The following is a 65,773-nucleotide window of genomic DNA, read 5'->3' as shown; positions in this document are numbered from 1 at the left end:
GGGGGGGCGATGGAGGCCCGCACACACTCCCCCACCCAGAAGTCCCTAGCAGGCTCACTTTCAGCCCCGCCCCTCACCTCTTCTCTCCCCACCACAGCCTGGCCCCAGGGCTCTGTTTACTGGCCTGTCTAGACAGGGACATGAAATTTAATGTCACCCGTGACTCTGGAGCAAGTGCTTGGCGGGCTCCTGATGACAAAGCAGCCCCCACTAACCAGAAGGAGGCCCCCACCCAGGGGTCTTGGCAGCCACACACAGGACTCCGACCACTCAGCTCAGACACCTGGAGTCAAGGGTGCCCCTACCAGTTCTGTGTTCCTGCTCCCCACCCACACACCTACCCTGTTCTCACCCCCACTGGGTGGGCACACTTGTCCCAGGGAACCCCGCACGCACACTCCTGGGGCCTCCTCTGGCTGCAGCGGCAGCCTGGAGATTTCCTTCCCCCAGCTCGGCCAGGCCAAATTGCCCGAGAGCCGCTGCACGGCTAGCCCCTTCCCCCACCCACTTCCCCGAGTTCTCACCCCCACTGCCACCTCTCAAACCCGGGCGCGGACCCCCATCCCCACGCGAGCGCACAGAGCGAGCCCCGGCCTGTGGCACCAAAGCCGAGCTGAACCTGACCAGCCCTCTCCAGCCGCCCTGGCCATCCGGTGCCCGTGCCGCCGTGTCCCCCGAACGCCCTCCGCCTGGAACTCACAGATCTGCGGCCTCGGGCCCCTCACCGCCCGCCAGCCCCTCGCTCTAGCCCCCACCTAGAATCACCCTGTGCCCACGAGTCGGGGGAGTCAGGGCCGTCGCCCTCCACCCCAGCCCACCCCCCCCCCCGCCGGCTCCCCAGCCCCCAGCGGACAGAGGGCAGAGAGGGGGCAGGGCTGCTCCCCGCGGGCTGCGCCTCCGCTCCTCCGTCCAGGCCTCACCCCTGCGCGGCGCCCGCATCCGACCACCCCTGCGTCGGGCAGTGGGGGTGCCCAGGCCCGGCCCCTTCCCAGCTCTACGGACGCAACCTTCCCGGCTGGTGCCTACCCGCCGTCCGCAAGATGCCGCGCCCCGCGGGCCCGCCGAGCCTCTGCCGGGCCGAGGCCGCGCTCCTTGACTCGGCCGCCCCGTTGCACCCCCCACCTCTGCCCGAGGCCCCGCCCCACGCGCCCCGCCGCCTGCGGGGATGGGGTCCGGCGCCAGTTGCCACGGCAACAGCACTGCGCAGTAGCTGCAGCGGCGCGGCTGGCACTGGGGAGCCGGCCACCCCCAGGGTCCAAGCGCAGGCCCAGGAAATCACTATACCCTTCCACACCCACAGCCGAAGAACCTCCCCCGTTGCTCCAGTCTCTCTGCGTCCTGAATTTCTGCAGCAGCCCCCACCCAGGCCGCCCACCAGGTGACACCCATTGCCCGCGACAGTAGGCCTGCGGGACCCCGTTCCTCTCCCCGGGAACTGACCCTGAGGTGGGGGCAAGGCTGACCGCAGGCTCCCTGCAGGTAGTGCACGGGACCTCGGTGTGACCCGTGGGAACAGACCCAGAAACACCCAGTTAGGTTATACGTTTAGGTCTATGATCCGTTTTGAGTTAAATTTGATGTGTGTTGTAAGGAAGCGATCTGTTGTGGGTCAAATTATGGCCACACCAAAAGACTTGCTGAAGCCCCGCCCCGTACCGGTGCCTGGGACCTTATTTGGAAATACAGTTGACCCGTGAACAGCACAGGTTTGAACTGCTCGTGCACTTAAACGAAGAATTGTTAAAATCCACGGTTAAGTGGACCCGCCTTCAAGGGTCAACTGTCGAGTCTTTACTGATTTCATCAAGCTAAACTGGCAACATCTGAGTACAAGGACTAACATCCTTGTAGATTTGCAGACGCAGGCACTGGAGGGAAGGAGGCCCAGTGAGCACGGAGGCGGAGGTCAGAGCCGAGGCTGCAATCCAAGAACACTGAGGCCTGCTAGCCGCCCCTGGCCTGGGAGGGGCCTGGAGCCTGTTCTCCTTCCCAGTCCCCCAAGGCCCACACCTTGAACTCAGCAGCCCCAGGACACTAATCCAGGGCCCGATTTCGTTCTTTTGCAAACCCACTGGTTCCGGCACTGTCTGTTGGAAAGACTATTCTTTCCCCATTGAGTTGCCTGGGCACTCTCAGCACAAACCAGCTGATGGTGGCCGAGACATGGAGACAAGCCAAGTGCCCTTGGACAGAGGATAAAGATGCTGCAGTGCTTCCCCACAACGCACGCCAGTCAGCCACAAGGAAAGACGGAGTACCGCCACTTGTGGCAACGTGGACGGACCTTGAGAGCATCATGCTAAGTGAAATAAGTCAGTGTGGCAAAGCTCAGAACCACATGAGTTCACTCCCATGTGGGATGTAAAACAAACTCATGGACACAGACCACAGTGGGTGGTCACCAGAGGGCGTGGAGGGTGAAGGGGGCCAAGTGTGTGGTGGTGAGAGATGATCTGACTTTGGGGGGTGGCCACACAGTGCGATATACAGATCGTGGGTCACAGAATTGTACGCTTGAAACTCATCTGATCCTGTAACCAATGTCACCCCAATAAATTTAATTTAAAAAATCAGCTAACCCTAAGGTGCGCGTTTGTGTCTAGATTATTGGCTCTGTTCCGCTGGTGTGTGCGAGGCCTCCTCTCCTGCCACGGCACCTGGTGCTCCGCAGCCAGTTCTCCCTCCGGGGCGTGTGCTCCCTGCCACCACGTCCTTCCGCTTGGCGGTTGTTCTAGCTATTCTGCATTCCTCGCATTTCTGCATGAATTTTGGTACAGAATCAGTTTGTCGCTTCCGAAAAAGCTGTCTGGGATTTTGAGAGGGATTGCATTGAATCGATGGAACGGTTTGGTGATGAAAGGTGTCTTTCCGTGGGTTTAGGTCTTTGTTACTTCTTTGACAATGTCTTGTAGTTTTCAGATCGCAAGTGTTGCCCCACTTCTGTTAAGTTTATTCCTAAGTATTTTATTCTTGTTGATGCTGTTATAAATGTAATTGTTTTCTTAACGTTGTCTTTTGGGTTGCTAGCATGTAGAAATGCAGTGGATTTTTGCCTACTGATCTTGTACCCTGCAACCTGACTGAACTCATTTGTCAGTCCCAGTTATTTTTGTGGATTCCTCACAGGTTTCTCTATACAAGATCATGTCATCCGCAAACAGAGGTGGTTTAGTTTCTTCCTGGATGCCGTCTATTTCTTGCCTAATCGCCCTGGCTGGACCGTCCAGTGCAGTGTCGAACAGGAGTGGGCAGAGCGTGCCTCCCTGCCTGTTCCTGGTCTCGGGGAGGGGCGCTTCCATGGTTCACCCCTGAGCGTGACGTGAGCTGTGGAGCCCTGGTAGATTCCTTTCAGCAGGTGGGGGAACTTCCCTTCAGTCCGTGGTTTACCGAGGCAGCCAGTTAATCTTCCCTAAGGAGGAACGAGGGTCTGACAGAGAGGCAACAGTGTTTTCCCCAACCGAACATCCACATGCAAAAAAACCCTCCACCCTACACCTTACGTCTTTACAAAGACTAGCACACCAGGGATCTCAGGTCTAAATGTGAAACTGTGGAACTTTTAGAAGAAAATATGAAAGAAAATCTTCATGACCTGTGGCTGAGCAAAAGAAAAATGTTCCAACATGAGCCCAGAAGCACAATGCATACGGATACAGTGTAACCTGGGCACATCGTGGTGAAAACCTTGCTGGGGAGAGAGAAAGGGCAAGTGACAGAGTGGGGAGCACTGTTTGCAGACCACACGTGGGGAGAAAGACACAACACAGAATACCTTTACCCAAACTCTGTGGACAGTCACTTCCCTGGAGAGGGCACATGGCGTGAGCCCCTGAGGGGATGGATGGTCAACCTCGGAAAATGAGGATATTACTGGTGAGCCACCTCCACACACCTAGTAACACGGCTGCAAGGGAACAGCTGCTGGAGGCTGGGGTTCATGGGGTTCAGGGTGAGACAGTAGACTTCAGCCCAAACCTGTCAGTGAGCCTGGTAACTCCTAGTGAGTTAGAAGCGTTGGTCAGATGCATTCCAGGTCTACCAGCCGTGTAAAACAAGCGCACAGAGGGTCTCCCTGCCACAGCCGCGGCCACACGCAGACCAACCACCTCATCAGTCGGCCGCCGGTGTCGGGAGGTGTCGGCCGCACTCTGAAGGGACACAGGGCTGTTGTGCAGGGTCCCAGGGACGCCCTGTGCGGGGACTTCCCCTTCTCGTTGATGGAGGATGACGCAGTTTCCTTGGAGAGAGCAAGAGGCTCCAGGGTGACAAAAGGTGGGGCACTAGGAAGGGACTGGCCACTGCTGGCACCCTCTCAGTCCCACACAGACCGGGGTCTAGAGTGTGTCACTGTCCCCATCAACGCCGATATTCAGGAGCATCATTCTTTTACTGAAATCAGAAACTTCTTGGGTGAAAAATGCATCCTCAGGGTTCGGATGAGGTAAGGCGTTGCTTGCTCAGTACCTCAAGCCCAGAAAGATGAGTCGATTCTTGCAGGAAACGACATTGAACTTGTACCAAATTTGGCTGCTTTGATTCAGCAAGCCACAACCGTCAAAAACAAAGGAATCAGGAACATTTGGGTGGTATCTACGTTTCTGAGGAAAGGACGGGTCAGCCGGCTGATGAACGAGACCCGGGTTGTCCGCTGCAGAAACAGCGAGAGGCTGGATGGTCCCACAGGCGTGTAGCAGCATTTTAAAGATGCAATAAAAGCTATGTATTGGGCGGGGGGCATCAACTACACAGAGAAGTTGAAACGAGAATAGGAAGGGGTAGCTGCCTCGAGCTACAAGAACTTGGGCTGCAGTGCTGACCTGGGCTGCAGGGACAAGGTGAGAGAGCAGAGGCCCGGCTCTGTGCCAAGGGCGCTGGGAGCTGCAGCAGCGTTAGGGGAGGGGCCTGAGTAGTGTGTGGCTGCCGTAACAAATGACCACACGGGGGCTTACAGCAACTGGCTATTTATTCTCCCAGGGCTCTCGAGGCCAGAACCCATTGGGTGCTGGTGGGACTCTCCCTCTGGAGGCTCCTGGGGAGGGCCCTCACGGCTCCAGGACCCAGGTGTCTGCATGGCTCACAGCCGGGTCTTCAGGTCCCCTCTCCGCTGCGTCTGTCTCTTCTCACCGCCCTGCCTGTGTCACTGAGTCCAAGGCCCACTCGCTTGATCCGGGATGATCTCCTTATCTCAAGAGCCTTGACTTCATCACACCTGAGACCTTTTCCTAATCAGGTGACATTCACAGGTCCTGGGGATGAGGACACGCACTGGTTGGGCCTGTGTCCACACTGAGCTTTCCGACTGGCCTTTCCTCTCGTCCCCTCTCCCTGTCGTGTCCTGCCTTCCCTGTGTTCAGGGCTGGACTTCCGGCTGCACTTTGGGACAGAACGAATACATAATCAACCTGAAGTTGGAAGGGGCCGGCTCTGCGCTGTCAGAGACCAGGACGCACAGAGCCGGGCTGAGCCAGGACCCACCTGCGGGTCTTCAGTGGTGGCTGAGAGTCGGGGCGGCCTGGGTGTGATATGTAGGAGATGGATGGGTCGGCGTGACAGATTTGGGACGTTGTCCGCCGGACAGAGCAGTGCTCGGCGGTGCACACAGCCTCAGGGGTGCACAGAGTGGGGAACACGCACTTCAGCAGTTGTGGCCGTGGTTCCCCGACTGCGGGCCAGACTCTCCAGGGTGCCACAGGGAGCTCTCAGGCACTGCAAGGCAGCTCGTGTTTTTGAGGGACGCACAGGAGCGCTCGGCATGCTGGGTGCCTCAGAAACGTTTCCACTAAGCTCAGGCTCTGGGGCGGGTCCCACTGCGAAGCTGGTGTCACCGCCGGTGCTGAGATGAGCAGCTTGACTAATGTCAGGCAAACACCACCGAGCCTTGGGTGACCAGGTAGCAGTGTCTGGGCTGAGGAAGGTTGGAAAAGGGGAGCAGAGCCCCACAGCACCGGGCACTCTATTAATACATAAGTGTAGCTCTTCAAAAATTAAGGTTTTTCCAAATGTTTAAAAAAAAAAATTAAATTTTTTTTCAATTTTGGTTATTGTTGGGTTTTTTCTTTTTTTCCTGAAGTGCTACTAAGTCATTAGGACCGAAATTTGTGTTGTTCAGCCCTAATAAGCTGAATGGCTAGACGTTTCCTTTGCCCGAGGGGCGTGGAGAAGTGCTGGGCAGCACCAGCCCTTGAACAAGAGGGCAGGGGCCTCTGACTGGGGGGTGCCGGCCAGCAAGACCTCAGACCCAGAGACAGGCAGGGGCGTTGCTGCCTGGCCCCTGCCCCCCACACACCAGGGTCTCGGGGGCCCACACAGTTGTCTCCATCACCTCCAGAGATCTACAAAACCAAACCAAAGGAGGACTGCATGCACACACACCCCCACTCACAGCAGCCGAGACGTGCACGTACCCCCATCTGCAATGGAGCAGTGGATGACTGAACTCAGTGCCTCCACACCATGGGAGGCCCCCCCGTCTCGACGAGGACATTCTGACACCCACCACAACACAGGTGGGCCTTCAAGAGGTCATGCCAAGTGTGAGCCTGGAGGAGATCTACGGGGCAGATAGGGCTGGGGCTGGGGGTTCGGGTATAAAGGGCAGAGGTTCTGACTGGGGAGACCAGGAAGCTCAGGGAGGGTGGGACAGGCTCCGCCAGGGGCCTGGGCAGGACAAACCCCTTGCTCCTGAGGCCCTGCCTTGCACCCACCCCACGGCTTCCAGTGGTTATAGAGTTTTGACTCCGTTATCTGACTTCCTGTTTCCTGTTCGGAGGTGCCTGTCCTTTGGTTTTGCTCATTTTCTGCATTCCCCCCCGCCCCCCAAAATGACAGTTCTGTGTCCTCTGCTTTTTTTAATTCTAAGAGAGAGTGGGGGAGGGAGGAAGAAAGGGAAACATCAACTGGTCGCTTCTCGAGCACCCCCACTGGGGCTGCTACCAACCCATGTGCAGGGACTGGGAAGTGAACCAGCGACCTTGCAGTCCGCAGGCCTGCACGCAATCCACTGAGCTACACCAGCCAGAGCCCTGCACCCACTCCTTATCAGCCACAAATAAAGTCCCCCTCTGGCCGGTCTGCACTTTCTGTGCGGTCTTTGAAAGAGCAGAGCCTCCTAGTTGGGGAGTCTAATTTCTCTTGGCCTTAGGAAGCCACTCATCACACAGCAGTGTCCTACCTCCTGCAGGGCCCCTGTCCCCGTGGGTCCCCTGCTGCAGCCCTCACAAGACATGCTGTGCCAGCTGGTCCCCACTGGTGCAGGCCAAGGCTGTCCCACAGGCCTGGGTGGTGGGGCAGGGTGTCCCCTAGGGTTGGGCCTGTGCACCAGGGGACGGAGGCTGACTGGGGCTGGGAGCAGTGGGGTCACATGGACCCTTGAAGTAGAGGGGACAGGGAATCAGAGATGGAAGCCTATGTGGGGGCTGAGGTCCTGTCACCTGCCCACACCTGACTTCTGCATGGTGAGGCGGCTGGACTTCAGATCCAGCTGCCAGGACCACTGTCACTCCAACACCCGAAGTCCCGCTCCCCGTCCCAGCATCCTTAGGACAAGCCTGCACCACCGGGGCTGCTTCCCTCGGCTGGGCCTCCCGGGCCAGAGGCTACAGTCCCAGACACAGTCACTGGGGTGACCGAGAATGTAACGGCTAGGGACTAGTTTGAGACGCGACAGCTCCGTTTATTCATTTAGGTTCCTAACGATCAGGGTCACAAGGGCTGGTGGCCGTCATGGCTGCTGGCAGTCCACACAGCTCAGGGCACAGCAGGGGGACGGGAGTCCAGGAGTGACACCTCACACATCCAGAGGGTGCAGGTGGAGGACCAGGCCCCCTGTGTCCAAGACCATAGCTGGAGCCAGCAGGGAGTGACGGGACCCAGGGCAGCTGGCGCGGTGGTGCTGAGGGAGTGGAGAGAGACTCCAGGCCAAGACAGTGGGCACAGGCCTGGGGACTCTCTGGGGACTGGCCCTAGGAGGACAAGGTCAGGGATATGCAGGGGAGGCTGAGGAGAGACCATTCCAGCAGGAGGAGGGTGGGCAGGAGGCCCAGGGGGTAGGAGTGGCCGCAGGCCCAAGCTGGCCAGTGGCAGCTACTGGAGAGAGGCAGCCCTCCCACCGGCCCCTTCGCCAGCCCAGCGGCAGCTGGGATTTGGGATTCAACTGTCCTGGGAAGAGGGGAGCCTGGAGAGGAGACAGGGCTGAGGCCGCCTGCGCCTCCCGGGAGGCCACTGTGGCAGCAGCTGAGGGCACATCCCCTGCACACAGACGGCTCTTTGTCAGGACCGAGCCCCACTCGCCAAGCAGCCTCAGGGACAAAGCCCCCTCTGTCGACAGTGGCCTCCCCCTCGCCCCACGCACCACCCCTCCCCCAGCTCCAGGTGCCCCCACACACATGCCAGGCACAGGTGCAGCCCAGGTGGCACAATGACAGCCAGGATGCGGATGCAGGGGGCATCCAGAGCAATGCCCTCCCCTAGGGCCCTGACACCACCCTGTGCTGCAGGTCCTTCCCTGGTGGGGGCTCCCCGCCAGGGTCTCCCTCCCGCTCCCGTCCCCAGACAGCGTAGTGGAGGTGCAGCCAGAAACCTGGCCCCTGCAGGGTGGCCTCCACATTTACTTCTGAGTCCCCTCTTGACCCTGAAAGTCCATGGCCGGCCCACTGGACTTGTCATGACCTCCTGAGTGGAGAATGTCTGTACGGCTCCCACTGCTGTTGGGGCTGAGCTCTGTCCAAAGCGGGGCTGAACCCAGGACCCAGAGGCTGGGATCCTGCTTCTGTGTCGACCCTGCATCCACCAAGCATGGAATCTGCCCCTCTGAGGCCAGGCCAGGTCACAAGAGGTGTCCTCAGCATCCAGGCGGTGGGATCCAGATGAGGCCAGGCAGAGCTCCTGCCAGCCTGGCCAGCTGCTGCTGACACTGGGCCTGGAGTTGGCACAGTGTCTCCTCCAAACAGGCCTCGCGGCTCTGCAGTGCCCTGATCACCTCGGCAGCCTGCAGGCCCAGGCCCTCTGGCATCCCAGCTTCAGTTCTCACCAGCCGGTAGGGCCCATGGGGCCGGGGCAGGTCCCCGCTTTGCTCCCAGGCCCACCGCAGGGCCACCAGCTCCTGACCCACGGCGTCCTGTGTGGCCTGCTGGGTGACGCTCCACTCCGGGCCCCGGCCTCCAACCTGCAGTGAGAGAAGCAGTGACTTGGGAGCTAAGAGCAGCCACATCCACCCAGGACGCTGGCTTCAGGTTCCCTTGGCACTCACTCAGCCCCGCCAGTGGCACCCACCGGCCCCACAGCCCCCACCCACATGCTGAGAGGGGCTTCCAGCCTAGACACCTCAGCTCCCAGGAAGCAGAGGCCCACCCTACACCAGCTCAAAGGCCCAGCCCTTCCAGGCTCCGGTCTACCCTCACTGAGTCCTTGAACCCTAAGCAGCAGCCGGGAGTCCCCAGGGACAGGGCGACAGTCCTGCAGGACCTGAGCCCTCAAGGCACCAGCTGTGGGACCACCATGCTCACCAGGGTGGGGGTCTGGGAGCAAGGCTTGGTGGCTCCCCGCAGGCCAAGACCCTCGGGGCCCATTCAGAGCCCAGAAGACCCACCCCTAGGATACCCACCCTCCACCCTCACAGCCATTCCAGGGGAAACAACCCACCACCCACTGCTGAATGCAGGACAGGGAGCATGGGGTGGGACAGACTCGAGGGACACGACTGGGAACACAGCCTGCTGGGGCTGCCTGTGGTCCAGTGGGGGATGGTGTGCGAAGCTTCACACACATCCCCAGGGAACCGCTCTGACCCTTAGCCCCACAGGTTCCCAACAAAGAAGCACCAAGGGGCCTGAGCTGTGACAAGTGCCAGCCTCATTCCTGGCATTAAAACCCCCTGCAGACATCAGCTGTCACCACCAGGGCGGGGAGCGGACACGAACAGCAAGGAGACAGTGGGGCAGTAGCAGGCCCCAAAGAGACCACCCTGAAGACTTTAGGGGAAAACCGTGCTCACAGGTTCAGGTACTTCCGAGAAGGAAGCCTGGAGCCCAGGTGCTTACCTGCCCACCAGCCAGTGGCACAGGCCACATGAGCAGGAGCCAGCAGGGATAAGGGGTTTTGAGGGGCTGGAGGGGGGGAGCCTTTCCCATGCACCCCTTCTCCATCGGACTCCGCCCACACTTGGATGAACCCATATGAGCCCCACTGTCATCTCTACACGCAAGCCAGCAGCTGGGCACCCTCACCCTGGCCTCCAAGGCCGCCCGCCGGGCCTCCACTGCCTCCCGCAGCTCCGCCTGCAGGGCCTGCAGCTGCCGTTCCAACTCCTCAGCCCCAGACTCGCGGGGCCTGGGCACAGACATGGGCTGTGGGGCCTCTGGGGGGCAGGCTCCCAGGACCGTGTCCTGCAGAGGGAGACCCGAGTGAGGGTGGCACCAGCTGCAGTGCCGCACGTACAGCCCAGCTCCTAACCCGTGGGGACAGAGGCCCAGGTCACACAGCCAGCTAGACAGCTAGTGTCACCCAGGCAGGCCTGGAGGCCAGGGGCACAAAGGCCAGGCCCCTGAGAAGTTTGAGTCTCCCCAGGAACTGGCAGGGTGGGAGGGGGACCACTGGACGTGTCGAAGGAGCTCCCAGACTCAGCACGGCAGGCCTGGGTGCAGCGCTGGCTTCAGGCCAAGCTGGGGTGTGGCCTTGGGGCTGCTGCGTCAGGGCCAGGGAAGGGGAGCAGGAGGGGAGGGTGGGAGAGGGGAGAGGGCCAAGCATGCTGACCATCCAGGGCCAAAAGACCACCTCCCGGCGCCGCCACTCCAGAGTGGCCTCCAGGCGTGCATTCTCACTCTCCAGCCTCCGCAGCAGCTGCAACGCAAACCGGAGCCCAGGCTGAGGCAGAGCTCCCAGGGCACTCAGACCCCAGAGCTGGGGCTCCGCCCAGCACCCATCCCTCCCTCTGGCCCCTGTGCCCAGTCACCTCGGCCCAGCCATCTCCCTGTACCACACAGACAACCCAGATGCTGGCCAGGCAGCCAGGCACCTGCGGCTGCAGCTGGAACCCAGTCAGGGGGCCAGACAGCAGTGGCCTTGAAGAACTGACCGAGGGCCCAGCCTAGCACATTGCTAGCCCGAGTGGAGGCAGGCCTGCGACGAGAACCAGACTACAGCTTAGGGGACCCACAGCCTGGGAGGGCTGAGACGGGCGGAGCGTGCAGCCCTCATGCTCGTGCTGCAGTTACATGTGTGCATACATGCATACACATGTGTGCACATGCACACTGGTCAAGAACAGTCCCACAGGCCACAGGGAAGCGGGGCAGGCAGGCACTGTGGAAGGGGAGGCCACAGCCCCTTCCCTCCCAAGGTGTGGGGCAGGGTGGGGTCCCGATGTGTGAGGAAAGGCTCAGCCAGCCACCATAATCATTCTAGAAGCCTTTGGAAGCCTTCCCAGGTGTGCAGGCCCTGTGCATGGGTGGTCCAGGCTCCCACCAGCTCCCCATCCAGAAACCAAAGAAGGAAGCCAACCATGGCCTCTGTCAACCTGGTCACTCTGCCCGTGGCCCTGAGGCACCAACAGGCGCAGCCTCCGGGAGGAGGGGGAGCCGCCTGCACCAGACCAGCCCACCACCCCAACGATCAGGGACTGGGGACTGAGCAGCACTAGGCTGGAGCTGGCGCAGCCTCTGCTTTGCTAACGTGGGGACTGGGACAGCAAGCCAGGACCTCACGAAGTCACCCTTAAGAGGAGACAGAGCCAAGAGCACCTCAGATACCCAGATGCCACCTTAGTGCCTCGAGGGCCCAGCACAGTCCTTCCCCGCCTGGGTGGAGCCCAGAGAGGTGTCAGCCAGGGCCACAGGCTCAGCAGGCATCCCCGCCTGGACACCTGACCCCACAACGGAAGGCAGAGACCCCCTGCTCGGGAGCTGGGGCCTGCTGGGCCAGGAAGCAGGAACCACACTGGCCTCAGCACCCCTCCCAGGCCAGGCAGTTCCAGCCTCACAGTCTGGACAGGCCAAGCCCAGCCCTCAAGGGACAGCAGCCCATCACCAGCTGACACCTGCATAAGCTGGGACGCTGCGGTGCTCCTCCTCGATTCAACCCTCACCCTTGGTCCTGCCTGTGCTGGCCACCTGCACACACAGCAGCCAGTCCGCACCCCCATGGTGCCGGGAGGTCTGGGGGCCGGAGAGGCCTCTGCACATATGCCTGTCCCCCACACCAACAAGGCGCTGGGCTTGGCAAACAGGAAGGGCGCAAACCTAGGCCCTCCCTTGGCCCCTCCCACCTCAGCCAACCAGCCCTCACCTGCCGGCCACTCTCAGGGTCCCTGAGCAGCTCCGTTTCAGCAACAGACAGGTGGCCCAGGCTGCGGTCACTGTGGCAGCCTCGAGTGTACCAGTGGATCTAAACAGGCAGTGTAGAGCCGGGCTGAGCCAGGGCCTTCAGAACCGCCTCACAGATGAGGACACGGGAGCAGAGGGGCACAGCTGGCCATGGCAGTCCAGGGCAGGATGGTCCTCAGCCCCTGGGGACCAGCCCCGAGCCTGCCAGAGGCCCTGGGTAGTCCACCCCCTGCCGCCCTGTCCCACCTAGCTCCAGGGGCACGGTGGGGGTAGAGAGGGGCGCCCCTGTTTCCTTCCCCCCTCAGCTCATCAAGTGCCAGGACCACGTGCTAAGAGGAACAGCCTGTGGATAGGCGCAGCGGTCCAGCAGGGCCAGCAGTGGAACACAGAGCAACCTGCCTGGGCCTGGGGGCAGAGAGGGCTCCTCAACCAGGTGAGCCTGCAGGTGGCAAGCAGGTTAACACATGGTGCGTCCCAAGCAGCAGGAGCTGAGGCCAAGAAAGAGGAAACGAGAAGTTCTAGGAAAGACCAGCCGAGCAAAGAACCCTCTGCCGGAGGTGGTGATGTGGGCTGGAGGGGTCTCGGCACCGAGGAGCCCTGCACCAGAAGGAGCCCCAGGCCACCTGCCCAGGCACCTCTTGGCCCGGACCTTGCACTGGGCCTGTGGGGGGGATACCTGTACCTGCCAGCTGAGTCCTATCAGCTCTCAGGAACACACAGGAGCTGGCCACTGCTCACCAGCCCACACTCAGGGCACAATGAGAGGACAGGGTGCCTAAGCAGTGACTCCCCCAAGGCCTGGACCCTGTTCCATTGCTCAATGACACAGAACCTGAGGCCTGCTGGGACTTCTAGGGACAGAAAGGCCAAGCCCACAGGCGATACCCAGCTCCACCTGCCCTAGGCCCCCTCCTGGGCCACCTGGAGCTCTGGGCTCAGGCTCCTCGCCACCTCAGGGCAGTGCCCAACCAGTCACCCCCAGCCAGGCCTGGAAGGTCTAATTTCCAGCCAAAGGCCACAGCCACAGCCCTTGCTGGACAGGCCACAGGGAGCGAGCAGCAGCCTGACAGCCAGGAGCTAGGAGGGCAGTTGCCACTGGATGGAGAGTTCTCAAGGGTACTACCTTGCCCAGGAGGGCACACTGCTCCTGCTGACTGGCCATCAGGGTTCGCCACCGGAACCGCAGCTTTCCCATCAGCCACTGCAGGTGGCGGACGTCCACGGGGCCATCTGCTTCCGCTCGCGGTTCAGGCAGGCCTGGGCTGGCCAGGATGTCACACTGGAGAGGGAGTGAGGGTCATGTCCTGCTCCCACCAGCGGCAGAGGCCCCAAAAGGGAAAAGAGAAGGGAGGCCGCTGAGAGAGAGAGCCGTGGGGCTAGGGAGCCGGACAGGGAGGCCGGTGGAGGCCCAGCCTCCATGCCCTCGCTGGGGCCGCAGGATGACAACGCTGACCCCCACAGCGCTGTCCTGAGGGCGGACGAGGCCTGTCCTCAAGGGTCTGGCAGGCAGCGCCCAAGACTAGGACTGGCCCACTCCCACCGCACACCCACCTCACACACAGGCATGTTGTCGCCCAGCTGCACGCGGGTCTGGGCCAGCAGCCGCTCGGGTAGAGTCTCGCGGGCGAGGAGCCAGGAAAGAGCCAGGAGCAGCTCGCGGCTGCCCCGGGAGCCATCCTCAGGGAGCTGAGTGAGCCTCCGCCACCGGGGGTAGCCCTGGGAGAGCAGCTCTGACTTCACCCAGCGGGCTTGGGCCTCTGGAGGTAAGAGAAGGGCGGCTCACTGGAAGGGACACCACCCAGACCCCTAAGGGACCCCCGCCACGACTCCCAAAAAAGAGGCCCGGAGGGCGTTGGGGCTTAACCAGGATGAAGGAGTGGACGGGGCTTGTGAGGTGAAAGGGACTAGAGCCTATGGAGGCGGGACTTACTGGAGGCCGCTGGGTTGACCAGGAGTGAACCCCGGAAGCAGGTCCTACTTGGGGGGAGGGGGCTTACCTGGGTGGGCGTGGCCAGGTCCTCCGAAAGGGGATTGTACGGAGGGACTGGGGTGACCAAAATGGACGGGGCCAGAGATTAGGGTATTGTACAGAGCCCACCCGCGCGGCACTTACCCGCGGCGGGGGAGGCCGTGTTGCCGCCAGCCCGCAGCTGCGAGAGCATGCAGACGAGCAGCCGCCAGAGCGCGGGGGCCTGAGGGTAAAAGAGGGAAGGCGTCAGCAGGCCCTGCTGCCTCCCTACGGGGCCCCAGCGGGCCTGGACGCCAGCCCTGCGCGCCTCACCGCTTCCGGAAGGTCGAACTTGGCGCGGCGAAAGGTCTCGGGGCTGGGACCGGCGGGCAGCGTCCGACTCAGCGCGGCGATGGCCTCGGGCAAGGCCCCCGCCGAATCCTTCCGGTCCACCCGGCGCCGCCGCCTCCCCATGCAGCCAGCAGCGGGCACCGGCCTCGCTCGACCGCGCGACACCGCTGGCGAGTTCCCCAGTCCAATTCCCGCGCCTGTGCCGCCACCGCTGCGTCCGCTCTCTCTCGCGGCCTGGATTGGGCCACGCCCCCGACCCGGGCCCAATGAGCGGCGCCTCGGGCGAGTGAGTGCAGTCCGTCCTGTCTGCTGTGGAGGCACTTCCGGCCTACCAGGGACCAATGGCAGTAAGAGCTCCGACGGAGTCCGCTCTGTGCTGCCCAATTGCGGCGACACTCGACACCAAAGACTCCACCAATCAGCGCCTTACCCCTTGCACCAAACGGTAGCCTAGCCACTGCTGGAAGGTCTGCGCCCACGCTCAGTAGCCCCTGCATCCGGGAGGTTCGCACAAATGGGCACCACGGACACCGCCGGCGACCCTCAACCTCCGCGATGCCCTCTCCGGCCTGGCCGCCAGGGGTCGCCCGAACGCTGCGGCGCGTACCAGGACTGAGACCCGGGGGCCACCGCTGGGGCTCCGGGGAGGGCCCCGGACAGCTCAGCCCCGAGGCGCGCGGGTGAGAGGCTCCTCCGGGAAGGCCAGCGACTCTCCCCACCAAAACCTACATGTACAGACTTCCCGGGCCTGGTCCTTTCTCTGTGCTGCCAGCCCGCGCAGCCTGCCTCTGTCCTGCACCCTCGTTCTCTCCGTCCCACCATTAAAGAGTTTTTGAAGGAGCATATGGAAAGCGGTTTGGAGGCTCTTCCAGAGTTAGACACTGGTTTACTCTACAGTGCCAGTATCGGAACGCACGAGAACTGTGTTCACAAACACGGAAGTGCACAGCAGCTTTGTTCCTGGCAGCCCAAAATGAAACAAGGCCGCCGGCCCAGCAGTAAACCCGTCCAGGGGGCGGTGGTCAGCAGCAGCCACGCACCACTGCCACGTGCTGCTGCTTGGCTGCAGCTCGGACAGGGAAGAAGCTGGTCTGTGCACTGTATCTAGGAGATGTCCAGAAAAGCCATCTGTAGAGACAGTAAGCAGGTTCTGTGGCCTGGAAAGAGTCCGGGATGGGGACGAGGAGACTTTTGTGAGTGCCCAGAGTGGTCTAGAACTGGCCTGTGGCAGCAGAAGTTCGTTAACTTGCTGCAGTAATTAAATGTACACAGGTGAAGTTTATGGAATGTAAATTATACCTCAAAGCTGTAAAGAAGACAGAGCGTGGGAGGAGGAACAGAAGAGAGGGAAAGAGAAGGAAGTCAGTCCTGGACCCCAACTTTCCCCAGCCCCAGCCAAGCCCACAAGAAATGCAGTCACACCAGACCCCTTCTTCCTCCCAGCCCTCACCTTTGTTCACCTGCCTCTGTCAGGCACAGCCAGCTCCTCATCCATGTGTTCCCCATAACCAACCTCTTTCTTCCCCCAGCCTCCACCGCAGGTGCCCCTGGATCCCCTGCCCCAGCACTCCCACCTGGAGTAGGCATTTCTCCTGTGCAGGTCCTCCCCTGCACCGCAGGGGCTGCCCCCGCTGGCACATGCCCTCACCCACACAACGGTTTTGCTGTCTGTTCCCCCAGTCCCCACTACCAGTTCCCTCCCATGTCCACCTTCGGCTGAGGCTGGGACAGCACAGGCCTCCAGTCTGACCCTGCCTTCTGGCTTCCCAGCAGCCCAAGGGTCTTTCTGGCCACCCTCCTGTGGCCTTCAGAATAAAACCACTTTCCTTAGCTCGCCCGATGGCTCCTGATGTTGGGTCTGGAGCCCTGTCCGGCCTCTGCACCTGCTGGGCCTTCTCCCCAGAGTGCTTTCCTCCCCACCTGAGGCCTAGGCGGACCCACTCCTCCTGCAGACCACCTCTCCTCACTCACCCCAAATGTGCCTCCCCCGGGCTGGGAGGGCCTCTGCTGCCCCTCAACACTGCCTGTCCTGGTGGCTCAGGGCCACTTTCCCTTGCACTCACTGCTGTGCACAGAACCCCGGCCTCACCAAAGCACCTCCACTCCCCCCGCCCTGCCCTTCCCCATCTGTACCGGAAGCACTCCAGCTCCCACCTCATGGGACTCAGTGAGTCCCCATCTTTCTCTCACACACAGCCAACACTACATCCTGCCCTTTAGCCTCCCACAGCCTGCCCGGCCCAGGCCTGCAGAGCCACCACCAAAGCCCTAGGGTAGGGCCAAGACCACATGCCAAGCTGAGATGACCTCTCTTTGCTCCTTAGGTCAGCAGAGAGCTGGGAGGGTGACATCTGCCAGGCCACGGTGCAAGTGGCCAGTGGGGGACATAAAGAGGGCTCAGAGGGTGGCCAAGTCTGCAGCTGCTGCCCCAAGTGTCACGGGAGTTTCCGGAAGCCCCCTGCATCACCACGCAGCCTGTCCTCAAATGCCCCCTTTAGGCAGCTGGCCACTGCGCAGTCCCTGGGCCCAGGGCGGGGTCAAATAAGGGACGGTGGTGTCCAGGCGGACGCCCCTGCTGAAGCACAGCTGGCCGGGTCAGTAGAATGGGCTGAGGATGGGGACTAAGTTGGAGTAGCAGGAAGTGGGGAGGGCAGTGAAGACTTCCCGCCACAACTCCCCCAAAGCTCAAAAACGGAACCAGCATGAGCTCAGCTGATTCACCCTGCGGCTGACCCTCCGGCTCCTGCCCTTGTGGCCTGGTGTTCCCACTGACCCATGGGCCTTCCCCTTGCCCAACAGGGCTGGGGCACCTTTGGGCCCAGGAGCTGGAGAGCGGAGCTTCCATGGGGCTGTCCAGGGTAGCCAGGGCACTTCCATGCAGAGGGGGCTGCAGCCTGTGGTGGGCCCCCAGGGCGTAGGGTCTGGCCTCAGGACCCCCACTGCAGCTCCCCTCAACCACTCCCCAGCAACAGGCACACAAGGCAGGTCTTCCCAGCATTGGGTTTATTGAGGGCATGAGGGGCTACAGGGGAGCCCCATGTGCCTGGAGTTAAGGCTGGGCATCAGCTGGAGGGGCCGTGGTCCAGCGGGCCGGGATGGGGTCACCACCACCTGCACACAGAGACAGAGACAGAGGTAAGGGCAGGCCTCCCTCAGGACTGGGGTGGGAAGCCTGACCTGAGGGCCAGCCAGGCCAGGGGTCAGGGTGGGGCAGGGGTGTACCTGGGTCTACTTGAAAGTGTGACTCTCAGCTCCGCCTCGCCCAAAGCCTACAGAGAAAATAGTGAGTAGATTAGGGGTGGCCAAGGGCAGTGGGAGGTCGAGTGGGGCTGCGGAGAGCATACCTTTGGGCCCAAACATGGCGGCGTAGCAGGGATGGTTGCAGTAGGGCTTGCCTTCATGCTGCAGAGAGAGGGGCCATGAGGGGCTGTCCCCCCCCCCACCCCGCCCCTGCTGCCCCCCAGGCCCTGCCCTACCTCAGCATGGCCCCCTGAGGTCAGTGTCTTCCCACACTTCTCACACTTCAGACATGGCCGGTGCCAGTCCTTCCCCAGGGACGTCACCCGCTCAGCTGCAGACAAACAGGCCCCGGTGAGGCACTGGTCTGGGGACAGAGAGCACACCCACCCACCCGCACACCCACCTTCTCCAGCCACCTCCCCCAGGGCCCTCCCACCTGTGCCTGGTGGCCCAACCACAGTTTCCGACGGCCTTTGTACCTCCAGTCCCCTGGCTCAATCCAACCAAATGAACGGGAGGGGGCGCTAGCCCTGGGCTGAGGGCTGGGGTGGGGGTCAGGAGGGCCTGGCTGCCAGGTTAAGTCCTCGGGACTCTGCACCGGTCACCGGGGTGGGGATTGCAGGGAGCCCTCTCTGTGACCGGGGTGGGGGGGGCCTCCCACTTCCTCCTGAATCTCCTGTGGGTGGGATCCAGGGCGCGGGGCAGGAAGGCGGTGCCCGGGAGCAGAGCGCGCCGGGGATAGCGCCCTGGGTACCGATTTCCGCGTCTGTTTTTACTTAACGCTGGGAGGGGCGGCGGGAGCCCCACGTTCTTTCCTGCCCAGCGGGGTCCCCGCCCAGGGCGCGCCCAGAAGGAGGAGGCGGGAGAGACCGGGACCTAGAGACGGGGAGACCCGGAGACGGAAAGCCCATCCCACGCAGGGGGTCCCAACCCGCATATCCATGGTTGCTTGCAGGGCTGAAGTGTCCACTCCCGGGAGGGTTTCCTGGGCTCGCCAGGCGCCTCCACCGAGAGCGAACTCCGCCAGGACGCCCCGGGGTTCGGAGCACCGCGGTTCGGCCAGGAATGGGCCGGGGTGCGCTCACCGAAGTACACCTCCTTGTCACACTTGGGGCACTTGGGCATAGCGGCGCTGGGTCGGGTACGGACGGCCAGGCGGGAACAGACAGCAGCGATCGACTGGGTGGGACCCGCCGGGTGCGCGCCTTTCAGGGAAGCTGGGACCCCGCCCCTTAGAGGCCCGCCCCTCGCACCCCCCTCCCCCTCATTCTGACACTTGACCCGACGACCTCGGCTCCAGATGAGGAGTCTAGAAAGGCCATCTGGGGTCCATCCTCGCTTCGGGGCAGGCCCTGGGCCTGACTGACCACTGAGTAGTGGCTGGGGGTGCGCAGGGGACCCATGGGGACTCACTGAAGGGTGGAGCTGCTCAGGCGGCTCCAGCCCCACCCCTCGCCCAGGGTTGTGGAGTACCCGAGTCCAGGATCTGCCGAAGGAGCTCCCCAGGAGCAGGAAGGTGCACCCCACTCCCAGTCCTTGCTCCCCCCACCACATGCTGGAGCCCCCAAGGAGACAGGCTGGAGTGGGGGAAAGGAGAGCTCACCTCTAAAATGCAAATAGATGCAAACAGCCTGAGACACAACCCCACACACTTTGACCGGCCCTCCCCTGAGTATGGGATGGGGACAGTATCAAGGGAGTCTCAGCCTGGTAACCCCCCAAGAATTCCCCTCAGGCCTTCACACGCGGGACATCCCAGCCTCTGTGAGTCCCCCCCAGCCCCCACACCTCTGGGAAATCCATCGGACCACAGTGGGAATGTCCCCAGAACCATGACGAACTGGAGGTGGGTTGCCCCCTCACTCCATAGGGCAGCAGTGGCTGGAGTCTCTGCAGGGATGGTGGGGAGCCGTGCCCCAGCTGTTTCCAGAGGCGGGCTCCTTATCTCTGGGGAGGCGCCTATGGTGCAGTGCAGTCCAAGTTTGTTGCCCAGGACAGCGGCTGGCCCCCCCCTCCCCGTGCCAGGCAGAGACCTTGGGACCCGCCCACCCCGGGAATGGGGTGGACCCAGGGGGCTGGCGCTGGGCTGTGGGGTCCCGAGCCATCCTTCTAGAGACAGTGAGATAGCCCTCCCCCACCTCGCCACCCCCCCCCCCCCCCAGGGAATCCCTGCTCTAACCCTCCTCCCTCCTGGTCACTGTCACTCAGCCCCTCCCTCTCTGTGCTGGGAGAAGGGGCTGCCCCACCTCTGCCCCACTGCCACACCCAGTTTTGTGGCCTCACCAGCACCTAAGCGTCAGCCCTCCCTCCTGCCCTGCTGTCCACAGTCCCGCCCTCCAGCCTCCACGGTTACCAGCGTTGTCTTCTCCCCTCTACACACCCATCTTGACAAATACGTCATCTCTGGGCCTGTCCAGGCTCCGTCCCCATGGAGGACCCTCCTCCCACAGGGCCCAGGGTCTCCTGGCCTCCCCACACTCATGCTGAGCCCTAGCAACAGCCAGTGACCCCCACCTCGCCCTCCCTGAAGCCCACCCTCCCACCCCCCCGCCCTGCAGCCTGGTCTGGGATATAGAAGGAACCATGGGTGGCTCCATTTCAACACCCCCACCAACCCCAGGAGGCTGGCTTGGGGGAGGGTAGGCACCCTCAGAGTGCAAGCGTGACAGAGGCCACACCCCAGAGCCTACTGCCAGTACGGGGTGCTGCACTGGACTCCAGGCCCCCACAGCCTGCTCCCCACACCTCTCTCTAGCGACTCCCTCCACACTGAGACCCCCTCGCTGAGGCCACAGCTCTGCCTCCGCTGGGACTCTGCCAGCCCAGGGTCCTGGGGCCCTCAGTGGCTGGCTGCCCACTGCCCTTGAGAGTGGGGCGCATGCCTTGCCCCAGTGGAACCCCCGGGTCTCCCCATCACCCACACCAGCCTGCTCCCCCCTTAGAGTCTGACACCCACGGCCACTCCCAGGCTGCTGTGCCCCTGCTAGCACTGGGTCACCTCGCTGTGCTTCTGGAGCGAAGGCCCCCCGCCCAGCCTGACCCCCCACGAGTTCCCACTGCTCTGGGTCCTCCTGGCCTGAGCCTGATGCAGCTGGCCAGAGCTGTAGGGCGGGCCCTGACTTCCCTCATCTCCTGGCTCTGAGATCGAGATTGGGAAGAGAGCTGGAGAGGGAGGAGGTAGGCTGGTGGTTACAGGGGCAGGCCAGGGCCCAGGATGGTTGTGGGGGGACATGGAGTGGTTGCCTCAGGGCACACACACCACCTGGGGTTCCAGGGAAGGCCGCCCCTGGCAGGTGTGCTGGGCGGAGGCCCAGGGGCGGGCTGCCTCCAGAGGGGTCCGGGAGTGACGGGCCTGCACTCTCACAGGCCTGCGTATGTCCCTGGGCCTGCGGGCGCACCTGCGCGTGGGGGCCAGCCATCTGGGTCTCTGCATCTCTGGGGGTGTGCACAAGGCTCCCCTCAGGGCACTTGGCTTCCTGTGTTGCTGTGCAGCCCACCCCTGCCCACTCTGGAGCTCAGGGCAGGTGGGGCTGGGAGCCATTGGTCCTCCCCTCCCTCGCCCTCCTTCACACGGAGATTCCAACCTCGCCCTGTGGGGAGGCCCCCTACCCATGGAAAACCAAATACTGAGTGAGAAAATCCTTCCAAGTCTTCCCTGTTGTTATTGCCCATTGCCATGGTTACAGTGTGGGTTTCAGAGGAGGATGCCAAGGGGGGCCAAGGGTCATAGGCCTCACCCTCCGGTTGGTACACAGCAGGGTTTTCCCACTCAACTCACACACACACACACACACACACACACACACACACTCCCTTGAACCCTTCCCCAAAGCTCCAGCCACAGACTGGGGTGCCCTTCCAACTCTCCTGAGCCTGCCACCTGTCCCGCCTGCCCATAGGCTGGGGACCCCATATCAGCTGCAGCTGCTCCCAACTGGGGCCATGGACAACAGCTTTTGCCTCCCCCCAGGCTCTATGTCCAGGAGCCCCACTTGCAGCCTGGCCCTGACAGCGTCCCCAAGACCTGGGCCTCATGGGGTGCAAGGCCTGCTTCCATCAACACGCCTGGCCCAGGGTGCACTTGTGGGGGAGGGGTGCTGGCCTGCACCAGGCCTACCTGACTCAGGACCTTGTCCGGCCCTCCACCCCTGACCCCACTATTGTGGGCTACTGTGGGCAACTGTTGCAGGAACAAATAAAGACACACCAGACCTCCTCATAGACCCCAAGGTGCAGCCCCCAACCTTGCTCCCCAACGCTGCCAGCACTAGCCAGCAGGCCCTGCCTGGGGCCTTGTCTGCAGTGGGAGGGACAGGGTGGCCAGGACAGGACACGAATCAGCCAACTGCTTGCTCCGGGCTGCCTCTGTGCCCAGAACACCCCTCCTGCTCCAACACACCAAGGGTGAGGGTGCCCGGGGCCCTGAGACCGGGGCAGCCGATGCACTGTCCTGGGTGCACAGCCAAGGCCGCCTCCCTCTGCTCTGTCTTCCCTTTCACAGCCGCACACCTTGACCCCTACCCAGGCTTGGTGGGGGCTTGGATGGGAACCAGGCAGGACCCCGCCTCACAGATTTCTGGAGAGGCCCACCTGCATCTTCCAGTGGCAGGGCTGGACCCCAGTGACCTCTGAGGAATCTGCTCCCAGGGTCCACCCCCCCTACACCAGGGGGGTTCTGCTCCTGAGGCTCCCCCTTCCCAGACTGAGGCACGTGCGTGCTCGGGCCTCTCCCCTGAAGCCTACACCCAGAGCCCCACCCGGGCCTTCAGGTCAGCTCCTCGGTGCAAGGGTGTGTTCAGGGGTAAGACTGTCCCCTCCTGAGGCTGGAGGCTGGCTGGGCCTGTCCCCGGCTCTCGCACACAGGCACCCTGAACGTCAACATGTGCTCCAGGACCAGCAGACCACGGCTGAGCCTGGAGAGACCGGAGTGGCTCCCTCCTCGGGCTCCAGCCTGCCTGCCCTTCCCCCAGGCCTGGCAGACTGAGGGACATTCAGACATTCCCAGGGCCTATTTTCAGCAGCTTGTCTCCCGGGAACCCCTGTCTGCCCCAAGGGCTGGTCCCAGGGTGGGCCTGCTGGGCCCAAGGCTGCTCCGGACGATGCTGAGGCCTGGGGGAAGGGACAGACTCTGCCCTTTCCCAGAAGGGCTCTGCCCACCAGGGCCCAGGTGGGAGGAAGGCTCCTCCCCTCCTCTCCAGGGTGCTGCAGAGCGCTGGGACACCACAGCCTCATGCTCCCTCCCTCTGCCAGCCAGCCTGGGATCCACAGTCAGGCCAGATGGAGTTCCCCAGTCCCCCACCCCAGCCTCCTTGCAGTTGAGCATGGTTCCAGGAATCTCTGCATCCTGGAGCCAAAGCCCAGGCAAAGTCGCCTCAAATTCCAGCCTCACCAGCCCAGCTGCTAGGCCTGTTCACCACCCCTGAGCTCCCCCTCCCTGGGAAAGTGTGCTGCACACACCTGGGCCCTGGAGGCCTGCTAGTCCTCGACCTGCCCTGCCCTCAGGGTCGTTGGCACTCAGCCCCGGGCCACAGCCAATGGGCAGTGAGCAGGTGCTCTAACCAAGGGACTGGAGGGGGTCAGGCCTCCCCTTCAGTCCTAGAAGCTCAGAGAGGTGAGTCTGAGCAGGACGGGGTCCACAGGGAGCCTCCGGTAGGGCAGCGGCGGAAAGGAGGATCTGGGCCTCAGGGTGCGGCAGTGGGGGCACCAGCCAGGGCCCCACGGGCCCAGGTCACAGCTGGGGGGCAGCAGGGGCTTGGAGGGGCCAAGAGTCTTGGAAAGCCTGGACCAATGGGAGACGGGGGCTGTTTGGGGAGGCTCGGGAGTTGGGCGTAACCCTGAGGTTCTAAGGGGGGCAGTGAGGTGGTCAGATGGTAGTTCAGGGCCGCCCCACTGGCTGGGCAGGGGAAGGAGGTACACCTGGGACGCCAACGTCCATTCTCCCTCCCCCTTCCTCTTGCGGATGCGTCCGGGGTTGTGGGCGCCAAAGGAAACACCTGGCTTGTGTGCGTTTGTGGGGGGCGCTCCTGGAGCTAATGCCCCCGAGGGAGCCCCGACAGCGTAAGGGTCACTGCGGCCCCACCCCCCACCCCCGTGTGCCCAGCGAGGCTGCGCGGAGACGGACAGTAGCGGCACCGCCCTGGTTTCCATAACAATCCCTTGGAAACAAACACGGCGGCGCGTCACCCTCCGCCCGCAGGAAATGGGGCGCGCCCTGCCCGGCCAGACTGTGGGGGAGGGGGGCGCTCAGGGCCCAGGCGGAGCCGGGCTCCTCTCCGGTCCAGGCGACCAGTGCACCCCTCACCCCCGCCAGGCCGGGAGGGGCCTTCCACTAGGCCCTGCCCTTCCCGCGTGGGTGATTCGGCGTACCGCTCCCGACGTCTCCTCCCTACATAGTTTCCACTGGAGGCTCCCGGGGGAGGGGCCGGGCTATGCCCTTCGCAGCCCCCAACCCCCAGAGGACAGGAATTTCCCATCCAACACCGGGAGCCCGCCCCCGGGACTGCGGCGGTTGCGCTCCGGGAAGTCTGAGTTCTCCCACAGCGACCGCCATCTGGGGTTCTCGGCCTGGCGGGGGGGGGCGGGATGAGGAGGGGAGCGGCCCCAGTCCCTCCTCTGAGCACGCGTCGGCGCCCCTGCCTGCACAGGACTCTGCCCGGATTGGGGACTGGGGGCCCTGGGGTACCTGCTAGGTGTCCCCGCATGCCGGCCGCATTGCCAGGTGGGAGGAGACGCCGGGTGCCCGGCTGGGCGGCCTAGCAGGGACGGACACCAGAGCCGGTCGCTCCGCCCCCCAGGGACACGGATGGCTGCTCGTCGAACAAAGGGCCCGGCGTCAGGTTCAGCTGTGCCTGAGCCCGCGGACTGCAGGAGGAGCGGGAGCCGTGCCAAAGGCTGGGGTGCAGGACACAGGAGGAGCCGACTGCTCATCGGGCTCCAGGGAGGGCGAGGCGTCTGGGGACCCGGTGCTGGGTGCTGGCCAGAGCCGGGGAGGTGTGCACGGTTTCTGCGTGGGGGCGCCGAGTGGAAGACAATGTACGCCCTCTGGCGGGCGGCCCAGAAGCAGCAGATAAGGGAAGGTGGCCGCGAGGAAGGGGCTCCTAGGAGTTCCCAAGGGGTCCAGGTTGAAAGGGCAAAACCTAGACCGCCGGAGGAGGTCGCGGACCACTCTATTACCACTGCAACCGCAGACTCAGGGACGCTGGTTGGGCAGGAGCGCCCGACAGTGGGGCACGCAAGCCCCACCCTCGGTCTGCCCACCTTCTGTCCCTGGGCCACCACATTGCCAGCCCTGTAGACAAAAGCCATAGCAGAGCCCCAGCAGTCTTGGTCTGACCACACCCTCCCCATCCTGACCCTCTGGACTTCCAGGCTCAGTCCTGGGCTGAAGGCCCACCTCACACTTCCATCCTTCAGCTCCCCCCCCTGCAGAGTCCCTTCCTCTGGTCAGAGGTCTCCTCCCCCTCCGAGTGGCATGCCCTCTGCCTAGTTACCAAGGCTGACCCCCTCGGGCACTGGTGGGTCTCCGGTGGACCAGGGATCTCCCGACTCTAGTGCCCAGGGCTGGCATTCTGGGGTCCAGGCTCCAGAGGCAGGTAACTTCAGCATAACACCAGCTCTGCCCCTCTGCTGGACCCCACCCCCACCTCTTTGGCCCCTCGCAGCTGCCCACTGCCCTCGGGGTGGCACCACAGCCTAAAACAGAGCCTTGCTTCCACCACCACCAACCCTGGGAATGGGAGCTGGCCCTCCACCCCCCCACACACAGTGGGCCCAGGTGTGTTGGGAGAATTTGTGGATAAGACAAAGGGACCCCATCCTGGATTCACATCCATCCCACAACCAGAGACACAGAGCAATCCTCAAACGCTTTACTGACTGACAGCAAAAACCTTGTGAACCCCTGAGGGAAGGGCGGCAGGCGGTGGCTTGCAGGGCAGTGTGAAAAGGCAGGGGGCTTGCCCAGGGAGGCTGTTGCCCAGCTGTGGCCAGGGCAGCAAAGGGAGATAAATAACACTGGGGAGGCGTGAGGCAGCAGGAGGGGGCAGTGGGCGGCCACCTCAGAGAGGGACCCAGCAGGGCCACAAGACACAGATGTGGAGACACGTTGGGTCAGGGAGGCTCAAGGACAAAAGGGCGTAACAGTGATGGGACACAAAGGCAGACACACCGAGACAGGGATGGGCTCGTCTCTGTGAAGACTCCCGAGTGGCTTCTCCCTCCCCCAACAGGCAGGCCCTGGACTCCCAGGCAGGATGTGCTGAGGCTAGGCGGGGCTGGGCAGCTGCTCACTCTCCCCCCAGGGCCAAGCTGTGGGCCAAGGGGCCGGGGCCTAGGGCTGAACTTTGCCCTCAGGGTCCCTGTCGTAGATGTAGCTGCCCACGGCTCCAGTATTCACTCCTGCAGAGAAAGGCGGCAGAAAGGATAGGGGGGCAGAGGGAGGGGGAGGGGGCACCTGGCTCCCCACCCTCCTGGCCATACTCACCCTTGGGTCCGAAGAGTATGCCGTAGCAGGGCTTGTGGCAGTAGGGCTGGCCATCGTGCTGGGGGCAGGATGGGGGTGAGATGGGGGTCCCCAGACTCTTCTGCCCCCACTCCCCTGGTGGATTTCTCCTTGTCCACATGCCTGCCTCCCTCCCCCAGAGCCCTCAACTCCCAGAGCCAAGACCAGCCCACTCACCCAGTGATGGGGGGTGGGGCAAAGCCTACATATGGTGCCCCCCAGCCTCTACTCTGGCCACCAGGGGGCAGCCACCACCACCCTGGCTCTTCTAACCTTGGGAGCAACTTGTCCCCAACCGAGCCCCTTCCAGGCCCCTCAGGTGCTGCCTGTCCCCCTGAGCAGTGCCCTCACCTCCGCGTGCCCACCCGGAGTCAGTGTCTTCCCGCAGCGCTCACAGCGCAGGCACGGCCGGTGCCAGTCCTTGCCCAGAGACGTCACCTTCTCGGCTGGGAAGGGGGAGAGAGCAATGGTGATGCCCAGGCCCTGGCGGGCACCTCCCCCAGGCTGGGGCTGGATGGGTCACTCACCAAAGTAGACCCTCTTGTTGCAGCGAGGACACATGTTGGGTTCCCCGGTGAATGTGGTGACACTGGAGGCTGGGGTCAGGGGTGGAGAGGGGTCAGGTCAGCGCAGCCGAGGTGTTCCCACACCAACCCCCGCCACACAGAGCCCAGCCCACCTTTGCTGGGCCCCTTTGGGGGGCCACTCGCCTTCCGCTCCTCAGTCCGGGCCACAGGGACCTCGATGGGGCCAGTGACCTGCGGTCCCTCTGAGGAAGGCTTCTCATAGATGTAGGAGCCGGCACCTCCGATGTTCACGCCTTCGGGGTGGCAGATGCCATCAGGTGGGGGGCCAGCAGCCCGGCCACACCCAGGCCTCATCCCTTACCCTGCTTCTCAGAAAATGGCCCTCCACAGCCCATTCTAGAGTCAGGGCCCCGCTGCCGAGGGCGCCATGGGCTGGGGTGCAGTCCTGGGAAGGGCATGGAGAAAAGGGGTTGGGGCACCCCCAGGCCTCACCCCTCCCTGGCAAACAGAGCATATCAGGCTGGGGGGCCAGCCCCGAGCTCACCTTTGGGTCCGAACAGTGTAGCATAGCAGGGCTTGTGGCAGAACGGCTTCCCATCATGCTGTGCAGAAGGGCACAAGGTGGGGAACGAGGGCTAGCGCCGGGCTCTCTGGACCCCTCCGTACCTGAGGGTGGAGGTGCCGCACAGCCCCCGGCCCACCCAGCCTGGGAAGAAGGCTCACCTCGGCATGGCCGCCAGGCGTCAGCGTCTTGCTGCAGCGCTCACACTTGAGACAGAACTTGTGCCAGTCCTTGCCCAGGGAGCTCACCTTCTCAGCTGGGGGCGGGAGGGGACCTCAGGGCCAGCCATGCACCCTCCCTGCTCCGCAGGGGCCGCGCTGTCCCTCTGGTCTCAGCCACCCTCACTGCCCTGGGGACAGCACCTCCCCCACACAGTCTCCCTCACCCACATCCCTGAATCGTCCCAGAGCCCTCAGCCAAACCCCCATGGAGTTGGCTGAGGCCTCTACTGAAGGGAGTGGCCCTGAGCCTCCAGGGCCCCTGTGGGGAGGCCAGTCTCCATCCCCCAGTAGGACCCCAAGGGACAGGACGCCTGCCTGTCTGTACTTGGCCCTGGGAGCACCCACCCCACTGCCTGCAGCTGCTGCTCTGGAGCCCGAGGTCTGGGACCAGCTGCTGAGGGTCCGGGCGAGTGTGCACGGCACGCCCCGCCCCGCCCCGCCACAGCGCTGGCGCTGCTTCGCCACTTTCCAGCGGAGGGGAGTTGGGGGAACTCCCCAGGGCTCACAGCAGGGAAAGGGTGGAGGAGAGGGCAGGAAGAAAGGCCGGAGACCAGCCGGAATTCCGGGAAAGGGCCTGACCAGCGGCATGGAGGGTGAGGGGACAGAGCAGCTGGGCCCTGCCACCTGGGCGGAATCTGGCCAAGGACTAGCAGCCTTCTGGTCCCCCTCACATGGAGGTGCCTGTCTGGACGAGGTCTCCCCGATAGCCCAGCAGCCTGGGAGGGAGACCCCTCCTCATCCATGCCAGGGTGGGTCGGGGGGTGCTCAGCTAGGCTCTGGGGTGTGGCCACTGGGGGCAGGGGAATGACCCTTAGACCTAATGGGTGGGCTGGCAGCCACACACTGCTGACAGAGTGGGGCAGACAGAATTCACTAGGTCTGGTGGCTTGGAGGGGAGCTGGTGCCCCACCCAGCTGCACCAGTGTTGGGGACAAAGGCACAGTATCCCGAGGTCACTCTGGATGTCCTGGCCCAGTTCCACCCTGTCCACTCTGCTTCCACTCAGGTGTTGGCTGCTGAGGACGGGGTGCTAGGGTGCAGCCTGGCTGGGGAGCAGGCAGGGTCCCAGCCCCCCAGCCCCTTTTCTGCACCAGAGCCTCCTGGCCAGGACGGAAGCCAGTGGGTCTGAGCGCTGTTGTTTCCTGCTGGGAGCCCAAGCTGGCAGAGCACTTGTCCAGGTTGCCTGCCCACAGGGCCGTCTACCCAGCCAGAGGGCACTGAGCTGGCCAAGCTGGGGGCAAAGTTGTGGGCAGCAGGGCAGGCAGGAGGACCCGGGGACTGTCCCCAACCCTAAGCCTCACAGGCAGGAGCCCTCTCTGGGATGGGGACAGAGGGCTGGGGGGGTTGGCGCTCCTGGGAGGCAGCCGGATGGCCCTGGGCTCCCTGCCAGGCCAGAAGCACTCCAGGCCAAATCCGGTCCCACCCCTCTGGGAACAGCAAACAACCATCGGCCTCCTCCTCCTCTGGCCATCAACGACGGAGGTCAGCGTCAGCAGGGAAGCCAAGTAGCTTCCTTCACGTCTGCCTAACCCCATCCCGGACCCTGACCAGGGAAGGGTCCCCTATTTGTTCCCACCTTTCTGGCCACCCTCCCTTCTGGCTCTGCCTTCCCTCTGTGCAGGCTTTGGTGGGAGGGTCGGTGGGCAGGCACTTTGCTGCCTTGGTTATGTCGGGGTGAGGATCAGTCAGGAGGGGCGAGAGCCCGTGAATAAGCCAGTCAGTGGGGAGAGCCAAGAGGCCCCGCTTTCCCAGGGGCATCCCAGGGAAGGCCCCGTCTTCCCAGGAGAAGAGACAGCCCCCCTCCCACCCTGCTTGCCCCTCTGGTTCTGCATTGTGTGGCCTTGAGGAGGGGGTCCTGGCCATCTGGACTCCAGTGCCCTCTTATGTTCATGGGAACTGGCTTGTCACCCCACCCCACCTGTGGGAAAGTCCCGGGGCACCAAAGAAGAGAGCACGTTGGGACACGCGAGAGGTAGAGGCCAAGGTCGCCCCCGCGTGGACCGAGTCCAGACAGACTCCAAATCTGTCCTGGCCCGGCGTGGCCAGAAGTCGGGGTGCGGGTTGGGGGTCACTTGGGGCCACAAGGGCCCGGACATGTGTTCACAAGTAAGAGAAACGGGGGTACGCAGGGAAGTCAGGAGCGCGCGGGAGGCGCTCCGAGCGCGCGACCGCACCCGACCTCGCCCCGCTCGGCACCGCCACCGGGAGGACCTCGACGCGCCCGCGAACCCAGAATGCTCCCCCAACCCGGCCTTAATCCGAGGGACCATGCGCTCCCGCGCAATCCCCACCGGCCGCTTCTGGGATCGGGCAAAGCCGCCTCCACCTCGTGGCAGCTCCACCCTCCGACCGCACCCGAAAGGGCCGCGCGGCGAACCGGGTTGGGGCCGCGCATCCTGGGGCGGCGGCGCGGGACTGCGCGAGTCTGAGGCCGGGGGCTGACCACGAAGGGCGGTGGGGTGCTGGCGGAGTCCGGACACTTACCGAAGTACACAGTCTTGTCGCACTTGGGACACTTGGAAGCCATGGTCGTCGGTGCGCCCGGTTGCTCCCGTCCTCCGCCCGCGCCCGTCTCCGCGTCGCCCGCGCCTCGCCTGCCCCGCCCGCCCGGCTGTGCGCGCGCTCATTGGCTCTGCGGCCGGGGCGGGGCATCGGGATCCCTCCCTCTGGGTCCCACAGCCTGGAGAGGGGGCGTCGCCTGGGCGAGGGAGCACCTGCTGGGAGGGCAAGGGGGGGGCAGCGGGACCAGCCTGGCGCCCCTAGGCCCCACGCGCTAAGCGGTCTCTGCCCGGCCTGGCCGCGCTTTGCCCATTTCCATGGCAACGTCGGGGCAGCTGGCCCGGCCTGCGAGGCGGGGAGTGCGCAGTCCCCTCGGTTCCGGGGAGCCCTGGCCAGCGGGGCCTGTGCTCGGAAGGGCGTCCCCTGGACAAGCAGACGGACGCCCCGACGGCAGGCCCGCCCGCCGCGCCCGGCGCCGGCCCTCAGGCTCCCCCAGAGGACCCCGCCCCCACCCTGTCGCTTGCCCCTCTTCCCTTTGTTGCTCGGTTTCCATAGCAACGGCCGGGAGGCGGGATCGGAGCCGGATTCTTGGCGGGCTCGGCTATCCAGCCCAGCCCGGTCCCGCCCCCCGCCCCTCAAAGTCCGTGGTGCCGAAGGCTCAGCGGGTGGAAGGCAGGGCGCCTGCCACTTCCAAAAACAGCGTGAGAGAAGGGGCGGGGGTGGGTAGGAGGGGGCGACCTGCCGCCAGAGGACGAGCGGGGCTTTGCTGGGCGCTTATGGCGTCCTCCGGGGCTCTGCCCTCCAGAGGCGGTAGGGACAAAGGAGAGAAGGGGGAAGAGATGGGGGCGCGGGGAGTGAGTGTGCGTGTCCCCAACTCCTCAGGGCCTGCGCACCCTCCTCTGGACCCAGTGCAGGGCCCAGCACCTCCCACCTCCACCCTCTTGGCCCCAAGGTGCCCTGGTGGAGGGCAGGAGAGCTGGGGCTCTGCACCACCCCCACACACCCGCCACAGGGGCCTGCCTGACCACTCCCATCCTCCCTGCTTCCCAGCGGACCTGCAGAGCCCAGCCTAGCCCCAGCACCCACCCCCACCCACCCTGCGTGCACCTTAAGCACCCTCCGGCCTCCTCTCTGGGGTTTCCCTCCCCATAGGCCTTTCTTCAAGCCTCAGCCCCAGCTGAGCCTCAACGTGTCCGATGGACAGACCCATTCCCAGGCCCAGACAACCAGGACCAACACCCACCCTCCTGGTGGTGGAGGCTGTGTGCCCACCCCCTCTCTCCTGCCTGGTGCACATGCCCAGCCAGAGGAGTCAGAGGACCCAGGACCTGGTGGCACCCATTACCGGCGTTTGCCAGGTGAGCTGGAGGAGCAAGCCTGGGTCCCACCGTCTCCAGAACCTAGGTGTTCCTGGGGCCCCGCCCTGGCCCAGCTCCTTGGGGTGGCTGCCCTCCCCCCCACCCCGCACTTACACCCTGCAGCCACTGAAACACAAGATCCCCCAAGCCTGACTGACCAGCCTGACCAGCCCCCTCCCTGTTCACATGGGCTCTGGCCCCTGGCCAGCTAAGGTAAGGATGGAGGCAGAGGCCTCAGAGGGGCTCCCCACAGGTCGGTCATTCTCAGTCCTCTCCCTACTCAGGCCGGTGTCAGGTGTCCCTGAATAATTCATGGCCCACTGCCCGCCACTTGGCGCGGTTACCATGCCCTCTCCTGCCTGGGAGCCTCTGGCATGCTGTGGAGGGCAGGCTGTGGGCACAGGTGTCTTCTGGGAGGCGCTCAGGGTCCCAGCCCTGCCTGCAGAGTGAGCGGGCTAGATCTGAGGAATGGCATCCGGCACTGGCCAGATGCCCTGGAGATGGAGGGACAGGTGCCCTGCCCCCCAGCCACGGTTCTTGGGCCCAGGCCACAGGCTCTGCCCCGCACCAGAACTATTCTGGGCCTGGCGGGAAGGGACACCGATCAATGAACAGGGCAAGAGTGTCCACTCGGAGGCCACTGAGGGTGACAGGGCGGGGCAGGGACAGGGCGAGAGAAGCCAGCAGGGCCCTCAGGCAGCCAGGTCAGGTGGCCAGGCATGGGGGCAGGTCCCTCCCCTGGGACCACAGTGGCGTGGCCCCCAGATCACTCGGCTCACACGCCCCGTTGTGTCCGCCACACTGCCAAATGACAGCAGGATCCTGAGCTCCTCAAGGGCGGGGGCAGGCTTGAGGACTCCAGGAAGGCCCCTCAAGGGGACTCGTGCCCGCCAGAGATGGCCCTCACCTGGGGAAGGGGCCGCAGCCCTGGGCACCGGGCCCTCGCCCCCCCCAGCCTGTGTCCACTCCCCATTCCTAAGTCCCACCTCAGACCCCAAGCAGTTCAGAGGTGGACGCAGACCGGGCCCTGTGGTGGGGGTCCCCAACTCCTCAGGGCCCCGCCTGCCTGCGAGGATCGGTGGGGCACCTCGTTCAGGCCTGGGGGCGGGCTGAGCCTGAGAAGGGAAGGGGACTCGGGTGGGTGAGGAAAGCAGAGCCCGGGCAGATCTCCCCTGCCAAGGGCAGCTGAGTCTGCCTCAAGGTCACCCCCTGTCCTCCCAGCTGAGACACCGAAACCCTGTCCTGGGCCATGGGGGCCGTGGGGGCAGGGCTGCACATGGGAGAGGGCTGGGGTGCTGCAGCCCCTTCTGCGACACCCTTGCCTGTCACCCAGTCAGCTGTCACACGCTGTTGGGCAGGGGCGGGAGCCCCTTATCTGTCTCCGGCCAGTGGGCAGGGGCTTCTATTTTAAGCTCCTGAGAAGAGCACACCTCTGGCAGGGAGGTGGGGGAGGTGGGCAGGGAGCAGGAAACAGAGCCCAGGGAGGGATGAAGGAGCCCCCAGGGCAGGCAGGCTGGGGTGGCTCCGCCTGAGTGTCCCTCCCTGACCCTTCCCGCCAGCACCTGTCCCAGGGCCTGCAAGGGTGGGCACAGGGGAATGCCTGAGGTAGGGTTTCCAAGAACAGACTTGCTGAAATCTGCGCAAATTCTTACGAGGAAACTCCACACCTGCTGGGGTTGCCCCCAGCCCTGTGGCTCTGGACGGAAGCCTGGACAGCTGGAGGCCAGTGGGCCGGCCATCTCAGCTGTGCCAGCTGCCCTGTGGGAAGGGGGGCCATGTGGCCATGGGGGCTGGGGCCCTGGCCACGTCCAGGCCACCCCTCCCTCAGACACACAGTGTCGGCTCCGCTTGGTGATGGCCCTGAGCCTCATCAGCCCTCTTCTTACCCCTCAGGAGGGTGGTGGGCACAGGGCCAGGCCCTGAAGGAGGCAGCTCTGTGGGCAGAGGTAAGCGGGTAGCAGGACCCCAGTCCAGTGGCCAGGACGGCCACAGGCCATGCCACTTATCACAGGCTCCCTGGGAGGGCTGTCTGCCCGAGATGGACACTGGCCTGGAGCCACCCGTCCAAAACCCTCTGGACCCACCCTGGCCAGCAAGCCCAAGCCTAACTTGCTGTCCATCCTTGCTGGCTCCTCCAAGGTGCCGGGTGCCGGGGGCAGGGGGCCTCCGGCTTCAACAGGGAGAGAGAGGGACAAAAGACACGAGAAGGTCTAATTGGTTTTTTCTTTTTATGAGTTTTTTTTCCTTTGTTTTTTTAATATGAAAATTACTTGAAAAGACAAGGGGCCAACCCCACCAGGCAGCTCGGCCGGCCGCTGGCCATGCCGGTCCTAACATTCCAGGTGTAAGTTACAGAGCTTAAGTTCATCTACAAAAAAAGTAATAAAAATAAAATTTAAAATGGCACCTTCAACGGAACACAACAAAACTTCCAGCCGGCCCAGGGGCCCGCAGTGCAGTGCGGTCACTGGGCGGCTCCTCACTCCGCTCCGGCCAGAAAAGTAACACAAAGCTAAAAACAGCTCCTGGGCTCTCCCGGAATAAGTTAACCGCACTTCTCCCCGCGCGCGGCCCAAGGAGCAGCTTCTCTGCAGGTGGAGGTGGGAGGGCACTACCAAAACCAGGCGGGCAGGCGGAGGGGTGGGTGGGCGGGGGCTGGTCTGTGGTCGGAGCGGCCTGGGGCAGTGGCGGGCCTAGTCCTCGATGACTATGGGCTCGTCGTTGACCGGCGCAGGCGGGGGTGGCCGCAGCGGCAGGGCCTGGCTCTGGCGCAGGGCGATGGGCTTGTAGGGCCGGCGGGCAGCTCGCTTGGTCTCCGAGGATGAGAGCAGCTTGCGGATTTTCCTGTGAGTGCAGAGTGGCCCCCAAGTGACGAGGACAGGGCCGCCCACGGCCCACCCCCATACCCGGCCGGAGGCCCCACCTGGTCTCCTCAGTGGCCATGTAAAACACGTCGTCAGGGGCGTCGATCCAGTTCATCCTCCGCCGCTTGACGGGGGGCAGGGAGCCCCCACGCAGGAGGCGCACTTTGGTGGGGTGCGGCTTCCCATTGAGCAGGAGGCTCCGGCTTGGTCCCTGGGCAAGAGGACGCGTGAGGGGGCTTCCCTGGGGCCTCCTCCTCCCTGCCCCCTGCTGGGCCCACTCCAGATGCCCCATGGGGCTGTCCCCTCTCTCTCACCATGTGCCTGGTCTGTCCGTGGTTCGCCAAGCCTGACAAGAAGGGAGAGGGATGTGAGGCTTGAGGCCCAGTGCGCCCTCGTGCCGCCGAGGACCCTGGAAGCAGGAGGCCCCTGGGCCAGCCCCCCAGCCATATCCCCCACCCAGCTGAAGCATGGGGGACAAGCCTCAGTTGCCCTTGGTCCTGCCAAGCCCAGCCCAGCCCAGCGGCCCCACAGCTCCTGGGACTCTGAGGGCCACCAGGCTCAGACCGCAGTGCTCACTCCTGCTCACGGGCCCATGCTGCTGGCTCCGTCCGGACAGACAAAGCCCCATGCACGCAGGACCAGGCCTTGCCCTGTGGCTGCTGCAGATGCCTCGACGCCAGAGAGCCCCTCACAGCTGGCCCCTCCTTGGCCAGCATGGCTCAGAGCCCCCAAGGCCAGCTGCCCTCACTGACCCCAGGGCTGGGGACCTGGATCCTCAAGCCTCTGCCTGGAGTCAAGCTGCCACTCCAAGTCACAGTCCGCCACCTGGCCTGGCCAACCCAGGGGCAGCTGAGGGCACCAACCCCCACAGAGACATTGGGTGAGGACCTGAGCCGAAAGGCAGGACCAAGCCCCAGGCCAACAGCACCCCCCTCTGCCTGGGTGTGCAAGCATGCAACCAGGGCTCTCCACCACGTGCCGGCCGCCCCGCTGGCCTCCAGGGCCCCCTCTTCCCAAACGTGCCCCTTTGGCTGAGGTGCAGCCATGTCCCCCACCGGCAAACCGCCTTCTAACCTGCGGTGCCTCTTGGGCGCGGGGGCCACAGCGCTACTTACCCAGGTAAGTGCCTAGCAGAGTGACAGGCCGCAGAGAGGAGAGAACACACTGAGTGTCAGAACGAGCGCGTGCCCCATGGGAGGCCAGGGAGGCGGGTGCCGTGAGGCGCATGGGCAGTGAGCTAAGGTCCCCAGGTGGGGTCAGCCCCGTCCCGCGTTCAGGGCCAATATGCCTGACAGGTGTCGGCTAAAAAGCACCCCAAGTTTAGAAAACCCCACAAGAACACGTGGACTTCACCCAGCTTATTGACTGTTTCTCATTAAAAAACCCCAAAAGCCCAAGGTGCGGGCAGACAGACCCCGACCACACCTGTAGGCACCGCCGGGGGTCAGGCAGGCAGGGCCAGCCCTGCCACCGGGACTAGGTGCCAGACAGCCCCCACAACGAGGCCACAGGGTGCTGGGGGGCGGGGGCTGGTGAGAGAGTGGAACCCGGAACCAGAAGTGCTGGTGACCCCACAGAACGCTCCCAGACACAGCAGAGACAGTGTGTGACCAAGAAATGGGGCCGGCGGGATGGCCACTCCCTGCTGCCGCCTCCCAGTTCCCTAGCCCACCCATTCTGGCTGGTCCATGGTGCTGGGGTGCCCCCAAACCCCCATCCTGAGGGGCTAGCAGGAGCTCAGACCACGGTCCCCAAACCCTTTCTTTCCATTTGGCTCCCCATCCACCCCACACAGCTCCTGCTGCAGGCCAACGGTGGTGCCGGGGCCTCTGGGCCTGGCCAAGCTCCCCATCAGGGGAGAAAGCAGGGCCCTGGGCCAGGGGCGGGAGCACCTGGGCCACTAACCACCCCACACTGGGTTGGGGGGGGTCCCCATGGTGGCTTCACCTCCTCCCTCCCCAGGCTTCAGTCCCCTCCCTCTAAAGGTGATGCAACCCCAGGGCCACTTGGGCCAGGCAACCTCTAGCAGCCACATAGGCCACACCCACAGCTCTGCCCACCCAGCCCCTCCCCAGGCAGGGCCCTTGCAAGCTGCAGGCACAGCACAGGTGGCCCTGAGGGCTGAGGCTGAGGGCATGCGGGCGGCCACAGCAGGACGGCAGGCAGCACAGGCAGGCAGCCGGGGCACCAGGGCCACCAAGTGAGGGCAGTCCACCGACCAGGCGCCAGGTCAGGAAGGTGGGACGGCCCAGGGGATAGCATTTGGGCAGCTGTGGCGCTCTGCCCCGTGACGGATGAACTGGGGGGGGGGGGGGTGCGCCTGGCCCGTGGACGGCCCCACAGACGTGGCCTGAGCCGCCCGCCGCGCACGCACGCGAGCACAGACACACAGCTCCGCACAGCGGCCGCCCCGGCCTTACCCCTACTGGGCATCAAGAGGCGCTTCTTCATGTTGCCTGGCAGCGCCCGATGGCAGGAGAGAGAGGGAAAGAGGACGTGGTCAGCGGGCGCAGGCGAGGGGACGGAGGGCTGGGCACCCTGGGGAGCTCCGAGCCCGCCCCGCCGCGCGGGGCTCACCGTCGGTGCCATTGTGGTGCTCGTAGCTCCTCTTGCCCAGGATGGTGGGTGAGCCACTGTTGATGACAGGGGCCGGCCGGGCGGGCGTCAGGCTGCCGAGCACACCAGACACACTCTTCAGCGGCTCCGGCTTAGGAGGGCGGGGGTGGGTTTCTGTACAAAGTCACACAGGTGAGCGCTTGAAGGGTGCAGGTCAGCAAGGAACCCTGTGGCCCCCGACCACAGACGGCCTTGGCCTGTGACCCCTGGGCAAGGCAGCCACGCCCATGCCGGCGCCCAGGCCAGTCCCGCAGCTCAGCCCCAGCCAGCTGGCCGGGTCACTGCACAGGCACACAGCCCATCAGAGGCCTCCATGTCTAGGCTGCCAGCTGACGGAAGAGGGTGACTTGACAGCCTGGCAGGCTGGGCCGGGACGTGCCCCCCCCCCCCCCCCCCCCCCCCCCCCGGCACAGGCTCTCTCTGCTGAGGCCACTGACGGCTCTCGGGGGCCGAGGATCACCTCCTCTCACAGGACAGGCCGAGGTCGGCCCCAGAACCCAGACCCCAGGTAGCAAATGATGCCAAAACCACTTGTGTCTGAGTAGGGCACGCTGAGCTCACCGTTATGGAATGTCCTCCACGGAAGGAAAGTCACCCCCGCGCCGGAGGGACTGACTCCCGAGCCTGCAAGCCCAGCCAAGTGGCAAGCCCTGCCCCGTCCTGCCCGAGGCCCCAGCCAGCTGCCTGGGGTGGGCTGAGTGGGACAACTGAGGTGCTCGGGGTCCCCAAGAGATGAAAGATCTTCCATGTGTGTTGCTGGCCAGCTGCACCCCCGCCCCCGGGCACCCCAGGAGTGGCCGGGCCTAGCCAGCACCCCAGCCCCCCGACACTGCAGAGCATGCTTGCAGGGGCGGCGGGCGGGTGGGGAGCCCACTCGGGTGCCTTGGAGGCTGCGCGCTGTGGGAAAACAGGAATGGGGACTTGGGCGGGCAGGTCAGGGGCCACGGGAAGGCACACATCAAAGGTGGCGGCACCAAGATGACTATCTCCAGCTGGGCTCCCTGCCGCGGGTACCATGCTCTGTGGGGTGGGGCAGGCTCACCAAGATACCGCAGCACGGCTTCCAGGGGCTTCCGCACGGCCTGCTTCAGCACCAGCGGGCTCTGCGAGGCTTCCGGCAGCCGTGCAGTGCCTGTGGGACCACGCAGTGTGAGTGCCACGCAGGAGGGGGCCAGGGCCAGGACCAGAGCTCCGAGCCCACAGGCCTTCCCTCCTGGGGGCGGGATGGAGCCACCGGTGGGGAAGGCACTCACACTCGGCCTTGATGGCCGCGCTGTTGATGGGCAGGTAGGGGTGCCTGGCGGCATGCCACGGCCGCAAGATCTCTCGGCACAGGCGCCGGGCGATCCTAGTGAGCTTGGTGGTGTGCAGGTAGAAGGCCTGTCTCGTCTTCATGGCAAACTTGGGGCTCCCGCTGCTCCGGGCTGGGATGCCATGGGGGCTCTGCGGAAGGGGGCGCGCCGCCCCGACACAGCGCCATGACCGTGGGCCAGGCTGCCGGGCCACGAGCGGGGCTGGGGAAGCACCCACTTACCATGTTACTGCGGTTTGGTCCTGGCCTCTCTCCATCTAACCGGGTTGGCATTTTCAAGCCACCATATTTCTTCCAATATGTCCAACAAGAGGCGCAGAGGCGACACTGCATGTTAGGGGGACCCCAAGAATACCACTGGTAAGACTGGGTGGCTACGGACAACAAAGTTGGAGACAGACGGGTCCTTAAGCAGAACCAGTGACGGCAGAGAGCATCACACCGCCGCCCCCGCCGCCCCGCCCCTGTCCTGAGAGGAGGGCTTCCCGGGCCTCGTGCAGCCCCCGCCCCCAGGCCGGGCTCCGGGACGGGTGGGTGCCCACCGCTGCGGGCTGGGCGAGCCCCGGGTGCCGGGCGGCGGGCACTTACTGTAACAGCTCTCGCAGGCCCGGCCGGCCCCGGGGCTCTGGCCTGGCGCGCCCGCACCATTCACCACACCCGCCTTGACGTTGTTGACGCTGATCTGGTTCGGATTTGGCTTGTTACTTAGTGAGGGAGAGAGGGGGCATCACTGCAGCGCCGAGGCAGGAGCGGGCAGCCCCTGGGGAAGCAGGGCCGCAGGCCGCTGGCTGGCCTCGTGTCCAGGGCGAGCCTTCTCCCCTCACGTCTGCACCCTAGCTCCGTCTGCCGGCACTCAGCTGTGCTCCGAGCGGAACCCCGCCCTGGCACTGGTGCCACCTGGGCAGCCAACGCAGAGCCAGGGCTCCCCCACCAGGGCGCCCTGGGCCCACCCAGTCCAGGGATAGCAGGGTGGTTGGAGGGGCACTTACTAGTTGGGAATATAAACTTGCTTTAACTTGCTTTCGGCTTCAGCTGCTTTCAAGCGTTTCTTAAAAGAAAACAGAACGTCAGAGAAGTCAGCAGGCGACCAGGGAGGGGTGCTCGTGGGGAGGGGAGCACCAGAGTCTCCCCCCGCAGTGGGTTTGAGAGATCGCCCCCAAACCCACCCAGCGTCTGGCACACGGCACCGCAGTGCCCGGGGGCGCTCGGCCGGGGAGCCCACCTGCTGCACGTATCTGTCCGTGGTCTTCCACATGTAGTAATACTCGATGATGCTGGTGAGGGACTTCCAGGGCAGCTGGGGAGAGGAGGGCGCCTCAGGGGGGCCACACAGACACCCCGCAAGGACACTGCCTTGAGGCGCACCCCCTTTGGGGGACCCTCCATTTCTAAACTCACTTCTCCTCTGGGCCTGAGGCCCCCCAGCCCCCCACCGCTAGCGCCTGCTCAGGGGACACAGTGTTGCCCACAGCTCTGGTGCTGCCGAGGGCGTCCGGACCGATGTCCCCTGGTTAAGTGCACCGTGTCTCCTCCAGCGTGTTTTCCGAATGCTGCGCCCTGTTCCCAAACTGCAGTGCACGCACTCAAGAGGGGCCGTCTCTGAGCAGCTGGGGTGCCGCAGCGTGGATGCCAGGCCCCTCTGGGACACCTGGTGCTCTGGGCTCCCTGCGCTGCCTCAGGACAGAGTCCCAGGACCACACATGACACTCGAGTCCTATGCCCTCGCCTCAGCCTTGACGGCCGCCGCACTGAGACGGGAACGCAGATCCCGCCTCTCAGACTCCCCTCTGGGCACAGCCTGGCCACCTCTGTTCCTGGTCCGACCAGGTCCTCCTCACTTGGCTCAGGCTTCCAGCGAGTTGTCGACGCGGCTGCCTCACAGGGGCCGCCCACAACCTGGGTGGTCAGGGACACGCCTGCCACGCTCCACCCGTCTGCGTGGCCTTCTCTGGGCCCCAGCCACTGTCGCCTCTGCGCCCTTGGTGGTCCCCCCTGCCCTCTGGGGGCCTCTGGGACGGCCACCTGCCCCTGCTGTGAGGATGCTCCTACCAGGCGGTGGCAGCCCATCCGCCTTGGGCTCGTGGCCACCCACCCCCTTCTGCAGGGGAGCACGCTGCTCTGAGGGGCCCCTCGGGCTCCTCTTCTCCTTTCCGTGAGGCTCAGTGTGTCAGGGAGACGTGGGGGCGCCCTGAAGGCTCAGGCCCTACCCACCCTCCAGCCCCATGGGCTCCCTGGGTAGACACGAATCAAGGACATGGCAAGGAGAGGCCAGCGGGCTACGAACAACGAATGAAACTCTGAGGCACACAGGGGTGCACACGCCGCCGAGAACCCGCGATGAGCCCCTGACCGAGGGGCCGACATGTGGCTGTGGGGACTGGGGGCCCTGTGCCTCGCGCGGACTCACGAAGTCCTGCTGGATGTCCGTGAAGTCCTTCCCGTACTTCTCCAGGGCCTCCTCAAAGAGGCTGGCCTCCGAGGCCGACCACTCCTCCATCTCGTCGCGGCAGAGCACGGGCCCGCCCTGTGGCACCAGGGCCGAGATGGCCTTGGCCACGTCGTACACACTCTTGTGCAGGGTGTCCATGGCATGGAACTACGGCGAGACCTGCAGGGTCACCAAGCCTCCCTGCGCCTGCCGTGCCCGCCCCGGGCCAGGTCTGGGCTGCCACAGGACCCGGGAGCACCACCCCAGCAGGGGACAAGGTGAGTCCTGGGGGGTGGCGGGGGTGCACGGGTGCGACGGGGCCTGGGGAGAGCTGAGGGAGGGCCGCTCAGAGCAGTGGCAGAGGCGGCCTGCTCCGGGGTGACGCTGGCAGAGAGGTGGGGACGGGCTTGGCCAGGCCTGTGCCTGGGGGTCACACCCAGCGTGTAGGACCCACTCACCAGGGTGATGTCCCGCGAGGCAGCCGCAGCGCTCATGTGCAGGCTGGGCTGCCGGACGGAGCTGCTGCAGTCGAGGGCCCGCGCGAAGGTGCCCACAGAGCTGGGGAGCGGGAGACATGCTGCCCACTGGTGCCAGTGGAGGGGCAGCCGGGACCAAGTGGGACACACGCAGGCTGGGCATAGGAGTGCACCCCCGCTGACCAGAGTGGCTCCAGGCACCAGGGACAGGGACTGAGCGGCATCAACTCAGAACCAGCCTTGACGGTGGGGGGACCCCACGCGACAGACCCCGAGGCTCCAAATGGGTCGGGCGGCCGCACTCACCGGGCCACCACGAGGAACTGGTCAATCTGCTTGTCTATGAGGGGGTTGTGTGCCTCCCACACCTTGGTCTCCAGTTTGGACTGATCGCGGCCGTCTTCCTCTCCTGCAAGGAGGAGACGGTCCCATGAGACCACGAGGAGACCTGCAGCTTCCAGCCATGCCTGTGGGGCCCAGGGTCTGCCTGCGTCTGAGGTCCCTCGGGGACAGCCTGCCCATGCTGGGTGAGGCCACGAGAGAGCAGAGGCCACACCAGATGCAGACACACACGTGTGAGCGCAGAGGGGGCCTCACTGCCACGGCACGGCCTCCTGCCGGCCCGGCTGAGCACCTCCTCCTCTACCTGACCAGACCAGGGACCCCAACAGCAAACGGTGGACCACCCACCAGGGAAGGGCATGTGTAGGCGGCTGCATGTGTGCCCGTAAGTGTGTGGGTGTCTGTGAGCGTGAGGCACGTGTGAAAGTGTGCACCAGGCAGGACCAGACAGATGACACGCCTCGCCCATCAAAGGGAAAGAGCAGGCCACCGAGAAGGGCAGTGGCCTTTACAAAGGTCACTCAGAGGCGACCATGACAACAGACCTAAGCAAAGAGCTAGGGGCAGCCCCGTGTGGACTGTCCTGCACGTCCTGCATGGACGCAAAGGGCACGCTCGCCGGACGCTGCACCGCAGAGACGCAGCTGAGGGGCAGAGGGATGCTGAGGCCACCCAGTACAAGCTCATCCTGAGACCCTCCCAGGCAGGTGGCAGACGCCGAGGCCCACGAGGACACCCCGGGGTGGCACGTCTCGCAGAGAGGAGCACACCCCACACCACACAACACGGGACCCAGGCCGGGACCCGCTCCACAGCAGCAGCTCAGGTCCGAGGCATGTGTCGCTGTAGGCTGCCCACCCTGAGGCTTAGCCGACAGTCCTATTTACCACCGACAACAAAATAATCTTTTGCACAAGTGACGCCCGGGGAGGAGCTGACAGTGACCACGCAGCGGCGTGGTCTTCAGAAACAGAAAATGGGGACAGTCCCCAGGCCGCAGGTGGCTGTAGGGAGGTGGCCTTCACAGGTAGGACCTATTATGGCTCCAAGGGGCCCAGACCGTGGCGGACCCCGACAGCCCCACACCTGCATGGCACCTCAGGGAGGACAGGACGCTGGCCGTCCCACGTGGCCACCGCTCCTCAGTGACTCAAGACACAGCCGCATCTCAGGCACCCCCAGAAGGAGGCCCACAGAGCACCCTGGTCGCAGCCATCACACGGAGTGTGGCTTCCCTGCCCAGAGCCATGCAGGGGCTGAAACCAGACCACGGCCTCGGCCCACCCCCCCCCGCCCCCCCAGACGAAGGGGCTGAGCCCGCCCACGCCCCTGGGCTGCTGCGGGCCTGGGGGAGGGCAGGGAGCCTCAGGGACAGACAGCGCCCCGCACCGCGCAGGTCAGCAGGATGGACAGACTCACTCCAACACGTGCTTCAGAGACAAAAGGACTTCTAAAATGCCTGACCTCACGGTCAAAGGGGGCGGGAGCCCCATGAGCGGGGCGGGGGGCCGATGGCCTGCCTGGGCCTGCTGACTGCCAGGCCCCCCTCCAGACACCGGCTTGTGGCCCTACCTTCCTTCAGCAGGTCCGTGATGTCCGCCTGGTAGCGGTTCCCCACGCGGATCTCCCCTTTGTCAGCCAGCAGCGTCTTCTGCTGGGGGTCGTAGACGAGGGAGTAGAAGAAGAAGTCCTGGAAGACAGCGCGGGGGCACGTCGGTGCCGGCACCTCAGGGCATCGCTTAGCCTTGTGGCCTGGAGGTGGCCGCAGGCAGAGAAGGTGAGGGAGGGCGCCATCGGGGCGGCTGCGCCCAAGCCGCAGGCTCGGGGCCGACGCCGGGCCTGCCGATGCCCAGCCCTGACCGGCAGCGTTTCTACCAGCAGCGGCACTTTGGGAAGTTTATGGAAGTGTTTAATAGCAACCCAAATCTTAAAACACGTAGGAATTAATCTGACAGATTCTGGGCATGTCCGTCGAGAAGATGGTGGTTTTCCTGCGCTTGTCACAGGAGACATACACAAGTACAGCCATGGAATGTTCTGGATGCAGTGCCCAGAGCAGAGGGTGCAGCAGCTGGCCCAGCCCCACTTGGCCACCTCAGCCTTACCCCACCTAACAGGACCTCCCTACCCGCCCGCAGCCGTGGCCCCTGCGCCCAGCTCTGCTGCGCGGTGATGCCCTGGCCCCTGGAAACAGCCTGAGAGGCTGAGACTGTTGTGAGCAACAAGCCGGCGGCCCAGGCCCAGGACGGGGCGCTTTGCCGGCTGCCAGCCCAGCCCCACCAGGGCATCCTCACTTCTCTCGAGTCCTCTCTGGTGGCTCTTACAGGCCTCACCCCATGGGCTCATTTCCCTAAATTCACCAGACCCTCAGCGCTTCCCGTGCACCCCCTGGGGGCTGAGCTGTCCTGTGGCCTGAGTCCTGTGAGGACCGCCTGTCTCGACCTGGGTGAGGACAGAGCTACAGTGACCCCAGCCCAGGGTGGCCCGGCCTTGTGGACGGAAGACTGCCCCGCGCCAGGGCTTCAGCACCTTTCTTATCATCGTGGGGGAACCCACGCTGCCTGAACACCCAGGGGCCCCCACCTGGGACACACACAGGAACCCCCACGCCAGACCAAGGCCACGCCCACATGAACACAGCACAGTGCCTGCTGGCCAGAGCCAGAGGGCTTCGCAGCGGCCTTTTTGCTCACAAGGGTTCCTCTGCATCACTAAGGGATCTTTCTGAACCACCGACAGTGACCCCCACTCCCTGGAGGCTGATCCCTGGGGTCCGAATGCCCGTTCCTGGCAGCTTCCTGGGTGAAGATGGTTCCCCGCAGCACTTCCCACAAAGGGCCCCAGCCTGCTCCCTGGCTGCCGGCCAAGCCTGCTCTTCAGGAATCACTTCAGGCGCTGCCCCCTGCTGGCGGCTTTCCAGACCCCTGACCTGAGGTCAGGCCTCTGTGCAGCTGTCACCCTCTGCCCCCACCCCCACCACCGGCTCCTGTCACCATCCCATCTGTAGCTGCATCCCAGCGGGCCCCCCACGGCTGGCTGTGGGGGGGGCAGACGTGTACCGGGACAGTGGTGCCCCTGACACTGGCCTGCCCTCCAAGTCACCCACGAGCTCCAGCGCAGACCAATCAGGCCTCAGAACACACAGGCCCGCTGGCTGCCTCGCACAGCGGCCGCCTCCTCCCCAGGAATGTGCACGCTGTTTGGAGACACTGCTGGGGCTAGGGTGGGGGTGTGGGTGGTGCCCTGCGTCCCCAGCTCCCGGGGCAACGTTGGGACCACAGCCCAAGCCACAGCGTCGTCTGGGTCCTGGCCACTATCATGCCCAGACCAGTGTCCCAACCTGGGACCCGGGGCGGGGGATTGGAGAGGGGAAGTGTCTGGACCCACAGGAAGCCGGGAGAAGCCCCCAGACCAGCAGGACACCCACCCCCACAGCCACCCCTCACCTCCCGCTCCAGATAGGACTTGAGCGACTCTGTTTCGTTGAGCAAAGTGACGCTGCACTTCCCTCTGCAAGAGATGCACACAGTCAGGGGAGGGGAGGGGAGAGGAGGGTGCCCCCCACTGCGCGCCACCAGCTACCTGATGTGGGTGGCAGGCAGTGACTCCAGCTGCCGCGAGAGAAACAGCTCACGGTGCCGCAGCTGGTGCTTGAGCTTCTCAGGCAGGTCGACCACCTCGGGGTTCTCCATCTCCTCCTCGATCTCCCCTGAGGGACCACTGGCGCCGTCAGCTGGGCCCGCATCCCTAAGCCCCCCTGGCGCAGCGGCCAGAGACCCCGCAGGGGTGCCCTTACCTTCCTCCCCGTTGTCAGCCCCGGTTCCGGTTTTGTAGCAGACAGACAGGGCTGGAGGGCAGACAGGCCGAGTGGCCGGTTAGTACTGCCCTGGCATGGCTCAGGGAGTGGGGGCAGCCCCGGCACACATGGCCAAGGTGGCTGCCTGCGGGTGCAGGGCAGTGCTGGTGTGGTGTGGGGTACGCCAGGGCAGGGGCACGTGGAGCTCGGCACCCCTCCCTGTTCTGGGCGCAGCTAATCCCCTGCCCTCTGTCCCCGTTCCCAAAGCTGGGGTCACCGTTTTACGGCCCTCTGCTGCCCCCCTGTGGTAGCGGTGGGGAGTCCCAGAGTCCCCAGACACAGCCTGCCACCAGGGCGGAGGGTGGGAAGAGCGAGCATAGCAGACCAAGTGCCCACATTGCTGGTGGCCTCCCCTCTCTGCCCACTTCCAGGAGCCCCACGAGCATCCCCAGCCTGGGGACATCACCAGCCCTGTGATGGGACTGCTGGGACAGGCAGCTCAGCAAGAAACTAGGGCCATGGCGGTCACCATAGGCCCCAGGGATGGTCACCGTGGGCAGAGACAGCCCCCGACACAGGCCTACTGTGGCTCCCAGGCCCCCACCAGAGGAAGGGCCTAGGGAGCAGGTGTCCCAGGGCCACCCATGGTCAGGCGGCCCCCAGCCTCCAGAAGAGGGGACAGAGGTCCCTTTTAGCCCCGTCCCCTGCACTCCAAGCCTGCCCTCGGGCCCTGCAAACCCCCAGGAACTCAGGTGGTGAACCCAGGGCAGGTACCCATGGCAGGGAGACCCCTCCCCCTGGGCTCATGGAGGGACCCTCACTTCTAAGGCCCAGGCAGGCCCTGCTCCCTGTGCCCAGCTCTCTCACTCCACCAGCTCTGGGGGTTCCAGGGCGGGCCTGTCACCTGGGCCTGAGGCTTCCCTGAAGCCTCACTCTCAGGATGGCCGGGGGGCGGTGGGGGCACATGGCGATGTGGCTCCATCTGCTGTGTATGGCCTGAGGAGGCTATTCAAGACCCCAGGTTGGGTCAGGGCTGAGCAGTGGCCCAGGAGGGGTGAGGCGGCCAGGAGGTTCTGTCCCTCAGGCCCCCAGGTCTAGAGGAAACCCGAGCAGCTGCTCTAACCCCCCAGCCTCCTTCCCACCTGCTACTAGGACTCTGAACACAGCACGCCCACGGGGGAACAGGCCCCAACTCCAGTCCGTTGGTCCCCGGCGTGGAGCTTCCCGCACACAGAGGCCGCGCAGACAGGCCCCCAGGGACACTGCCCTGGCCCTGGCCCTGACCCGCCAGCTTGGACACGGCCCTCTGGGAAGCTGCCTTCTAACAGCACCCGCCCTCCCTCCTGTAGCCCATGTAGCCACCAGGCACCGGCAGCAGACCAGCCCAGGCCCCCTGGGCCACAGCAAGCCACTGCGTGCCTGAGGGTGAGGACTGAAGTCACTCTGGGCCCAGCAGTGGACACAGATGAGGGGGTCTGAGTCATCACTGTCCCCAAGTCAGCAGTGATGCCTGGCACCTGTGCCACACAGACCAGCAGGTCCAGGGCCCGGCCAGTCACACCTCAGAATGCACAGCAGCGAGGAGGGGCCGGGGAAGAGGTCTTCCAGGGCCACGTCCCCAGCCTCCAGCATGGCCAGGGCTGGTGGACCCTTGAGATACCAGCCTTTTTCCTTGGCACCTGGAGGCCAGAGTACGGGCACTGGCTTCCCAGTCGGAGGCACTTCCCAGTAAGCTCTGTCACCACTACCAACACGGAGCCGCCTTCTTCCAGGGTCACTGCCACGCACACGGCGGCTAGAGGACACCGAAGGCCCAGGCTCATGGCCGCATCAGACACCAGGGAAGACTCGTGGTGCCACTGGGCCCTGCCACACACCCCTCAGCCCAGTGGGCCCCGCAGGGAGCTCATCTGCCGTGCTGACCCCGGGCCACTCAGGGCTCTGCCATACCCAGGCCACTGGGAACAAGGTCCCGGCCATAACCGTGAGGTTGCCACTGTGCCCCTCCCAGCAACAGGAGACTCAGGGACGCCACCTGATGAACTCGTGACAAGTTCGGCAGCACAGCCAGGCTGCCACCAAGAGTTGGGGGGACCAGGGAAAGCCCCATTCCACGCCCACCGAGATGGCTCAGCAGGACAGGCCACGTGGAACCCGCCCAGCAGGGGACACAGGCCACCCTGCCTCTGAAGGGAACAGACGTGGACCAGCCCCCCAGGTGTGGCCACCTGTCCCAGAGGAGACGCCCACTGCCACCACGCCGAGGCCCGGTGCTGATCCAGGTAACACTCCCCGCACGTCCGTGCAACTCAGACGCAGGCGTGAGCTGTCAACACGGACACTGGGTTTCCTTAACACTTGGAAACCTCCCTATGAAGTACCACCGAGCAAAATGTCGGCAGGACCCACGCACGGGCAGCCTCCACCCCTGCCCAAGCCAGGGCCCTACCCTCTCTGCTCTACCCAGGAGATGGTATCAATCACGTATGGGTTGTGGAAAAGGGGACAAGCCATGGGGCCCGGGGTAGGGAAAACATCAATCATGTGAGGGGAAAAACCTCAGGCAGTGACAGTCCCCGACCCCTCTGGGTGACAAGCACACACCAGGACCCACTTTCCAGAGAAGGGCAGGGGAAGGGCGCACACAGATTCATGACCCGGCCCAGGCCACAGCGTCGCGGTGACCACGTGTGACACCACCCAGCACAGGAGGCCGAGGCTGCGCAAGGGTGGGAAGGCCAACCCCCCCGGGGCTGAGAGCTGACCCCGGGGAGGGCAGGGTGGGCGGCCAGGGAGGGAGGACTCACTGGCATGCTTGTCGGCCAGGGCGATGAGGGTGCTGGAGATGTCCCGCCTCCGGTAGAAGCACACCACCTTGGCCTCCACGTTCCCGTTGGCCGTCTGCAACAGCAAGGGCACGTCACCCGGGCCCCTGGGGCTCCTGTGCCGAGGCACAGCAGGGCCGCAGAGCGGGACGCTCACAGAACCCAAGTCCCCAGGGCTGTGCCTCCTTCCTCCCATGGATCCCGGCCTCCCACGGCCCCGACCTCCTTGCCATCCAGGGGGATCTGGGCTTCCGAGTCCCACCCTTAGGCCTTGCTTGCTTGGGGCCAGAACCTGGCTGACCCACAGCCATCAGAAAGACCAGCTGTGACCCGAGTTCAGCCAAATAGGCTCTGCCTTCAGCCTGTGGGGCCACCCGCCTTGGTGGCTCCCGGAGGCAGCTGAGAAGAACAGGTGGCCTCTGGCTGGCGTCACTCCAGCACCAAACTCAGGTGGTGGGCAGAGATGGGCCAGGGATCTGAGAGGCAGCCCAGGTGGGGCCTGCGGTGTGCCCGCCCCAGCATTCGGGCAGGGCTGCTGCCTGACACGTGGAGCCCGATGAACACGGGAGGGCCAGGGCTGGCGCCCGCTGGGTCCCCGCCCCACAGGGCAAGCACTGTGCTCCCAGCTCTCACACACGGCGCCATCAATAAGGCAAGAACTTTACTGCAGTTCTAATCTTTGCAGGGTTTCCCCTGCCGGCGTTTATAACGTTGAACAAAGTTACCTTTAAGGAAAGCGTGTAACTTTTATTCACTTAACCCATTAGGCCAGGACTCTCAACAATGTTGGGAATTTCTCACACTTGTGAGTGTGGACTCTGCTCGCCAAAGAACACTCGTTGCTCCACAGCTCCGACCCGCACGCCCCTGTGCCACCGGAGGCCACGAGAGCTGGCCAGTCTTGGCTGCAAAGCCCAGAGCCTGCAGCGGCGAGGGCGCCCTCCAGCCTCAAATGACGCAGACGCCACCTCAGCATTAGGACTGCCCCGGCTGTGATCAGCCCTGCAGGCGGTCTGAGCCATTGCCCGATGCCCCACACCCAGCAGCACCCGTGGGGTGCGGGTGACCCACTCTCGGCTCCGTGGTGCCCAGCACATCCTGCTGTCCCCAGCTGCGTCCCAGCCACACCACCTGCGTGTTCCCAACCGTCCACAGCTCTTGACAGCATGGCCTGTGCCTGGCTCCTGCGAGACCCAGGAGGCCCTGGACTTTGGAACCTGACCAGGTGCCTGTGGACTTGGCCCCCATGGCTCCAATCTGTGTCCTTGATCTGCTTAGACCGTGTCCCTGTGCTGGGGTCCCAAGGGGCCCCTGGTGGGGAGCTGGGGCAGCTGTAGGGCCTCTCATCTGCTTCCTGAGCCCCCAGGGAGCCAGGGCCAAGGCTGCAGCACCCCACGGGGCCGGGAGCCTGGGGACCTTCCCACGGCTGCAGAGCAAGGCTGGGGAGTGGTTCTGAGCAGGGCACCACCCCATCTCTTCTGCCTTTCGTCATTTGCCGCACTGCTCTGAGACTCCCACGCCCTGTCTCCCCCCTCTAACTGACCTTCTGCAACATGGCCTCTGAGTCCAGACGGCTTCCTAGCGGCTCCTGCAGGTAGCAGGGCCCCATGACACCCGAGTCTCAGGGGCTGCCCACCTGCGCTCCATTCCGGAACTCTCCCAATGGCATCACAGGGAGGGCCACTGTGGGGCCCCCAAGCCACCTGAGAGGTGCTGGCCCAGCCCCACCCCTCGGGGCCTGTCCTGCGCCCCCTCCTCCCTTTCCAAACTGCAACTACCTGCAGTCTGGTAAAGACTTAAATTTCCCATGGTGACGACGGAATCGCAATCCCCGCTCAACCACAGTTCCAAGGAGAGACCTCGACCACCCCTCTGAAGGCCCAGAGTCTGGGGATGGGGGGGCCTACTGGCCCCCCACCCGCCAGTGTCTGGCCAGCAGGACACAGGCTGAGCCTGAGGACAGAAAGAGACCCACCACAACAGGTCTGGCCACTAGGTTTTCTTGAAGAAACCTCATTTTAGAGTTGTTTTCAATTTACAGAAAAGGGCAAGGAGCCCGGTATGCCTGCTCCCGGGTGCCAGAGGCTGGTGCACTGCAGGTCCTTGGGCCCAGCTTCTGACGAGCCCTCACAGCAAAGACCTGCGGGAGCCCCTGGTGTCCCTGGCGGGGTGCCTGCATCTCTTGGGATGCAGTTTCAGGGTTGAGCACGCACCCCAGGGCCCCGTGGCGTGTCCCCTTTCCCACAACCCCTACAGGTGGTACTGGGCCCCCGTGGGGACACCCCAGTCTCGCCCAGTCCCTGAGCTTCCGCCCTGGTGCTGGGAAGAGCGAAGTCCTCCTCTCCGCCGAGGCTTCACTTTGACCTTCAGAGCTGCTCCTGCACCCTGAGCCTCCGAGTCTGGGGGCGACCAGCCGGCTTCTCAGAGGGTACAAGGGTCTGTTTGCTTTTAGCTTCTGCTCGGGCACCAGCTCCTCTTCTGGGCCTGTGCTGATGGGCTTTCAGGTTGGAGGCCTCCCGGAGCTGCTCCTGCCTCTGGGCATCTGGCCACTCCTCCCGCTGTTCTCAAGGGGGCAGCCCCTTCCTGGCTCTGAAGAATCGCAGAGATGGATGCCTGCCCTGCCCTTCTGCCTTGCAGATGCTGCCTGGGGCTGTGGGCTGCGGGGGGGGGGGGCAGGCCCACCAGGGCCTGGGCTGTGCCCGCAGCCCCACTTCCCACCGGCCTCCTGTGTGCTCCACCCAAGGGCCCCAGCCAAGCCAGCACTGAGCAGGAGCCCGGCCTGGCAGCACAGCGGCCACATGGGATGCCCCCGCCGCGGCCCTGATGCTGCCACCTCAGACCCAACCAGCTGCAGCCACGGCAGATGCAGCAGCGAGGCCTCGCAAGCACGGCCGCGGGCCAGGGTTCAGCTGTGGCTCAGCATGACAGGCAGGGGTGGTCAGGTCAGCACCGACCTTCCTGCCCTGTCCTGCTGGTCTCGGGGCTCCCGAACCCCGATGCCATAAAACCTGAGTCTTGAGGAAGCAGCCTCTCAATGGCTGGCCCCACGGAGGCCTGGCAGGTCCCTCTGCCAATGTGGGCGATGCGGCTGCCCCTCCGCAGCCATCAGGGGAGCCAGAAAGATGGTGCCGCAGGGCCAGGGCTATGCTGACCCAGTACTGTGGCAGCCATGTCTTAGGGGGCAAGACACCCCAGTGCCACCCAGGGGGCAATGGGAGGCAGGGAGGGGTCCTTGGGGGACCACCCACCCAGGACAGTGAGAAGCTCTGAGCAGAGAGCAGCTAGCTGAGAGGTGGGAACCTGGGAGCCCACACCCACTGCACCCAAGTGAGCAGAAGGGGAGCAGAGGCCCAGGCGCCAGGTGCAGCTTCTATGGGCCTCTCGTTGGTCCCGGGAACCGTCCAGCCCAGCCCCTCACACCACTCCCACTCCGCTCAGGCCTGCTGAACACGCTGTTTGAGCACGGCTGCCAGGTGCCAGGTCTGGGTAGGTGACCCCGGAGATGCAGCCCCCACAACGAACAGACAGCAGCCAGTCCACACCACCCAAGGTCCGCTTTGTCTCATCTGTGACAGTGGACCCAGGGCGGAGCCACAGGAAGGCGGCAGCCCCCACCCCCCCGCAGGGCGGGCCCGCACGCCCCGTGCGTGCGTGCGTGTGTGTATGCGTGTGTGTGCGCGCGTGTGTACACGTGTGTATGTATGCGCGTGTGCGTGTATGTGTGTGTGCGTGTGCGCGCGCACGTGCACTACCTTGTTGAGCTCCTCGATCCTGCGGATCAGGTACGGGTTGCTGGAGGAGTTCTCGAAGTACACGTAGTCTGCAAACAGGCAGAGAGCACGTCACTCGGCGGCACGGGCTGCCACGGCCACAGCCGCCCACCGCGCCCTCAGATCTAGAACGGGAGGGAAGAGGGGTGAAGGCCGCGCCAGCCCAGCCCAGACACCGCGGGACTGCGCTCCACTGCCGGACCCCTGCCTCAGGCCACGCAGCCCCACGCCCACGCCCTCCACCCTCTCCTCCAGAAAGGAAGCCAGTGAGGGGAGACCAGCGATGCTGCCCGCCGGACCCCAGGCTGCCAGAAAAGCGGGCCTGCGCGGACAGGGTGTTCGCAGCCCAACTGCCAGCCTGGGTACCTGGCCAGCCCCGCCTCTTGCCGACCTGGGAAGGCTCTATGGCAGACGGCTGAGCAAGAGGCTCGCCTGAGCCGGCACCTGGTTAAAGGCTCGATGTGGCTCAGGCACTGACGCTGGGCACCGATCTGGCGAATGCGCCAAGGCCTGGGAATGCCACATGATAGGTCCCAGCTGGGCTGCCTGGACCCAGTGGAGGGACCCCCTGCCGCTGCCACACACCTGCAGGGGCGCGCCTCAGCTGTGAGGACACACCTGTGGGCTCCCACCTGTGGGGCTCAGCTGGACCAGCAGGGCACCCCCGCCCGAGGTCGCAGGCCAGTGTGATGGCAACGTGAGCCCAGAAGCTGTGAACTCGGGGACACACCACCTGAGGGTCTGACCTCGGCCAGACCCCCTGCACAGGGTGGTCTGTCAAGCCAAGACAGTCTGCTACCACGTACAGAAGCCTCACACGAGCCCCCAACTGGAAACATGCCTGTAGTTCCCATAGGTGGGGACAAGGGCCAGTGGCCACACGCACACCAGCTGCAGGGGGAGCTGGGGGTGGGGGTCGAGAGTACGAGGCCAGTCTCAGCGCGGGAATCAGGCCTCCGGACACAGACGTGCGAAGCTGGGACGGGAACTGAGGAAGCAGGAGGCAGTACAGGTGCAGACAGGTGGCAGCAACGAGGCTAGGCCTGGGGGGGGGGGGGGGGCGCGCAGGGAGAAGCCGAGGTGACCCATGCCGGGACCAACGGCACGCACGCAGACCCCACTGCCCTCAGGTGGCACAGGCACGAGAAACAGCCACGTGCCACCAAACCCAACGACTGGGACGAAATGGACAGCCACTCCACAGACGCTGACTGCCTGAACTCCCCAGGAAGAACCGGTGACCTCCCGACAGCCACCCAGGAATTAGAGCGAGCACCCCTCCTGGCCCAGAGGGATGGAACACAAATGGCAGCTCGGCTTCCGCAGAAAGCAGAGGAGGAAGGGACAGGCCCCAGCTGGCCGGAGGCCACGCCCCACAGCTAGGGGGACAGCACACAGGCCACCCAGCACCCACTGTGGACCGTGGTGCCCACTTCCCTGTGCACCAGCGGGGCAAAGCCAGCACCGCGTGAGGGCTGTGCCCCCCGCGCCGGGGCTCCTCTGGGAGCAGAGGCTGCCCCGCTCCGGAAACCGGGACCGCTGAACAAAGACCTGCCCCAGGCAGGCAGGTCTGACAGCCCCACCGTGCTCCTGTGAGCTCACTCAGGTGCCCTGGGGAACTTCGACAGGACGAACGGCATCCGCGAAACACCCACGTCACTCCACGGGAGACACAGGCATCGCCCCCATGCGATGCCATGATCCTGCACAGAAGCTCCGCGTCTGCTCAACGGAGGGCAAAGTCTCCACGTGAGCACTGGGCAAGCTCACAGAACACAAAGCCACGCCTGAAAAGCACCGCCTATGACCGCTCCCGAACCACGAGACCGGCATCTGCTTCATAAAGGAGCTGCAGACGTCTGGGAAATACCTGGAGCTCCGGGCGGAGGAGGCCTGTGTGCGGCCTACCCCAGAGCCCGGGCCCCAGAGCTCCTGGGGACGGCGGGCACAGCACATCCCCGCCCACTGACGAGGTCACCACAAAACAGTGGCTGAGCACGGTCCCCTGCAGGAATAGTCCACGGACTCCCTTCCACTGAAACCCCAAGTCCCTGTCTCGGCACCAGTGGGACAAGCTCCTGAGTCTTCTCAGCACGGCTTCGCACAGCAGCGCCACGAACGGACACCTGCCCATGGGCCCACGACTCTCACTGAGGACGCCGATGGCCTGGAAGGCATGTGTCCTTGTGCCCCGTGTGCAGAGCAGCCCTGGCCGTCCACACCTGCACAGTCCAGAAAGCTGGGCCCTCGACCTGCAGCGTCCTGCCTGCTAAAGCCTTTGCTTACCCGGGATGTGGCTGCCGCCGGTGCCGAGGGTGTGATGTGGTGCGGTGGGGCCAGAGGCCGGTTCTACCACTGGAAGGCCGGGCACCAAGTGACTCAGGCCACACACACAGGTGGTCAGCCACAGCCACGAGACCAGGCTCGGAGCTCGGACAGACTGTGGATAGCAGGAAGTGAACTACCCTTCCACGCCGTGCACACCCGCACTGGGGGCTCCGCCCGACTCTGCTGGGACAGGCCACCTGGACATGTGCACCCGGCCTCTCCAGGCCCCTGATCCGGCCACAGTGATGACCATGACCCTGGCCTGTACAGGCCCCTCCCAAGAGTCACTGAACCCGGGGCTGCTCTCAGGGCCTCACTCAGCCTGCCGGGGCTCGCACTCCGCTGCTGGCTCCTGACGGAGGGGCGGGGTGCCTGTTTGCTGCAGAGGTGAGCGGGGGTGGGGCTTGCTTGTGCTACCTCTTGACAGTGAGGAAGTTTGCGATTAAAACATCAGATGTCACCAAAAGAAATGTAAGTTTGGGGTCAATTTTTTGTGACTTCGGGACGAGTCTGTGAAGGGCCACAGTGGCGGGTCCCCTCACCCTAAGAACCTGCCCCTGCGCCCCCCGTGTGGCATGCATCAGGGTGCCGGCCTCTGCTCCCGCTGCAGAGCCCAGGGGCCCGCTCCAGGGAGCCTGCTGCCGACGCAGCGGTGCCGTGCGCTGCAACACGGCCACAGCTTCCACGTGGGACCGTGGGCACCCACGCCCGACACCTGGCCAGGCTCTGTCGGCATCACCTGTGACGTGCAGGCCCCTGACAGCCACGGCGGCAGGAGCAAGGATGTGCACAGGTGACGAGCCTGTGCGTGGACGTGATGTGGCCACACGCGGGGGTGCGTCACCAGAGGAGGCAGGCCCACGAGCACCTGCCTGCGAGCCAGAGCCCAGCACAGCAGGTGAAGGGCGGGGCCCGAGGCCAGGAGACAGGTGTCCGGATCAGACAGGCGCCCCGGCCTCTCTGCCACTCAGGCCCTCGGCAGCTCGGGTGGTGTCAGTGAGCTGGGGACGCAGGCCCTCTTCCGACACCAATGCCTGTCTCCAGGAACCGGCAGGCGCACCCAGAGCTCACGGGCCGCCACGGCTGCAGCAGCAGGCCGGCTTCCCCCGAGGTTGCCGTGAGGTCTCGGCAGGCTCCACTCTGGCAGCACCGAGCCAGCAGGTCCCAACTTGTCAGAAACGCTTGGGCACTCGGCCGGCGCAGCCAGCGCTGAGCCCGGGGCAGACACAGGACAGGACGGGCTGCCCACCCCAGCGTCCCCAGTCCAGGACACTGCTCCTCCCTTGGCACGCGCTCCCTTGGGGCCGCGCCTGCACGGGGCACTGCGACATCACTGCTGACTGCCGGCAGGGAGCGAGGGACCCGGACACTGTGCCTGTCACACCTGCATTTAGTTTCATGAAGGTCGGCCATGAGGAGACAGTCTGCACCTCCGTTCTGACCGCTCTCCCCTCGCGCACGGGGACCGTGGGGGAAGCGCCCTCGGGGAGGGCGTCCATCAGCAGACACGCACCACACACCGCACCTTAAGGACGCCGCACCCAAGTCCAGGCTCCGCTTTTCTCGGCAGCGGGACGCGTGGTGCCCGACACCCTGACGAGTGGAGCCCCAGGCACCTGCGATGCCCCCGTGGGGTGGAGCCCCGAAATCAAAACCCTGTGGTTTTTGCATCATAAAGGGTCTGTCTCTGGATGTTTTCCCAACCATTTAAAACCCTCTAAGCTCAGCAGTTACACAGGGACAAGCCGTGGCTGCAGCGTGACGGCCATCTGAGGACTCACGCGTGGTCAGGACGCCGCGTCCCGGACAGGGTCTCCCGGGGGTGCCTGACCCTCAGCCCACAGGCCACACGCAGCCCAGGACGGCTGTGAGTGTGGCCCAACGCAAGCTCGTCAGTTCACTTAAAGCGTGTTTTTGCTCCTCAGTTTTCGTTAGGGCTGGTGGATTTAACGTGTGGCCCCAGACAGCCCTTCTTCCGGCGCAGCCCAGAGACGCCAGGAGGCTGGACACCCCAGGACACGACCCGCTGGTGCAGCCCCGTCACGAGGGCCTGTGTTCCGGGTTTTCTGCAGCAACCACTGGTTGGCCTGGGCCGCCCCGGCCAGGACAGCCAGGGGCCACCACAGCTGAACTGCAGAGGTCCCTGTAAAGGCACAGGGACCAGGCCCGGGTGCCGCACACACACCTACCGGGAAAGCACGGAGCGGACACACCACCAGGACACGCGGGGCGACGGGACGGAGGCACGCCCACACGCAAACGCACCAACACCAGAGCCACACCCTTCGCCTCACACACAAGTCACCTCGAAATAGATCGCAGACTGGAAAGCAAAGCCCAAAAGCACTAAAGTTCTACAAGAAAACTGGGCAAAACCTGCGCGACCTTGGGGCAGGCACGTTTCGTAGACACACCAAGTGCAAGTCACAAGTCTGTGGGAGGCACACCTGAAAAGGGCTGACCTCCAGGACAGAAAACCAGCTCTCACGGCTCAGCACGGAGAAAACAGCCGGAGACCCGGGCTGGGGAGGAGGAGGGCGGGGGGGCCTCGTACACGGCAGCTGGGAAGGCAGACCAGAGCAGCCACTGTGGGAAGCAGCGTGGAATTTCCTCAAAAAATTAAAAATGGAACTGCCTTATGATCCAGCGATTCTTTCTGGGTATTTATCCAAAGAAATCCCAAAACCCAATTCGAAAGAATACACACGACCCCGTGTCCACTGCAGCCTCATTCACAATCGCCAGGACCTGGACGCGGCCCCGGTGCCCGCCGGAAGATGCGGGCGTCTAGGGAGGGCGTGCTGTGGGCTCACGCAGCGGACGAACGCGTGGCCGTGCGCAGAGGGTGCCGCACTGCCTGGAGCCGGACGGAGGGAAGCCCCAGGCCTTGACTTAAACGTGGAGTCCAAAGAACCAGATAAAGGAACAAACAGCTTTAACGCCCGCACAGACGCAGAGTGACGACGGCCGGGCGGAGGGGCTGGGAGGCCAGGTGATGGGAGGAGGCACGGAGCAGGACAGGTGGGCAGTCGGAGACCAGTCCCGGGGACATGAAGTCCAGCACAGGAAGGAGTCGCTCCTGTTGCAGCCGTGCGTGGTGTCGGGGGCACGGGAGACACGGGGGCCCCGTGTAGAGCACGTGACAGCCCCACTGCTGTACCCCTGAAGCTAACGTGAAATAATGCTGTGGACTGTGAAAAAGAAAAAAGGAAGAATCCAATTCCAAAAACCAGGCAGACCTGTGCAGACACCTGACCAAGGAGTCTGAGTCTCGGACGGCAAACGCCAGCAGCCGAGAGGCCCAGGAGACTGGGTGGCCACAGCCGCCCTGCGGGCAAACTGTCCACGTTTCAGCCGGACGTGAGAAACGAGGTCACGCGCCCCCATGAGATCGGGAGCTCGCCATCCCTACTGGCTTTACCCTGCTGTGACCCTCACGGGGCTCCAGTCAGGATGGGGGTGCCCACGAGCGGGCCCCACAGGACTCGAGCGTGCTGCAGCCAAGGCCACCCGGGCTCCGGAACGTGACATGGTTGCCCGTGTGCTCGAGCCCCAGGCCACAGCACCATCACACCGACTGTCCCGACTGCTGACTAAACTGGGTCACGTCCAGACTCCACCCCCGGGGACGAGGAGCCAACCACGGGGGCACCGCACTCAGCACTGGCCAGGTCCCTAAGGGGCGTCTGTGTGACCTTCTCTAAAAAGGAGGGTGTGGGAGCCCAGACACCTCAGTGGTGGCCTGGAGCCCAGACTGCGCGGGGTGGGGGGGGGGGGGAAGCATTACACCCTGGGACTTGACCCCCCCATCTCAAAAGCCTCTAAGTAGTTTTAAGCAGGGGAGCCGAGCTTCTTTAGAAGGATCATCTCCTAAGTAAGGCAGGTGGGGACCCCTGAGCCAGGCCGGCCACAGGGGCCAGTCCAATAAGGAGGAATGAGGCCCCTCTGGCCCAAGAAACCTGGGCCTGCAAGGGGCCCCAGTGAGTGTGGGGCAAGCAGGTGGTGTCCTGTGGGCACTTGAGGGGCCCAGCCCCCAAGGCTCCCACCAGGCCCTCCCCAAGGGCCACACTCGATGTGGGTGGCTGCACCCCCAGCCCAGGTCCCAGCATCTGTGAAGAGGACAAGGCAGCACCCTAGCCCCTCCGTGCACGGGCCCCAGGAGCCGGTCCACAGCCACCAGACGCAGGCCGCCGCTGCCCTGCAGACTGACAGGTGTGGGCAGGCACCAGGGTTCAGGGAACGGGAGCCCCGAGCCTAGGGCCTCATGCCGTCCCCCGCAGGAGTCCAAGTCTGAGCGGGCCCAGCCCACCTAAGCTGGAGGCCGTGGGGAGGGGGCTCCGCCCTGGGGGGCCCGCTGCTGTCCCTGCAGTGTGCAGACACGCAGGGGTGCCCGGACCCTCAAGTGTCCCACGGGATTGCCGCAGGCAAACGTCTCGCCTGGTCCAAAGTTTAACTCAAACACACAAAACAAAAGCGCTGTTCGTGGCACAGGGCAGGGAACCGGTGACATCGCAAGACCGGCAGGACGCAGTCCACTGCGAGGGACCCGCCCCAGCCCCACTGGCCGCCCCACATTAGGGGTGGTCCTGTCCCTCTTCAAAATGTAATTTTAATAGAGCAAAGTGTCCAAAAGGACAAGTGTCAACTTCTTGCCATGGAAGAAGAAAACACCCAAAGGAAATGGCTGCAGCCTGTCGGGGGACACAGACAGGGACGGGCTATGGCACCTCTGCACCCCGTGCACAGCCACCCGGCATGGAGGCCTACCAGGGCCCTGGCAGCAGGGTCCCTCATGCAGGCCTTACCTGCCCACCACACTCCCAGCTGCCACGGCCAGGAGGCCTCTGTCCCCTCGCAGTCTGACCCGCTGCCCCTGGTTGGCAGGCAGAGCTGCAGCCTCGCCTTTGCTGCCCCACCCGCCTCCGGTAACTCCAACGCCTGCTGGGAACAGCCAGGCCTCAGTGTCCCATACAACGTCTGGGATAACCTTGTGCGAACTTGGTTTGTTATAAGTTGAAGTTTAGCTGGCGTCCTTGCTCTCCTTGTACAACCTGGCACCTTTGGAAAACACCCTGTTCTTAGGGTCCCAAGTGAAGGCAGTGGAAGGGTCCCTGCAGTGTTCCCCCAGGCCACAATCTGCTCAGGAACACAGGGACCCATCTTCCAGATGCCCCTTCTCCAAGCAAGCTGCACCTCAACCGCCCGTGGTGCCCACCATCCCTACCGGGACCCCGGAGCGCTGCCTCAGGTGTGCAGGTTCCCACCCCAAAACCAGGGCTGATGGCAGTTTCTCCCACAGGGACAGACACGGAGTTCCGAGTGGAGGCTGGGGTCACCCCTGCAGAGTACCCCTTGGAAGCGAGGGAGGGGACTCCTGGGCACCCTCAGAGGAGGGACCTGCAGACGTGCAGCCAGCTAGGCCGCCCCTGGAAGAGCAACCTTGTCCTCACCAGGGGAAACTGAGGCACAGGGAGATCTGGGGTGGCCAGGCCCCTGGCGAGCTCTCAGCCAGACAGGCCTGCAGGCCCAGGGCCACAGCCCAGCTGAATGGGGCCCTGCAGGAGCCCCACCCCATGAGGCGGGGTGGGGGAAGGCACAGCAGCAGCTTAGGGCCCCCACCCCACTGCATCCTGGGGCTCCACATCCCCTCTGGGAGCTGGAACCATTCCTATTGGCAGGGGAGGCAGGGAGCGGTGCAAGGGTGAGACCACTTGCAACAGGGGCTTCTGGCGGGTGGCCCCGAGGAGTGGGGGGCTGCAGGGTCCTGTCACCTGTCAGCAGAAGCCACAGGGCCTCAGACCAGGCCGGAGAAGGTCTGCACTACACAGAGGGGGTCCCAGGGGCGCACAGGGCCACAGCATCAGAGGGGTGGCTGCTGCACAGGGCACCTTTGGAAAACGTGACCGCCCAGGGCAGCAGGCTGCAGGCCTCTCCCGAACCCCTGCAAGGGATTGGGGGTCTGGGCAGCAGGGTCAGCAGGCAGCAGTGATGGGATTCCCTGGGGTGTGACGAGGAGACATCACTGAGGAGGACACTCCTGCCTCCCCGCAAGGTAGGGAACAGGCCCCTCCCTGCAAGGCTGCCTGCTACCCGTGTGTCCACCAGGCCTATTGCTAAGTGGGGTGCAGGCCCCCATTCCAGCACCACCTCTGAGACAGGGAGGAGTGGGTGACAGCCGCAGGTGCCATGCTGACCCCGTGCACAGGTGGGGCCTAATCACAGGGCTGGTGCTGCTGGAGGGAGACTGCCCAGGACTCCCCAGAGAGCAGAGGTGACTAGGGGAGTGGCTGGGGCTGTTTGCACCAGGCACACTCCTGCCAACAGTGGGCACGTGGGGGCGGCAAAGGCACCCTAACACCCTGCGGAGCCAGGGAGGACCCGCTCAGTGCCCCGTGGAAACCAGCGGCCAGAAGCCCAGAGCCCCTGCCCACAAAGTGGAGCAAGGCCCAGAGCCGGCGTCCCTGGACCCAAGGCCGGGGTGCCGGGACCGAGCAGGAGGACGCCCCCGGCCGCAGCCGGCTCAGCACGCCCGCACCGGGGCGCCCAGGGCAGCAGACTGCAGGCCTCTCCCGAACCCCTGCAAAGCGCCTCCCCGCCGGGCCGGGGCACCCGGAAGCAGTCAAAGTTTGGGGTGCCTTCGGAGCCTGTGGCCAAGGACCCGGAGAGGACCCCTGGGGAAGCCCCCAGAACACGCCAGCGGCAGCTCCCAGTCCCTGGGCTGCCGGGAGGCGACGGCCCCGGCCGGGGGCTCCCATCGTGAGGGGCCCCCCAGGCGAAGGCATGCCGCCAGCCCTGCCGGCCCGGGTGGGGACCCCGGGCCCCGAGACTCCCGCCTCCAGGGGGGCCGCCAGCACTCCGCGCGGCCACGTGCTCCCGCTGACGGAGGGACCTCGGCCCGGTCCGGCCCAGGCCCAGGCCCGCGCGCGCGCCCAGGCCCGAAGGATGCTCCGGCCTCGGCTGCAGCGCCTCCCAGGCCCCCGGGCCACGCAGGCGCCCCAACAGGTGGGCAGAGCGCCGTTCCTCGGCCCGGCTCGGCCACCGCCCCGGGGCGGCTGGGGTGGGGGTCGGAGCGGGGGTGGCGGGCCCGGGTGGGGGAGGGGCAGCGGGGGCGCCGCGCGGGCGGTGGGGGAGGGGCGGCGCGGGCCGGGCGGGCGCGGCGGGGCGGGGACGGCGGCCCGGGCGGTTCGGGAGCGCGGCCCGGGGCGGGGTAGGGACGGCGGTGGGGGCCGGGGAAGGGGCCCGGGGCGCGGGCTGCGGGGCCCGGGGCCGGCGGGCGCGGCCTTACCTCCGACCCTGTACATGTTGGCGGCCATGTCCGGCGGCGGGCGGCGGGCCGCGGGCGCGGGCGGCGGGCGGCCTGGAAAATGGAGGCGCGGGCGCGGGCGGGGGCGCGGGCGCGGCGGGCGGGCGGTTTAAAGGGGCCGCAGCCTCCCCCGCCGCCGCCGCCGCCGCCGCCGAGGCCGCGCAGGGACCGAGGCCGCGGGCGGGCGGGAGAGGAAGAGGAGGAGCGGCGCCGGCGGGGGAGGGGCCTCTGCGCTGTCGTTACTGCCGCCGCCGCTCGCCCCCTCCCTCCCGCCGCCTTCGGGGCTGGTCCCGCCCCTCCCCCGCGGGCCTCCCCACGCCCTGCCCGTTGGGTCCATCCCCAGCCACGCGCTCCGGGGGATCCTGGGGGAGCCTCCCGCCACCCCGGGGGCCTCCTGGCACCCCAGCGCCCCCGGCCCCTAACACCCCTCACGCACCCTCCTTGCCACCCCCGGGCCTCCCGCCCGTCTCTCGCAACACCAGCCGCTCCTGCGGGACCTCCGGGCCCCGCAGCTCTGTCCCAAGCCGCCCTCTCCCGGCCCGGCCCCGGCCAGTGCCGGCCCCTCGTAGCCCAGCCCCCCTCCCGCCCTGGGACCGCCCCACCCCTCCTCCCAGCAGGCGGCCTCCGGCTCGTGGCCCAAGGAACAGGCTGCGGGCGGCGGTTCCTTTGCTGCCCTCCCGAAGGCCCGCTGAGACTGGGGGTCCAGCGGGCCCGGCGACCCAGATCCAGGGGTTGGGGTGACAGGGGTGCCATGCCCAGAGGACAGGGCGGCTGGGAGGGGGCGCCGGTGTGGGGAGGCACCTGCTGCTCTTCCCGCCCCATCAATGTGCTGTGGAGTCTCTGTGGGAACGGCGGTTGCCCCAGATCCTAGGAGAGTCCAGTACACGTGCAGCTGCCAAGACCAGGGGTCTCCACACCCCAGGGGAGAAAACTCGAGGCGGAAGGGGTGGCGTCCCAGCCACCGTGAGGTGCGGGGTCGCGGTGTTGGGGCTCCAGGGAACTGGTCTGAGCAAAACCCAGGGTCACTGCCCTGCCTACTCAGATGGAGCAGGCCTGTGGCTGGAGCAGAGGGCGATGTCCAGGTTGGGGACACGGGAGCGGGACCTGCAGTGCAGCGCCCAGGGGGTGGAGCTCAGACAAGGCCCACAGTGGAGTGCAGGGTGCCTTCGTGGGGGGCTCTCAGCTGTGCTGATGGAAGCCAGGAGGGGGTCCAAGGAGGGCAGTGAGCCACTACCTCTCAGGAGCTCAGGTGGGTGGGCCGAGGGGGTGGAACCATGGTTGTGGAGGGAGGGAGCAGGTGGTGGGATGGGAGAAGGGGGATGATATTCCAAAGGGAGGTAAAACGCTCCCCTCCCTTCCCACAGGCCTGTCCTCACTTCCTGCCAGCGTCTCCCTGGAAAGCAAACCTGCCATATCAAGTCTCCTACCAACAGCTAACAAATAACCAAAAAGTCAGGGCTCCCAAGAAACCGCCCGGGCAGCTGCTAGGCACGAGAGAGAGCCCGTCACTTCATGCTTCATGAAGCCCTGCTCTGCCACCCCACCCCCGGCCCCCTGGGACAGGAGAGGTCCCCCAGACCTGCACAGGTACCCGAGACCCCTAGGGAGAGAAGCCCACTGTTTCCTTCCCTCCAGTAAGGCAGGCGGTCAAGGCTGGCTTTCAGTCAGGGGTCAGGGTCTGAGGGGAGCCACCTGAATTCCAAGCCTTCCCATGAGAGATAAGATGCACCCCCGCAAAGCAGAGCAGCATCAGCTTCCCCCATGGGCTGCCACCCTGCCCCTCGGCAGAGGAGCAAGGAGGCTGCGTGCAACGCCGTGCCTGTCACCCACCTTGGAGCCAAGGCAGTCGACACATCGCAGGTGTGTTGCGAAAAGGACAAATCTGTCCACTTTGTGGCAGAGCAGACAGACTCGGGTCAGAATGGAGGAGCGGTAAGGGCCCAGTCACACCCAGGGTCCAACCGCAGGGGGGACAGCAGGGGTTGGGGGGCATCCATCAGACCTGTGCCCCGAATGAGCAGCTCAGCCACTAGAGGACAAAGTCACAGTACTGGAGCGAGACGACGGCCAGGAGACAGTTCCTCAAAGCCACACTGCCGCCAGATGACGCCTGGAACACAAGGGGGCAGGCGGCCGGCCGCACAGGCAAGGCTGGAGGTTGTTGCGGGCGAGACGAAGCTGTCGCACTTCCCTCGACTGCTGCTGCAGGCTCAGAGCGGACTTGGGCACACTGGGCAGGTTCTGGGGCTGGGGGCTAGTGGGGCGGAGGGCAGCTGGACGGGTGACGTGATGACCTACTGCGCTCTCCCAGGGCCATCTTGGGGATCCTGATGGCAGCCTGTGCAGAGAGGTCGGGACGCTGTGAAGGGCTCCCAGAGGCCACATCACTGTGCAGGGTCTCGGGCCCGTGGTCACTGGCTCTGCCACAGCAGGGCTCTGGGAGCTCTGGGCTGGTGCTGCAGAAGGGCCCTGGTGGGCCAAGGGACGGGGGAGACGCAAGGGTCCTGGAGGAGAAGGCCCAGAGCCAGGGCCCCTGGAACCGGGAGAGGGCCAGAGAAGGGCTCGGATGCCCTGCCAGGGGAGCCCCCGGGGCTCACAGAAGCCTGCACACCAAAGGCCGAGACCCAGCCCAGCAAGACCCGCGTCCCCAAGGGTGAAGATGCGGTGACTTTCAGAAGGACCACATTGTGAACTAGGACCAAACGCCAGGCTGGCCCGGTGTCCTGAACTCCTGAAGCAGAGCCGGAGAACCGTCCCAGCCAAGTGTCCTGGTGAGCAGAAAGGCCCCCAGAAGACAGAGCCCGCCATGAAATAAAGGTCTTTAAAAACGTAAAAGGCAACCTTAAATCCAGCCACTGAAGTTATAGTCACTACCGACCCTAGGGCCAAGCACAGGCCTAAGCTGGTGAGCTGGTGCCGGCTTTTGGAGTGCGGGGGAACCAGGGGGCTCAGGAGGGAGGGAAACAGCAGCCTCTGCCGCTGGGACTCTGCGAGGGGCTCACGGGAAACTGCACAGCCAGCTCCTCACAGCTCAAGGCCCGTCATCCATCGCTGTCTCCAACCTGGTTTCTAGAGATAACCTTAGGAGAGTCTTTCCAATGTGGGGCGAGGGAGTGTTCACCTCGCCTCAGTGACCACGTTTTCCCCGGGAAGCCGCCCTGCTGTGGCGGGAGCAGCCCTCCACCTGCTCTGCTTCTCTGGAGGGCACCCCTCCCATCCCAGCCGGGGCCTCAGACACACCCTTCACTGAACACCAGCAGTGGTACCTCAGTGGGCCGCCTTTTTTAAATTCCCTTGTTGGCTGTGGAAGGGTGAGTGTTCTTGCAAAGCCAAAGAAGCCATTTATTTCGGGGGACGCTGAGGGGCCGTAGTTGTCCCTGGGGCTAGGCTGAGGGTCCCCTCTCTGCCTGGGTATCTAGAGCGGCCTCTGACCCCTGCTCCACGCTGGCCTGACGCCAGGCACAGACGGGTTCTAGGGCACGCAGGCGACCACGTGGCCAGCCTGGGAGCCAGCACCTGGGACACTGTCCTCCCTGCCACCAGGGCACCTGACAGCCATGACCTGGGGGCCCTGTGAGGCCCAGGGAGGCGCATTATGCTCCTGGAGCTGGGGGAGGCCTGCCTGGGGGGGAAGCGGACATGAAGGGGTGAGTGGCAACAGCGAGGCAGTGTCTGCTGTCAGTGGGGGCTGGGACGTCCTAGCCGGGTGGATGCTGCCTGGCCGGTCTGCTGGGTGGGCCCTTCTCTCACTCAGGCTCCCAGGCCTTAGACACTGCTCTCTTCCAGGGGCTCCCAGCAGGGGCACCGTTGACATTTGGGGTCTGGTCATCTCGGTTGGGGGGGGTGTCCAGTGGTCTGCAATGTGCATACGTGGCCGCTCCCCAACCAATCAGAGCCCCCGTGGAAGGCACGGTTCCCTCCCCCAAACCTGTGGCTGCATGGGGTCACATGACAAGGGAGTGAGGCTTGCTAATGCGAGAGCCTTAGAGTGGTGTCCTGGGTGACCCAGTGGACCAGATGATCACATGGTCCCTAAAAGGAAGAGGAGGCAGAAGATGGAGATGTGACGATGGGAGGAGGCAGGGGGTGCTGTGCTGCCAGCCTGGGAGATGGAGGAAGGGGCCACCGGCCAAGGGACGTGGACAGCTGCTAGAAGCTAAAAAGGCCAGGAATGGACAGAAGGTCCCCTG

The 65,773-nt window shown here is 64.8% G+C and overlaps 5 protein-coding genes across 8 annotated transcripts in view; all 5 read right to left on the bottom strand.

The window, feature by feature from the left end:
- Positions 1-1,118, bottom strand: part of TMEM121 (transmembrane protein 121) — a 3,313-nt gene extending 2,195 nt beyond the window's left edge. The window contains exon 1 of the mRNA XM_053928538.1: positions 1,027-1,118. The gene's annotated coding sequence lies outside the window, so the exon portion shown is untranslated. The remainder of the gene's footprint in view (positions 1-1,026) is intronic.
- Positions 1,119-7,662: 6,544 nt separating this feature from the next.
- Positions 7,663-14,869, bottom strand: TEDC1 (tubulin epsilon and delta complex 1). Of its 2 annotated transcripts, XM_024567748.3 has the most exons (8): positions 14,599-14,869; positions 14,431-14,509; positions 13,869-14,074; positions 13,441-13,596; positions 12,280-12,378; positions 10,750-10,836; positions 10,224-10,382; positions 7,663-9,163 (listed from the first exon to the last, which is right to left on the bottom strand). In XM_024567748.3, the coding sequence occupies exons 1-8, from the start codon at positions 14,737-14,739 to the stop codon at positions 8,840-8,842; spliced, it is 1,251 nt and encodes a 416-aa protein (XP_024423516.1). In that variant the 5' UTR covers positions 14,740-14,869; the 3' UTR covers positions 7,663-8,839. The 2 variants fall into 2 exon arrangements, with proteins under 2 accessions (XP_024423516.1, XP_024423517.1); XM_024567749.3 differs by lacking the exon at positions 12,280-12,378.
- Positions 14,870-17,602: 2,733 nt separating this feature from the next.
- On the bottom strand, positions 17,603-19,081 carry CRIP1 (cysteine rich protein 1). The gene is made up of 5 exons (XM_024568128.4): positions 18,942-19,081; positions 18,093-18,187; positions 17,961-18,018; positions 17,839-17,885; positions 17,603-17,727 (listed from the first exon to the last, which is right to left on the bottom strand). The coding sequence occupies exons 1-4, from the start codon at positions 18,979-18,981 to the stop codon at positions 17,845-17,847; spliced, it is 234 nt and encodes a 77-aa protein (XP_024423896.1). The 5' UTR covers positions 18,982-19,081; the 3' UTR covers positions 17,603-17,727; positions 17,839-17,844.
- Positions 19,082-25,702: 6,621 nt separating this feature from the next.
- Positions 25,703-30,344, bottom strand: CRIP2 (cysteine rich protein 2). The gene is made up of 8 exons (XM_024568126.4): positions 30,151-30,344; positions 27,607-27,701; positions 27,428-27,485; positions 27,036-27,176; positions 26,884-26,952; positions 26,708-26,802; positions 26,339-26,396; positions 25,703-26,253 (listed from the first exon to the last, which is right to left on the bottom strand). The coding sequence occupies exons 1-8, from the start codon at positions 30,191-30,193 to the stop codon at positions 26,186-26,188; spliced, it is 627 nt and encodes a 208-aa protein (XP_024423894.1). The 5' UTR covers positions 30,194-30,344; the 3' UTR covers positions 25,703-26,185.
- A 3,393-nt stretch (positions 30,345-33,737) lies between these two features.
- MTA1 (metastasis associated 1) lies at positions 33,738-62,139 on the bottom strand. Of its 3 annotated transcripts, XM_053928050.2 has the most exons (22): positions 62,020-62,139; positions 61,566-61,637; positions 51,935-52,002; positions 48,165-48,258; positions 45,358-45,408; positions 45,144-45,270; positions 45,008-45,071; positions 43,134-43,251; positions 41,526-41,628; positions 41,202-41,301; positions 40,723-40,911; positions 39,538-39,612; positions 39,305-39,363; positions 38,904-39,019; positions 38,538-38,689; positions 38,257-38,446; positions 38,046-38,135; positions 36,965-37,117; positions 36,808-36,843; positions 34,702-34,733; positions 34,447-34,598; positions 33,738-34,367 (listed from the first exon to the last, which is right to left on the bottom strand). In XM_053928050.2, the coding sequence occupies exons 2-22, from the start codon at positions 61,591-61,593 to the stop codon at positions 34,217-34,219; spliced, it is 2,148 nt and encodes a 715-aa protein (XP_053784025.1). In that variant the 5' UTR covers positions 61,594-61,637; positions 62,020-62,139; the 3' UTR covers positions 33,738-34,216. The 3 variants fall into 3 exon arrangements, with proteins under 3 accessions (XP_053784025.1, XP_053784026.1, XP_053784028.1); XM_053928051.2 differs by lacking the exons at positions 36,808-36,843; positions 62,020-62,139 and having other exon boundaries at positions 61,566-61,966; XM_053928053.2 differs by lacking the exons at positions 33,738-34,367; positions 34,447-34,598; positions 34,702-34,733; ... (2 more) ...; positions 38,046-38,135; positions 62,020-62,139 and having other exon boundaries at positions 38,308-38,446; positions 38,538-38,642; positions 61,566-61,971.
- Between the last annotated feature and the right edge of the window lie 3,634 nt (positions 62,140-65,773).

This window comes from Desmodus rotundus, chromosome 7 (genome assembly GCF_022682495.2).
Source record: "Desmodus rotundus isolate HL8 chromosome 7, HLdesRot8A.1, whole genome shotgun sequence".
Taxonomy (NCBI): Eukaryota; Metazoa; Chordata; class Mammalia; order Chiroptera; family Phyllostomidae; genus Desmodus; species Desmodus rotundus.
Note: the sequence above shows the minus strand (reverse complement) of the source record. Positions and strands in the feature narration are given on the sequence as shown.

What these genes read in the sequence shown, in the direction of transcription:
- CRIP2 (XM_024568126.4), bottom strand. Translation starts at nt 30,193, where the DNA reads ATGGCTTCCAAGTGTCCCAAGTGCGACAAGACTGTGTACTTCG. An exon ending in CGACAAGACTGTGTACTTCG is followed by an intron (nt 27,702 to 30,150) that starts GTAAGTGTCCGG and finishes TCCCGCCCCCAG; the next exon opens with CTGAGAAGGTGAGCTCCCTG. An exon ending in CTCCGGGTGGGCACGCGGAG is followed by an intron (nt 26,397 to 26,707) that starts GTGAGGGCACTG and finishes TCCTGCCCCCAG; the next exon opens with CACGATGGCCAGCCCTACTG.
- TEDC1 (XM_024567748.3), bottom strand. Translation starts at nt 14,739, where the DNA reads ATGGGGAGGCGGCGGCGCCGGGTGGACCGGAAGGATTCGGCGGGGGCC. An exon ending in ACAACATGCCTGTGTGTGAG is followed by an intron (nt 13,597 to 13,868) that starts GTGGGTGTGCGG and finishes CTCCCTCTCCAG; the next exon opens with TGTGACATCCTGGCCAGCCC. An exon ending in TGGTCTTTTGGCCCTGGATG is followed by an intron (nt 10,383 to 10,749) that starts GTCAGCATGCTT and finishes CTCCCTCTGCAG; the next exon opens with GACACGGTCCTGGGAGCCTG.
- MTA1 (XM_053928050.2), bottom strand. Translation starts at nt 61,593, where the DNA reads ATGGCCGCCAACATGTACAGGGTCGGAG. An exon ending in CGGACAGATACGTGCAGCAG is followed by an intron (nt 39,364 to 39,537) that starts GTGGGCTCCCCG and finishes TTTTCTTTTAAG; the next exon opens with AAACGCTTGAAAGCAGCTGA. An exon ending in GCACCACAATGGCACCGACG is followed by an intron (nt 36,844 to 36,964) that starts GTGAGCCCCGCG and finishes GGGCGCTGCCAG; the next exon opens with GCAACATGAAGAAGCGCCTC.
- CRIP1 (XM_024568128.4), bottom strand. Translation starts at nt 18,981, where the DNA reads ATGCCCAAGTGCCCCAAGTGTGACAAGGAGGTGTACTTCG. An exon ending in TGACAAGGAGGTGTACTTCG is followed by an intron (nt 18,188 to 18,941) that starts GTGAGCGCACCC and finishes GTTTGTCTGCAG; the next exon opens with CTGAGCGGGTGACGTCCCTG. An exon ending in CGCCATGTTTGGGCCCAAAG is followed by an intron (nt 17,886 to 17,960) that starts GTATGCTCTCCG and finishes TTTTCTCTGTAG; the next exon opens with GCTTTGGGCGAGGCGGAGCT.